General features: G+C 48.2%; 3 protein-coding genes and 3 pseudogenes across 7 annotated transcripts in view; 4 read left to right on the forward strand and 2 right to left on the reverse strand.

Annotated features, from left to right (window-relative positions):
• Positions 1-5,366: 5,366 nt before the first annotated feature.
• PARP16 (poly(ADP-ribose) polymerase family member 16) lies at positions 5,367-35,230 on the reverse strand. Of its 5 annotated transcripts, none has more exons than XM_036304847.1 (7): positions 35,178-35,220; positions 34,415-34,608; positions 18,897-19,034; positions 14,572-14,778; positions 10,462-10,633; positions 8,701-8,842; positions 5,367-6,626 (listed from the first exon to the last, which is right to left on the reverse strand). In XM_036304847.1, the coding sequence occupies exons 2-7, from the start codon at positions 34,586-34,588 to the stop codon at positions 6,488-6,490; spliced, it is 972 nt and encodes a 323-aa protein (XP_036160740.1). In that variant the 5' UTR covers positions 34,589-34,608; positions 35,178-35,220; the 3' UTR covers positions 5,367-6,487. The 5 variants fall into 5 exon arrangements, with proteins under 5 accessions (XP_036160740.1, XP_036160729.1, XP_036160747.1 ...); XM_036304836.1 differs by having other exon boundaries at positions 34,415-34,664; XM_036304854.1 differs by having other exon boundaries at positions 5,367-6,623; positions 34,415-35,228.
• On the forward strand, positions 26,646-27,011 carry LOC118676325 (interferon-induced transmembrane protein 3-like). Its single transcript, XM_036350055.1, has one exon. It carries the CDS (start codon positions 26,646-26,648, stop codon positions 27,009-27,011), a length of 366 nt encoding a protein of 121 aa, XP_036205948.1.
• A 1,071-nt stretch (positions 35,231-36,301) lies between the features above and the next one.
• Positions 36,302-39,545, forward strand: LOC118664621 (annotated as a pseudogene).
• Positions 39,546-45,227: 5,682 nt separating this feature from the next.
• LOC118677014 lies at positions 45,228-48,201 on the forward strand (annotated as a pseudogene).
• Positions 48,202-57,203: 9,002 nt separating this feature from the next.
• On the forward strand, positions 57,204-57,723 carry LOC118664626 (annotated as a pseudogene).
• Positions 57,724-67,336: 9,613 nt separating this feature from the next.
• The window catches only part of LOC118677079 (pre-mRNA-splicing factor ATP-dependent RNA helicase DHX16-like), a 4,225-nt gene continuing 958 nt past the window's right edge, over positions 67,337-70,603 (reverse strand). Inside the window, 6 exon segments of the mRNA XM_036351887.1 lie at positions 67,337-67,863; positions 67,866-67,949; positions 67,952-68,066; positions 68,068-68,276; positions 68,279-69,595; positions 69,598-70,234. Of these exon segments, the coding sequence (XP_036207780.1) occupies positions 67,337-67,863; positions 67,866-67,949; positions 67,952-68,066; positions 68,068-68,276; positions 68,279-69,595; positions 69,598-70,234 (2,889 nt within the window).

Raw genomic sequence — 70,603 nt, forward strand, 5'->3', positions numbered from 1 at the left:
GGCCCGGCCTCAAGCCTGATCTCCAAAACAGGCGCAGGATGAAAACACCTCGGCTCCTCTGCAAAAACATGGGCCGCCCCCTCACTGAGAGCCCCAAACGTCATGGCAGCACGCCATCCACAGCACCCCAAGGCAGTGGACAGCAATGGGAGGCCTGGGTCTAGTCCTGCTTCTGCTGCTGACTCAGGGTGTCCACCTCTATTAAATGAGCCATTTGGGTGTGATCCCTTCAGATCTAGCTGGAATGATGTCGGAGTCTCAAATTCCCTAGGCAGCTCCTGGACAAGGGGGAAGGGGCTTGACCCCAGGGACAGTGGCCTGGTGTGGACCTCTCTTAAGTCACAGTCATTATTACAGAGCTTGTGTTGGGAGTGGCTTGAGGCTGAGATGCCTGGTGCTGGGGAGAAATGGGGACTCAGGGAAAGGAATGTCCTATGCAGTCTGGAGGCAGACAAGGACCTCTCCTCTCCCTTCCTCCCATTCCCATGTCCCCCAGGCCTCTGCTGGAGGTGGACACAGGCCTGCAGCCCCACCCAGATGGGTGGGGCGATAGGAATGCTGCTCGTCACAGCTGGCTGGACAGGGGAGACTGTTTATTCTCTGATGTCGGGAACATCTCAGACAATCAGGGGGATTTGGCTGCTCCTAGATGTGAGGCTCAAAGAAGTCAATTTAATCAGAGCAGGCTGATGGTCTGAGCTCTGAGCAGGCAACGAAGGGGCGGGGTGCCAGGGAGGGGCCGCCCTCCCTGCCCCATATTCAGTGCCCTGTGTGCCTCTGCTGGGTCTACAGTGATGGGGCTATTAAGGTAACTGGAGCCCTAGCTGGTTTGGCTCAGTGGATAGAGTGTCAGCCTGCAGATTGAAGGGTTCTGGGTTTGATTCCAGTCAAGGGCACATGCCCGGTTTGCGGGCTCGATCCCCAGTGTTGGGCGTGTAGGAGGCAGCTGATCGATGATTCTCTCCCATCATTGATGTTTCCATCTCTCTCTCCCTCTCGTTCTTCTGAAATCAATAAAAAATATATTTTAAAAAAAATTTTTTTTTTTAAAATAAAGGTAATTGGAGCTGAACCCAGAGCTCCTGCTAACAGTGTGGGCATCAGGGAAGACTTCCCATGGTCTCACTGCCAGCATCCCAGGTGCCCTCTGCCTATGGGACACAGCAGAGCTAACACGCTTAGCCTGGGAAGGGAGCCCATTTTGCAGCTCCTGGTATTGAGAGTTTGACTCCAGTGACCCCAGCCTTCCTTTTCTCCTCTCACCCCCTTGCAAGGTCAAAAATCCTCTTACCTTTGAATCTCCAGCGTTTCTTACTCTCTCTCACACTCATTACTACAACCTGTTCTTAGGAAAGGCTGTCATCAGTCTTGAAGAACCATGAGATCAACAGTTTAACCTCTCTCAGGACCGTTTGCATTTTAAGACTGAGCCTTGTCAGCGAAACAAAGGCTCTGTCCTGCCCACCCTCCACGATTCCCAAAGGTACTTCTGGTGACAGAAAGCACATGGGACTCCCTGCAATCAAACAGCAGACGTTTACAGCCCTCTCTAAAACCTTCAGCCACCCACACCGCCCTGCCAAGGCATTTGCTCTCAAGTCTAACTTCAATCCCATTACTGATGTTCAATCATTGCCTTCTATGATGGCAGGGAAGTTTTTTTGCATCCTTTCATCCATTTATTCACCCAACAAACTTTTCTTGAGTACCCACCATATCCTAGATACTTGGGTATGCAGACAACCTGGGCATTGCCCTTCAGCAGCTTGCAGTGAAGCATCTCCAAGCCAAGCCTCGCCCACCAGCTGGTACACAGTAGGTGTTCAATAAATGCTGCTTCCCCTTCTCAGGGCTGCACGATATGGACACCGCAATAGAACACCAAACATTTTCTAAAAACCCTCACCAGGTGGACGGACGAGAGTGCCAGCAGGAGTGAGTGGTTTCTATCTTTATTCGGAATGTGGTGACTTGTTTGGGATGTTCCTCACATCAGATTGGAGAGGCATGCAAATGAGAGGGGCTTATTCTAACCAGATCAGGGATAGGGGCAGCCCAGGACACTGTCTCCATGGTGCAGAGCCCCAGACAGTTCGGAAACAAACAGAAACCCATCCAGAAGAAAGAGACTGACAAAAGCAAAAACAAACAAAGGCCAAGAGATGGAAAACTCAGGAGGTGGGGCAGGGTGGAGATGAGCAGACTGGGGAGATGGGTGGGGGCTATGGAGGGGACTTAGGGAGGGGTAGGTCCTGGGATTTTGTGTATGTGAAGAACTGAATCCAGTCCTACACCCCGTCCCCCCACCCAAGAATCACCATGGCAACTGGGAGGGTAAGTGCTGCTGATTCTAAGCCAACACAAACCTCCTGGGTTTAGCAGCAGGAATGGGTTCAGATGCCTGGGGCCATGTTCTGAAGAAAAATATCTGAATTGGGCTCTTTAAATCACAAATTCCTCATCCACTCCTGGTTTTATAGGCAATTGGGGTTTAATAAAATGAATTAATAAGAAACAACAGTGAACCACAACCCTACTTCTGGTCTCTCTCACTTACACGGACACTTATCCAAAAGCCCACAGAACAAAACCGCTGCCCTTTGTGGTGGAAACTGACAGCTCATAGGATTCTTAGCACTTCCCAGAAGCAGGTACCTCACTTGTGGAAGCTTCACCTGCCACCCCTCCCAAAGCTGTCCTCCCTGACAGCGGCTTAGTGACAGAGGGTCGATGGGGTTGTTTTCCCAAGACCAAGGCAGCTGGAGCCCCAATGTGAGGTGGTTTCAACTGAACCACCATCTGGTCTTCTCTGCCATCAGCTGCCTGGGGAAGCTCTTGACCCAGGAAAGGGGGGGGGGGGGGGGGCCTGTGGGATCTGCCTTAGATATAGGGTCAGTGCTAAACAGAACTGAGTTCTTAGGGTTTGTCTCCTTCCTACCTCTCCATTCCTAAGTACCCAGAGATCTCATACTATCCCTCATTACCTTAAGTCCAGGGCTGGCTTATCCATTAGGTATATGCCTAAGACCCACATTACAAAAATGTCTTAATTTCTTTTACAATCAGAAGGGGGAAGGGGGAATGAGCTTTAAAGTGGAAGAGGACATTTTACTATATAATAGTAATATATTCCTCTTTATACCAATGCAATCATAAAATATAATTTTAAATATTTTTTATTGAGGAGAGGGCCCATGAAGGCAAAAGTTCCTAGAGCCTGTGAAAATCATCATGTGGCCTGCTCTAGTCTTCCTCCAGCCCACTCCAATCCTCTAGATTCCAGGGATTTCTCTCCCCATATCAAAAGCTATCTTTCCAATGGCCCCCTACTAGTCTGAGAGCACATAGAGGGCAGGACTATTCTTCACTCATCCTGTGTCTGTTTCACGTCAGATAAAATGCACTGCCTCTTTTTTGGGGGGTGGGGCGAGGGTGGGGGAGAAAAAGGGCTAGGTTTTAAATAAACACTGTCTGAGAACCCCTGGAAACCATGCACAACATTTCACGTTTGTGCTGTCAGACTTTGTCCAAATCCCTTCCAAGCATGTCAAACTCTCGGCCCGCAGGCCACATGCGGCCCACAATGAATATTTTTGTGGCCCAGCCAATATGACGGTATGTAAGAAACGTTTTAATAAAAATTTTGTAACTTAATTTTTAAAATATCTTGTTACACATAATTATTAATAACAAACTACAGCATTCACTAATGACTGAGTACTATAATCATGCTGCATTCATTTCCCTTATGCGGCTTACACGCAGGCACACCATTTCTCTCCACTAATACAAGCAGCGAATATTTTAGCAGCTGATTGTCACATCATTAGTCTTGTACTGACTTATTTGGTGTGTGCAACAGGAAATATTTTGCTTTTGGAGAACAAGAAAAATAGGTGTATTTGCATTATGCTTTTTAATTTGCGCAGTTATTCAGTGTCTGGTAAGTTAATGTTCAAGAAAAAATATTAATTTTTATTAAAATGTTCTACTATTTTATGTAAATGATTACTCATTTATTTCAGCCCTTTGTATTCGCATGTCTCTATCAAAATAAACCTACGTTTCTATGAAAATTGAATCTTTTGTTTTTTTGCGGCCCACATAAACTTAAACCTTGTTTACTTGGCCCATGTTAGCCTTTTGAGTTTGACATGCTTGCCTTACACTGAACTCCCGCCAAATTCATCAGTGAGCTCCAATTCAGTAAATCCAACAGATACTTCTCAGGTATAATCTTGGCTACACAGCAGCATTTGACACTACTCATCAAGCCCTCCTTTTTGGCTTCTATGAAACTGTTTCCTCCTATTTTCCTGGATATTCCTGCTGTCTCCTTTGCATGCTCATCCCCTCTATTGAGCCACTGAAAATAAATAATAGTGGTGATGATGATGACGATGATAATAGCAGCTGAAACATACCAGGTTTTACTCTGTGTTGGGCACTACTATAAATTATCAGTTTTTTTAATCCTCAAAATAATCCAAAATCCATTCTCCAACCACCCGCCAGAGTGACTTTTCTCAAAACCAAATCTGCTCTCCCACTTAAAAGCTCTGCTAAAAACCTTCTAATGGCGTCCCCAGCCCACAGCTTGTAAAGTCTTTCATGATCTGGCTCCTGCCCTCCTCCCCAGCCCCATTTCTCACCACATCCTCTTCCTATGACCCTCCTGCTTTTAGCTTCTCCATTAAGGACTCTAGGTCTTTGTGTGTGCTGTTCCCACTGCCTAAAATACTCTTCTTCCACCGCTTAGCCAGATACTGATAGCTCTTTCAGGTTTCAGTTGAACATCACCTTTTCTGGGAGCCAGAGATGGGGGTTATATGTAGCATGGTGGTTATGAGACCCACAGTCTGAAACCAGTCTGCCTTTTTCAACTCCCAGCTCTGCCACTTCCTAGCCAAGTAACCTTGGGCAAGCTATTTAAACTCTCTGGGACTTCAATTTTTTATCAGTCGTGAGAATTAAAGAAATCATGGATAAGGCACATTGCAGTGCTATTAGTGTCACTTCCACACTTCCAGGCCAGGTTAAGACATTTTGTCAGTATTTCCCAAAACTCCTTTATAATAACGCCATATGATGTCAACCTCACTGCTGAGAGTGTCCACCTGCCCATCTTGCCAGACTGTCAGCTCGATGAGGAAAGGGACTTTTGGCCTTGGTCCTGTCCTATTTCTAGTGCCTGGCACACAGTAGGTGCTCATATTTAGTGTATCAACACCTACCGGCTGATATATCCTGATGATATATGCTTTCCAGCAAACAGCCACTTCACACAAGGAAGGAAAAAGAGGGTACGATTTTGAGTAAAAGGGCATACAAGGCATACAAGGAGGCTGAAAGTTGTCACAAAGGCGAACTGGTAATTAGGAAAATACCTTTATTATTTTTGAAATGTTCCAATATTCAATGTAAAAACCATGATAGTGGCTTTTTCACTTCACAAATTATAGAAAATTACTTTCCCCATTCCTTACAGAAACCTCTCCCCACAATCCCCACCAATAAGACAGGGCTCCATTACGGCTGAAGCAGGGCAGGGAGGAGGGGCAGAGAATACGGCAAGTAGAACCAAGGCTCTCTGGGCAGCCAGGGGCTTTTCCTGCCCAGTTTGAGTCCCAAAGACCTGTGACCCCTCTGAGGCAGGCTCAGTCCACGCGTATCTGTGACACACTGAGGCAGGCCTCTGTCCTGAAGGCTGACGGTGGCAGAGGGCCTCCGGCGGGGCACTTGTGCCTGGCAGGCCACAATCAAGGCAGCTTCATGAGAGCGAGATAGGGGGCAGGCCTGCAGCTATAATTAGCAGTTAGTTAATTTTTAGAAAAAGACACTTGAGTTGCTCAGTGTTAGGTTTGTATTTTTTAATCAGAACTCTGACTCCTTCCTTTCTCATCCATGGTCGGGCACGGGGTTACAGCTGCAGCAGAATGCTGTTTGTTGATTTGAGAAAACTGAAAATGTTTTGTACTTACAAAGGTGGATGGAATTCAAAAACCGATCCCCACCGATTTTTATGAGAAACATGACTATTCCTCTTGAGCGTCTCAAGTCAAAACAAGGCAACCGCCTAGTGATTTATCGTCCCCACTACGCATTTTCCGCCTTCCAGAAGGCATTAGAGAAAGGGCCAACGTCCGCCAGGAGAGACTGTAAACATACCACTGACAGCTTGGACACTTTGTTTTTAAATGCAGCAGGACTTTTTCCTTTGGCCCTGATGGAAAAGCCAACTCCCTAGGGCTGTTTAGGCAGGAGCAGACAGGAGGGCTCCCCAAAACCTATGAGTGAGGGCCCAGTGGTCCCCCTTGGCCGGAGTGTGGCTGGAGCATCATCAAAGGCAATCTATACATTTATGGCATATGAAAATTGTCCTATGGTCCCCAACTGGCCCGCAGGCTCAACCTGGCTGGATGTGGGGCACGGGAGGTACAAAACAAGGCACATGGTGGAGGTGGTCCCCACTCCAGGCCCAGAAAGATTATCTCTTCGCACGATTCCAAAAGTGTTGGAAAGTGGAGGAGTTGATGACACTCACTATGAGCAGCAGCAGCAGGTACAGGAATATCATGACCGTAAACCAATGGCTGGAAAACCAGGACAGCTGGCTTGAAGCCCTGCTTAAAAGGGAAAAAAGAGTGATGTTGGCAAAATGAGAAAAACATTTTTTTTAAGTGTATGCAACAACTCCTGGCTCAAAGATGAAATGATGAATTTCATCCTCTGAGTGAGCCATGAAATGAAGCTTCGTGCGTTCTCCTTTGCTCGAGAAATCTGAGGCTGTTTGCCCTGGCACTGACACGCCTTTCACCAGAACATGTTCTAAATGTACAAAGACAGCTATGCAGTGAGCTCATCCTGAGCTTCCCTTTTATAGCTGCTCCTCTTGAACCTTCTTTGTCCTGTCTTTCCTTAAGCAGGACTTTGGTATCTAAAAGAATGACCTCATTCAAGGTGTCTGCCCAGATGGCAGCAGGTGGCAGGTTATTTAGCAAAAGTCGTTTCACTTTTAGACACCTACAGATATCGGTCTGTGCTGGGGAAATCCTCTTTGGCCCGCTGGGAGATGATCTAAACTGTCCAAGTGTGCACTAAAGAAACATTCCAGGGAGCAGTGGGAAGGAATGGAATTTTCAAATACAAAGAGCCAGACGGTTTTAAACCAAAGGATAATGTCCACCAGACTCAGGAATGCTATACAAATTTCCCAAATTTGAGGGGAAGGTTGTTGTTTTTTCCTGGTTTATGAAATCCTGAAGCACGGAAACCACGGGTATGCACAACAGGAGTGAGAAGTATTAAGTGATCCCCTTTCCTGTCTTACTTGCTCACCTGCTGCGCATCCCCATGAAAAGCTAGAGCCCAACAATGCAGCAAGATCTCAAAGTGACCTCAGCCCTGGAGAACCCTGTACACCCCCCACTGCCACCACCACATTGCTGAGGTGGGATGAGGCATCTACCATGGCTTTTAGGAGTCAGAAGGCCTCATCTGCCATTGGGTTCAACACGTCCACTTTAAAGACGAAGATGGCCCGGCCCATATGGCTCAGTGGTTGAGCATCGACCTATGAACCAGGAGGTCACGGTTAGATTCCTGGTCAGGGCACATGCCTGGGTTGGGGGCTCGATCCCCAGTAGGGGGTGTGCAGGAGGCAGCCGATCAATGATTCTCTCTCATCATGGATGTTTCAATCTCTCTCTCCCTTCCCCTTCCTCTCTGAAATCAATAAAAATGTATTTTTTAAAAAAATAAAGATGGCCAGAGCCGGTTTGGCTCAGTAGATAGAGCGTCGGCCTGCGGACTGAAAGGTCCCAGGTTCGATTCCGGTCAAGGGCGTGTACCTTGGTTGCGGGCACATCCCCAGTGGGGGGCGTGCAGGAGGCAGCTGATCGATGTTTCTCTCTCATCGATGTTTCTGGCTCTCTATCCCTCTCCCTTCCTCTCTGTAAAAAATCAATAAAATGTATTTTAAAAAAAAGAGTATTATTGAAAGAGAGTTTAAAAAAATAAATAAATAAATAAATAAATAAATAAATAAATAAATAAAGATGAAGATGAAGCATCTCGGGTCAAGAGAGAAGATGGTGGTTCAACAGCCACCATGGAAAGTGACCGAGCTGGGCAGCACCCGATCCCAACCAGTGTCCAACCACCACCCTGCCTCTCAGCTTAATCTAATCAACGGGTTTCAGAGTGAAACCAGGAGCCTAGGGCTGAGGGGCCCCACGGTCTAGGGCAGCCAATTTGGCTTCATTCAGTCCCTCATGCCACTTGTGTTTACGAATCTCTTTGTCTTCTTCACTAGGATATATAGTCCTCAAAGGGCCAGGACCACATCTCTTTAAACATATTTTTTTTTATTGATTTCAGAGAGAAAGGGGGAGAGAGAGAGAAACATCAATGATAAGAGAGAATCACAACCCGGGCATGTGCCCTGACCAAGAATCAAACTGTGACCTCCTGGTTCATAGGTTGATGCTCAACCACTGAGCCATGCCAGACAAGCCAGGACCACATCTTATATAACCTTACCCTCACTCCTCACCCTGTCTAGCAAAGTGCTTTATATACTTTATACATAGCTGCGGCCTAAAGCTGGAGGAAAGAGGGTGCTGGTAACAAAGAACGCAACACTTTTAATGCAGCCTTCAGTTGTCCTCCTGGGGCACGGGCAAGGACCGTCCTTCTTACCTCTTGGCCTGCTTCTGTGAGTACACCAGCAGGTACTTCACTCGCAGGAGCTGGTTGTTGGTGACCACAAAGTACTTTGGAGGGATGTCTCCCCCTTCACTGTGCTTGATTCTCGCTCTCCTGCGATCTATCTCCTTGGAATCTGAATAAGGAAAGTAAAGCACAACTTTACTGGGGGTGGGGTAAGGGATACAATAACAAAAGCAGCAAATTATGAATATAAATGGGTCAAGCCTCCTGGTCTTTGGGGGTGGAGAAGCCCCAGCAGGCTGAGGAATAGGGGTGTGGGTGTGGGTGTGTGTGTGTGAAGCAGGAGAATAAGCTGGGCCAGTGTGGTTGAGTGTCAACCTATGAACCAGGAGGCCATGGTTCAATTCCTGGTCAGAGCGCATGCCTGGGTTGCAGGCTCGATACCCAGTGTGGGGCATTCAGGAGGCAGCCGATCAATGATTCTCTCTCGTCATTGATGTTTCTATCTCTTTTCCCCTCTCCCTTCCTCTCTGAAATCAATACAAATATATTTTTAAAAACACACAGGAGAATCAACAGAAAGACAAATAGGATAAAGAAAAAAGGAATAGGAAAATAAGAGAGATACGAGGTGGGGGAAACTTGGCTGAACAAGGAAAGCAGAGAAAAGCAGCAGATTGATGTTCAAAACAAAAAAATAATCTGGGACGAGGAACAGGACTTGATCTGAGACCTGTCTCTTCGCAGGCATTTTAAATTAGCCATTCTGGATTCGAGCTTCTTAGAACACATCTTCTACTCTTTGTACCAAGGCTTGTTTAAACAAACAAACAGAAACAAAACTTTTAATGCCACGAAAAGCCTTAGCAATTTAAAAAAAGCCAACGCTGTGTGACAGCAGACGTTGCAAGGTTTTGTTTTGATGTTTAATGTCACGGTTTGCAAACTTCCTAAGAATTATAAATGCAAATATTCATGCTGTCTGGTTTAAGAGGTTGGCGTCAGACCTGGGCCCGTTTCTCGGTTCCAGTTGTTTTACATTAGAGGCCAGGAACAGTTTTCTCAATTTTCCTTTTCTCTTTGGAACCAACAGGCCAGTTCTGGAGACCAGAGTGACAGTTCTTGACTCTTCTGCCTTTGCAGGCAAAACAGCAGGGGGAGCCGGGCAAATAATCTAAGGGACGTATTAGGGAAGTAGACCGAGGCGGCCAGCGAGTCGTCTGCTTCCTGGAAGCCTGGGGTTTACTGTCCGTGGCCTCAGTTGCCTCTCACATCCTCCAAGGGCTCCAGCACACACAAGAGCATCCTGGAGGGACAGGTCTAAACACACGTATTTAGCTTCAATTTGGCAAATATTTTCTGAATGTCAAGTATGAACCAGGCTCCCTACTGATACCAGGTGTCCAAGCCTGACTGAGTCCCACTTCCTGCCCCCAGGAGCCCACATTCCGGCCTCACACACTCACGTTCAGCTATCACATCTCACTTCCTCCCCAAAGCTTTCTCTGAGCATCTGAACCCACCGACGGCTCCGTCGTCTGATCTGCCCGGTGGATCCCCTCACCTGGGACTCTCTACCTACCACCTTATAGTAAGTGACATCTTTTCTATTGTGTGTTCAATACCATAAGGAGACTGCTCACTGCTTGAAGGCAGGCCCCTGTCCTACACTGCTCTGGACTCAGCCCATCCCTTAGCACGCAATGGGTACTCCACCCAACAGTTGGGTCAACAGCCAGAGCCTACGCACCCTGAGGCTGCAGCCTAGTTCTGGGCCAAGTGCGCACTCACCTTTCTTCTTGGTTTGGCACTTGACATCTGGATGGTCTATGACCTCACACACAGCCACGCAGCTGAGGATGGGGCCAAGGAGGCTACGCTGCCACCCATAGCCATGGGGGCTATAAATGAGGGCCAGGCTCAAGTCACTGGTGAGGTAGGTCCCTTCCCCGAACAAGGATGTCTAGAATGGCAGAGCCCACCAGAAAAGAAACAAGGCTGGGTAAGTATAAAATGGAACAGCAAGGCAACACAAGTCTTTCTTCAACAGAATTATAAACACAAAATTTTTAAGCCTTTTTTTTTTTTCCCAGTGAAAAGCATAAACTCAAATAATCCTGTGACATCATTATGGGGCTATCGCTAAACACATTCCTATCTGACGACAGGGTGACTGTGGATACACCTGATTAGCCTGGCAAACTAGTAGTTCCTGTGGTCAAGGTTGAGTGAGAAAAACATAAGTCTTAAAAGTCCAGCCCTAACCGGTCTGGCTCAGTGGATAGAGCATCGGACTGCGGACTCAAGGGTCTCAGGTTCGATTCTGGTCAAGGGCATGGACCTTGGTTGCGGGCACATCCCCAGTGGGGAGTGTGCAGGAGGCAGCTGATCGATGTTTCTCTCTCATTGATGTTTCTAACTCTCTATCCCTCTCCCTTCCTCTCTGTAAAAAATCAATAAAATATATTAAAAAAATAAATAAATAAAAGTCGAGCCTGGTGGGTGTGGCTCAGTGGTTGAGTGTCAACCTATGAACCAGGAGGTCACAGTTCAATTCCAGTCAGGACACATACCCAGGTTGCGGGCTCAATTCCCAGTGTGGGGCATACAGGAGGCAGCCAATTGATGATTCTTTCTCATCACTGATGTTTCTTTCTCTCTCTCTCTCTCTCTCTCTTTCCCTCTCTCTCTCTTCCTTCCACTCTGAAATCAATAAAAAATATATTTTTTAATTAACAGGGTGTTAATTTAAAAAAAAAAAAAAAAAAGAGTCCAAACAGACCCAAGTTTAAATTCTGCCTATACCTCCAACAAGCTGGCAAGTTATAAAAACTCTCTGGCTGGGGGGTGGGAGTGACTGGAGAGAGGTCAATGGAGGGAAAAGGATACATATGTAATACTTTAAACAATAAAGAATTTAAAACAAACAAACAAACAAGCTCTCTGGGTCTCAGTTTCTGCATTTACAGAATGGTAATAATAGTGTCTCCTTCATCAGGTCGTGGATGAGGACTCAATGAGATAGTGTACATAAAGCACTGGTCAGGACTCCTGGCGCGCGAGAGGGGTGGGCGCTCCAGCACAGGATCTTGTGCTGGAGTGTGTGCAGCGATCCCTGCTACGTGAAATACGTGAGCATGGTCACACGGACGGGCTGGCAGAAGCAAAATGATTCTCGTATGTACTAGGAGGGGATCACACCTTAGGGGAAGCGATCTGAGTCATTACTTAGAAAGGAAATGACTCTCAGACCAGAAACTACAGCTGAATGAAGAAGCCTATAGGAGGGTCAGGGTAAGTTTTACTCTTTGTATTGGTGTTGACCTAGAAAATGTCCAAAAATCTAGAAGGCAGCGCCCTGGTGGTAGGTGCTAACTTGGTGCCCTCCATGAGGAAGCACGCCAGGTGAGAGACAAGGATCTCAGGTTAAATACCTCCAGCTGAGCCTACAGAAGGCATAGCAAACAAATCCTTGCCCATGGTAGACATCAATAATCAACCAGGATGGCCAACATAAAAATATCAATGATGGTACTCATTCACACTGGCTCAGAATCCTTCTCAATGCGACATCCAGGTAGCTGCTACCCAGAGCAGCTGTTATTCTGAGGCCACAGCATCAGTATCACAAGACAATGAGTGGACTCTAATGCACACTGAACATCCTATGCTTGGGAATTGAGAAATGTCTTGTCTGGTGGCACCAGACTTCCAAATTCTAAGCCAATTCAGTGACGCTTAAGGGATGTGAAACAAGTCTTTGCTCGGCCTTTGGAAAGCCCCGTGCTGGGTTAGGCAGAGTTCCCATGTCTTAAAAGCCTGCACAGACCTCTCCAAGGATACTGGATGTCCTCTGACCTGACCCCATGTCCATTCTCCCCTCTGCCTGTATATATACACCTTCTAGACTCGAGAACCTCAAGCATGGCTGCAGTGAGCAGGAGAGTGGGAAGCTTGGGGTATCTCTACCATGAGAACAATCCCACAGCTTCAGCTGGCAGACGTCCCGCTGAAAATCCAGACAGAAGAGGCAAGAGCAGACACTTTAGCAAAGGATTCTGATGAGATGCTGCTAAGTAGCAAAATCCCTGGGGGACTGAAGTGAAGGTCTGGTGTACAAGACTGTAATCTGCAGGCAACTTCAGGCTGGCTCTGCTGTGGAGGGAGGCCCGGGATTCCAGTAGCCTGGCCGAAATAATCAGCTGAAAGCCAGTGTAAACAAGCTCGTCATCCTCAGCAAAACCTAACTGCACTAATTGCTAATCTGCTGCAGCGCTGCTGGGAAGTCTCTCCTGCTCCAGGATGCATCAGCCACAGGTCAGCCTGCGGCTCAGGGAGCCAGCCCCTCAGACAGGGCAGGTGCTGCATGACCGGAGGAAAGGCTGCAGCACTGCTACTACCCAAATTCCTAGAAAAGCAGTGTCCTTGTTGCTTAGTACAGGAAGACCCTTTGCATGCCTGAGCTGTCTCAATCCTCTCGGCTCACCAGTGGGTGGGTGATGGTGCCCTACTGTACAGATGAGGACACTGAGGCTCAGAGAGTTTAAATCAATCTGCACAGGCTGCAGAGCTGCTAAGGTGGTCTTTTTGGCTCCTGTCTGTACTCTCCCCCTACACTTCACAGAGAGGCAAAAAAGTGCCAGCGGAGCCCTAGCTGGTATGGCTCAGTTTGTTGACCATCATCCCGTGCACTGAAAGGTTGCTGGTTTCATTCCTAGGAGGGCACATGCGCATGCCCAAGTTGCGGGCTCAATCCCCAATAGGAGGCAGCCAATCGATGCTGTGTTCTCACTCTGTAAAAATCAATTTTAAAAAAGCTTTTTAAAAAAATGTGCCCTCAGTGGTTGAGTGTCGACCTACGAACCAGGAGGTCACAGTTCAATTCCCGGTCGGGGCACGTGCCTGGGTTGTGGGCTCAATCCCCAGTTTGCGTCATACAGGAGGCAGCCAATCAATAGTTGTCTTTTATCATTGACTAGAGGCCTGTTGCACGAAAAGATTCATGCAATAGGCCTTCCCTTCCCCTGGCTGCCCGCACCGGTTTTCCTCCGGCACCCAGCACCCAGGCCTTTACTCCGGCCAGAGCTGCCTTCAGCGCCTTCGCTGCTCCGCTTTGCGCCTACGTATGCAAATTAACCGCCATCTTTGTTGGCAGTTAATTTGCATATCTCACTGATTAGCCAATGGGAGGCATAGCGAAGGTACAGTCAATTACCGTTTGTCTATTATTAAATTAGATGCTTTTTTCTCTCTCTCCCTTTCCCTTCCTCTTTGAAATCAATAAAAATTTATATATTTTAAAAATGTGCCAGTGGAGAAGGGGTTGTTGACACTGTTTTGACTCTTTAAAAAGGGAGGACACTAAGGAGAGGAAGCAAACTCAAGGAGGGAGGGAAAGGACCTCTCCCTGGTACATCCCCCAATTTCTCCAAAGGCAGACTCTGTTGGAGTGACCCCTAGAGCAGTGTTTCTCAAACTTCAAAATACAAAGAGATCACCTGGGGAGCTGGCCTGGGGTGGGCCCTGAGATCCTACTTGTCCAACAAGCTCCCAGGTGATGTGGGGCCACTGGTCCAGGAACCATGCTGAGTGGTGAGGGTTTACCACACACTGGGATCACCTAGTGAGCTTTAAAAGCATGCTGCTGTCTGGACCTGACTCTCAGAGAGGCTTCTCAAACTGCCATCAGTACAGGGATCACCTGGAGATCTCGTCAATATGCAGGTTCTGATTCAGAAGGTCCAGGTGGACCCAGGATTCTGCATTTTCACAGGTGCCCAGCTGCTGCTGGTCTGTGGCCCACACTTTGAGTGGCAAGGACTTAGGGAACCTACCCCTTCCCACCCTTTACCCGCTCTGACCCACCAACCCCCCCCAAATGTCAGCAGGCTTAGGCCCCACCTTGTTCAGGTGGCAGTGCAGGCCATTGTGGATGATGGAATGGAAGTTTTCTAGGCGGCTCCCATGGAAGGCGTAGATTAGGTCTCGTTCTCCTTTGGTCTCATAAAATTTGGCATTCGCTGGGTCCGAGTACTCGATTTCAAATAGGAAGTCCGGCACAGGGACAGGAGTGTGAGGGGCACCAGTCAGCTTTTGGATCTTTTCAAACTTGAAAACATGAAGGGAGTCGAAATTTTATTTGGGAAGCTGGTAAAATGTGCTGCCAACATGGCCTCCTAAAGCCTTGGGCTTAAAGTCTAATGGACTCTGTTCATGAGGACAACTGGTTCATGAGAATAAAGACATCAACTTATAAACAAGCTCAGAGCTCACAGCTCAAGACTGCCTTCCTCTGATGTTTTTCCTTACAATAGGCTGAGAAGCATGCATTGTTCCTTCTAACTAAAGATCACTCTTAATTTTCATAAGTTTCACATCTATTTCCTATATTCCATCTTTACAATCATCTCAGGAGGTAGAAAGGTGTGATAAATGGCAAAAATGGCCACATATTTTTTCCTCCCACCCCTTTGCAATGTGACTTTGCAGGTGGAATTCCACCAAGATTCCATCAAGAGATGGAAACTATTTCACTGCCCCTTTAATTTGGACTTGGCCATGCGACTTGCCAATGGGACCTATGGCAGAGGCTTGAAAAGGTCTTGCCCCTCCTTGTCTGCTGCTGGGAACCTTTACCCTTCACTGCCATGTGAACAAGCCCTGCTAGCCTGTAGGGGGATGAGTGCCTCACAGAGGAAGGCCCAACCACAGCAGCCATCCCAGCTGAAGCCCCAGGCATATAAGTGAGGCTACCCCAGATCACCCAGCCCCAGGTAAGCCAGCCCCACCCAGAAGGACCACCCAACCAACCTACAGAATAATCAGAAATAATCAGTGTTGTTTTAAGCCACTAGGTTTTGGGGGGATGGTTTGTTATGAGGCAAAAAAAACTACTTGATATAAAAGGGTGAGCTATTTCCTAAGGGGCAATAATCCTCTTTAGGGCAGAAACCACATCATTTCAGTGATTTCCAAACAGGTAAGTCACAGTCTATGGAGAAGGTGAAGTTTTCTCTGGGTTGTGATTAAATAAGAAAAATTAGGGTGGCCCTGGCTGGTAGACCAGCTGGATAGAGCATCATCCTGAGACACCAAGGTTGCAGATTCAATCCCCAGACAGGGCACATGTAAGAATAAACCATCCACCCGACATGGCTCAGTGGTTGAGTGTCAACCCATGAACCAGAAAGTCATGGTTCAATTCCTGGTCAGGACACATGCCCAGGTTGTGGGCTTGATCCCCAGAGGGGGGTGTGCAGAAGGCAGCCGATCAATGAATCTCTCTCATCATTGATGTTTCTATATCTCTCTCCCTTCCTCTCTGAAATCAATAAAAATATTTTTAAAAAAAGAATAAACCAATGAATGCATAAATAAGTGGAACAACAAATCAATGTCTCTCTCTCTCTCTCTCTCTCTCTTTCTCTCTCTCTCTCCCTTCCTCTCTTTCCAAAATCAGTCAATAAAATTTTTTAAAGAGAAAATTTAGGTCAATGTAATAGATATATATATTTATATATATTTAATATATATTTTATACACACACACACTGCTGTAAGGTTGCCATGACCCTTTCTTTGGAAGAACTGTTCTCTATTCTAAGGTCAGGACCATCCTCTTTTGTGTTAAAACACCCTTTTATAAAATGACTACAGGCCCGGTGCACAAAAATTTGTGCACTGGGGGGCGGAGGTCCCTCAGCCTGGCCTGTGCCCTCTTGCAGTCTGGGACCCCTCAGGGGATGACCACTTGCTGGCTTAGGCCTGCTCCCTGGGGGATTGGGCCTAAGATGGCAATCAGACATCCCTCTGGCAGCCCGGCAGCCCTCGGGGGATGTCTACTTGCCAGCGGGGAGCAGACCTAAGCTGCAGTCAGACATCCTTAGTGCTGCTGAGGCAGGAGAGGCTCACACCACCACCTCTGTACTGGCAGCCATCAGCCTGGCATCAGCCTGGCTTGTGGCTGAGCAGAGCTCCCCATGTGAGAGTGCACTGACCACCAGGGGGCAGCTCCTGCATTGAGCGTCTGCCCCCTGGTGGTCAGTGTATGTCATAGTGACCAGTCATTTCCAGTCTTTCTGCTGTTAGGGTCAGTTTGCATATTACCCTTTTACTATATAGGATAGAGGCCTGGTGCACGGGTGGGGGCTGGCTGGTTTGCCCTGAAGGGTGTCCCAGATCAGGGTGGGGGTCCCGCTTGGGTGCCTGGCCAGCCTGGATGAGGGGCTGATGGCTGTTTGCATCTGGTCGCACCCCCTTCAGGGTAGGGGTCCCCAACTGGGGTGCCTGGCCAGCCTGGGTGAGGGGCTAAGGGCCGTTTTCAGGCTGGTGGGCGACTGAAGCTCCCAACCTCTCCTTTTTTTCTTTTTTTTTTTTTTATTCTGGGATTTATTTACCTTCTATGGCTGTCACTGGAGCTGAGAGCTGGCTCCAGCTTGAGGCCTTGGCTGCTGAAAGCAGGTATCTGGGGTTTGTTTGGCCTCTATAATTGAAACACTGTTGCAGCTCCAACTCTAAGACCTCAGCTGGCTGAAAGCAGGTATCTGGGGTTTGTTTAGCTTCTATAATTGAAACATAGTTGCTTTCGGAGCTGTTGCTTTCAGGCTCAGAGCCGGCCGTGGCAGACGGGGAACCTTGGCTTCCTCCATCACTGGAGCAAGCAAACCTCCTGTTAGCTTCAGCTGCGTGGCTGCTGGCCGCCATCTTGGTTGGCAGTTAATTTGCATATCGCCCTGATTAGCCAATGGGAAGCGTATCGGAAGTACGGTTAATTACCCTATTTGTCTTTTATTAGATAGGATGATACATGGTAGGCTAATGTCCTTGCTTGGGTCAATAAAAAGCTGATAATCCTAGATGCCAACACTCCATATTTTAATGGAAGTTAACTGGTCCATAATCCAAAGTCAAGGAGCTATTATCTTATCTACTTAACCTGCAGCAATATCTAGTAGGTGCCTGATGCCCATATGAGGAATGAATAAATCTCAATTTAACAGATGACAAAAGTAAAACCCAGAGATCACCTAAGAGTTAACAGTCCAGCCTGGCCCCGAATATCTCCCACTGACTCCCTCTCCGGGGCTCTTTATGTTATTTTCCCTCCCAACACAGATGGATGTCCCCAGACACCAGAATCCAAGACATCAAATTCTATGCCACTTAAGGATTTCCGTCTTTAGCAGGAGCTTGTAAAACTGAATGCTCTTAAGTTAAAGTGGATTAATTAAGTGAAGAACAGTACAGATACCCCCTGCTGCCTCTCAGAGGAAAGAGTACCAGACTGCAGATGTGCCATCCCACACTCTGGTCCTTGTTATCCCAGCGTGTCCTAGGAGATCTGGCCAGGCAAGGGACACCAAATTATGGAATGTCTGGTCAATGCCAAAAACTATCCTGGGAGTGACACACATTCCGTTATAGCTCCCCTCTGAGATGCCTATTAATATTCTCAACTTACAAATGGGGGAAGGAAGACCCAATTATGGGTAGAAGTGGAGTTCAGTTTTATAAAATTAATTTTTAGAGAAAGAAGAAGGGAGAGGGAGAGGGAGAGAGAGAAAGAAACATCAATGCTGAGAATCATCCATTGGCTGCCTCGTGCACACCCCCTTCTAGGGATTGAGCCCACAACCCAGGAATGTGCCCTGACCAGGAATCGAATCAGCAACCTCTTTGGTGCATGGGTCAACACTCAACCAGTAAGCCACACTGGCCAGGCATGGTGGAAGTGGAATTTAAACCCAGAGCATGAGGTTTTCCAATACTTCAGGCTCTGCCTCTCTGTTTCCTAACACCTGGATTAGGCCCATGTTTCTTAAGGTGTGGTCAAGGGCCTACTCTTATCAGAATTACCTGGGCTGCTTGTGATACCCAACATGTATAGACCCCTTAGCATGTGCCCTTACACATTGGACTTAGTGTGAAAATTCATTCAATTCTCACAGCCATTTCCCTGATGGAAGTATACTATTCGCATCCCCATTTTATAGATGAGGAAACTGGGGTGCTGATATGTACCAAGAAACCTGCTCAAGGTCACACAGCTAGTAGGAGGGAGAACACAGCTTTGCACTGCCAGTGTGCAAGTTCCTGGGCCCCACTTCAGACACAGAATCAGAATCTCTGGGGCAAGGTGCAGGAATCTGCATTTGCAATAAGCTGCCTGGGTTATTTGGTGCACAAGGAGGTCCTAGGAACCTGTGATCCTACAGATCAAAGTCTCACCTCTGACTTCCCTGCACTGTGGACTGTCAGGACCTTTGAGGATAAAATCCAGCTCAGCAGGTCCCAGGCCCGTCTGTCTTTATCTTCAGAGGACTGGAGAAGCTCTTTCAGGTTGGGTAACTTGCTGGCATCTGCAAGCTGAAGTGAGGAAAACCTCCATTAGCAAGGATCCTAGACAAAACGAGAAGCAGGAGCCCTCTAGCGGTGAGACAGCAACCTGCACTTCTTCCAGGTCATGAATTTCGTAAGAGGAGAGACGTGTACAGGTCTATGATCCCCTTTCCAAAGAACATCCAACTCCAAGTGCTCCAAACACTGCAAGGTTTTGTAACTCATTTGGTACAAAACCTGACCTCAACTGACGTGAGGCTCGTTCAATCTTTATTTATCCCACTTCATGTTACATTTTGCTGTAGGAATATTAATTCTGATCATGAGATGCCACCTCAGCTGGAGGTGTTTTATCAAATGCATGATATATACGCGGGTGGGTAAAGGGTTAGCAAAGCATGAGAAAATGACCTGCAGTTAATTTCCTGTCAGCCTGTTTCCCTGGAGGCTGGATAAAGGAAGTATGGCAACTACATACATAACCAGGCAAGGCTGCTTATGGTAAAAATGACCCAGAATAGTAAGCGGTACCTACACTGGGAGAAACTGCAAGTGGGGAACCCATGCTTTGAGCTTTCCCTGAAAGTGGTGACTTTTTGTGAGGCCCTGGCAGCTATGTCTATGGCGTGCTTACAAGAGAGACCGGTCTCTGTAAAACATGGGGCTTCATTCGGCCAAAGCAGTTCCTACACCCACCCGACATGAACCTCTTTTTACACGAGCTGTCACCCTCAGGACAAAGCCTGGATCCTGGAACTCTGTGTGGACTGCTCCAAGGACTTAAACAGAACCCCTGCTGTAAGTTGCAACCCGTCCTAGGGCCTTCCGATTTAGGCTGGTGCCCGTGTGGCCCGCTACAGATGCCAGTTTAGTTGTATTGTTACACCACATTATTGCCTTTGTAAAATTGGGTAGCATCTGAATTCTGAAACTCATTTGGTGCCAGGTTTTCTGTTAAGGGACTGGGGATCTGGACGGACAGATAGCTACAAGGTAACTGTAGCTTTTGCTCAGAAATGATGACTAGAAGCCAAATCTCCCTGGCATGGTTTTTTAAAACATCACCGTACACAGGTGCCATCTGTGAACATGCCTTGGGTTGCACCACCTCCAAAGTTTGCTCACTCGGTCCCCTGGAATGCCCCTTCCTCTACTTCTACCAACCCAGGCACCCCTTTCTCTAAACCCCTACAGCACTCACCCCTCTCCTTTCTCCCCAGTATGGCCAGGATTCCTAGAGGCCAGGGACAGTCATGTATTTTTCTAATCTTCCACTTTCCTGGACATAGGGGAAAAAGCAGACAGATCTGGGTTTGAATCTCTGCTCCCCTGCCTTTTTTTTATTTTTTTTTTTATTTTTTTTTTTAGAATAGCTTACTGATTTTTAGAGAGGAAGGGAGAAGAGAGATACATCAATGTGAGAGTGTAACATGCATCGGCTGCCTCTTTCACGCCACTTCCTCACCCCCCAGCCCTCTTTCCTAGGGTGTCTTTAAACAAAGCACTGGACCTGTCTGACCTCAATCTCCTCTCTAACATGGGAAGCCCACTATCTCCATATCAGGTTGACAAGATTAAAGAAAGTAGCAGAATATCAGAGCCTGGTTTATATATGTTCATTTCTTTTCTTTTCTTTTTTCTTATATTTCTCTCTGACAACACTCCCAAACACACTTTTACTGGGGATGCAGCTGGTGCTTCATGAATATCAGTGTGGTTTTTCCATTTACAACCACTGATGATTATTTTTTAACTCTGTACTTGAAAATGAGAAACATTTCAGGGCTGCTTTATTCATCTCTCTTCCAAAGATTCAATCAATAGCTTCAGACTTCTAATAAAATTACCTGTACATGTCTCGTAGGCATTAGTTTTTAACAAGCACATGGGCCCTAGCTGGTTTGGCTCAGTGGATAGAGTGTCAGCCTGCAGACTGAAGGGTCCCGGGTTCAATTCCAGGTTCAAGGCCACACGCCTGGGTTGTGGCCCGATCCCCAGTATGGGGTGTGCAGGAGGCAGCCGACCAATGATTCTTATCATTGATGTTTCTATCTCTCTCTCTCTCTTCTTCTCTGAAATCAATAAAAATATATTTTTTTAAAAAAAGCACATGGGTGTGTAAATGCTTCACGAGTGTTGGTGCTATTCGGTGGGGAAGAAGAAAGATAAGTAATTATGACTTAAACCTCCATTGTCATAACAAAGATGCATACAAGCTACTAAGGAGACCAAGTGGGACTCATGTTGGGTAGAGGCTGAGGGACAAGGGGGTGGTCAGGCAAGGCGTTGGTAGAGGAGGTGCTGTGTGACCTGGATAGTGCAGCGTGAGGTCAGGGCAGTGGATGGGGACGTGGTTACTTGTGAAGGCTCTCCTCTCAGGCAGAGTAGCCTGGGTCCAAATCTGGGTTCTCATACCCACTACGAGCTGTGTGACCTGGGTGAGTGGCTTGATTTCCTGTGTCTTGGTTTCCTCAAATACATAATTGGGATAATATTAGTAGCCACTTCCTGGGATCTCTGTGCCAGTTAATCAAGTTAAACAAGTATAGTGCTTAGAGCAGTGGTTCTCAACCTTCTGGCCCCTTAAATACAGTTCCTCATGTTGTGACCCAACCATAAAATTATTTTTGTTGCTACTTCATAACTGTAATGTTGCTACTGTTATGATTCTTCATGTAAATATCTGATATGCAGGATGGTCTTAGGCGACCCCTGTGAAAGGGTCCTTCGACCGCCAAAGGGGTCGCGACCCACAGGTTGAGAACTGCTGGCTTAGAGCAAAGGGAGGCATTAGGTACTCTAATGTTAGTGGGACTGCCATGGTGGCTGTCATAATTAACTGCAGGTGGTTGGTGTGGCGGGAGCCTAGAGTGTGGAGAAAGAAGAGGAGAGAGGAACAGGAGTCAGAAGGTGAGGTCAGCCTTCGAAGGCCTTGGACACCCCCCCGGAGGTCTCTGGGCTTTGTTCTATAGGCAATACAGAGCCACTAAGGGTACCCGACGCTGTGTTCCAAATGGTGCTGCTGCCTGCCCAGTCCAAAGGACACCTCCCAGCATCCTGGGACCTCACCTGTCCTGCTTTTCTACTCTTGGTCCACACTTGTTATCCCAAAGTCAGAGCTGAGTCTTCTCTCCCACAATCACCGTCCCCATCACTCCTGTTCTCAAATTCCACCTGTGAGCGCAGCCCTTGCCAACAGTCCAGACCTGGGTACAGAGAGCCCTACAAAATGACGGTCAGCTAAGCCAGGTCAGTCTGGGGAAGAGGAAGAGACTGCTCCCAGCTCTGAGATCAACGCAGCCTCACCTGAGCGCCCTCGGGACAGCCCTCTTCCCTGTTGCTCTCCCTGTGTGTCCTGCTGGGCTCCTCTCTTTGCCACTATTTAACCCTCAACTGGCCTTCCTCAAGTCCTATTTCACTTTTCAGGCTACTCTGAAAAATACATCTGCTCCAACAAGTTAACAGGATTCTTTTTCTTCTTGTGACCAAAACCTGTCTGCATGTTAGCAGTGCCTTTTGGGACCAGGAACACAAATAGGGCTGTCCCGTAAAATACTGCCTGCCCAGTTGAATTTGAATTTCAGATAAATAACAAAATAAAGCGTTTACTATAAGTATAACCTGTGCAATAATTACAGCATACTTCACACTTTAAAAATTATGTGTTGCTCCTCTGAAATTCAAATTTAAATAGGTGGCCTATATTTCTTTTTGCTAGTCTAGCAACTCTGTCCTTCACAAGGCCCTTGGGAATCTCTTCTGGCTTCTCTGCCTAACAGTACCTCCTGAAACATGCTTCTCACCTGCTCCCTCTACACCACTCCTCAAGTGCCCTATGTCTTTCCTTCTCTTGCTTCTGCAGCTGCCCAGCATGAGAGTCTACTCAGTCTTCAAGGCCAGCCTAAAGTCACTGACCCTGACCCTGACCACTCCCAACCTCTAGGCTCCCCTGTGCTCTATGCTAGGTCACTGTTCAACACAGCCCTCAAGTTGGTACTTGACTCTCTCCACACTTGTTATCCCAAATGCTTCCTGAGGGCCAACTCCATCGTATGTATTCTGGAGCCCCAGCAGTCAGCTAGACCTGGCACGGATATCAGAGCAAAATGGTAAAAGCTAATATTTATTGAGGCCTTATCACATGCCAGGCACTGGGCTAAATGCTGTGCACACGTCATCTCATTTTATCTTCACAACAACCTATTAGAAAGGGGAGGAACCTGGGGCGTGGAGAGGTCAAGCACCTTGCCTAGGGTCCTGCAGCTCTTCAGGGGCAGGGCCATGAAGCCAGGCAGCCTGACTCTAAGGTCTGTTCTCTGTGATTCCACTTATAATGGACTAAATATCTTAACCCAAGGGAGCAATTCCCACAGAGCTTTAAGAAGCTGCTTGGGAAGCCAATCACCTATGTTCCTGGAGTCTCCCACCCCCACATAATAAAGCAAAACAGCTACCAGCTGTGCCTAGGCCCTGTCGGTAAGGAGGAAGATGTATGTCAGGTGAAGTACGAGACAAGCATTACAAACCACTGTTCATGGCAGTGGAAGGCATTTACAAATGACCGGATTGAGGAGAATAAGTGTCCAGGAGGAAGGCAGGCATTTCTGGGGGGTGGGAAGAAGGCAGAGGGAAGGGTATACAGGTCAGGTAGGATAGGAATGGGACCTGGTGTAAAGGGGAGGATTTTGAGAAGCGGAGAGAGAGAGCACTCCCAGTGGAAAGAGCTTAGCAGAGAGGCAGTGACGTGAACAGTGCCCTAGTCCCAAAATATGGTCCCAGGCTCAAATGCCCCCAGGGCCAGAGGGGTGATGAAAATGAGTAAGGGGAGAGTCTAAGAAAGCGGTGAGGGCTGTGTTGAACAGTGACCCCTGGCCTAGCACAGGGCCCAGCCACCAAACTCCAGCTCCAGCTGGTGTCTGCCCAAGAGTGACCTCCACCCAGGCAGTGGACGCTCAGGTCTTTTTTTATTTTTAAAAGAAATGAGCAAGCTGCATTTTTTTAACTTCGCAATTTCTGAAAGGCTAGAGAACAACCTGTCATCCCACAGAACATATGTCTGTCTGCAGCCTCTACTCCGGGGAACAAGGAAGGATTCCGGTGAAGAAGTGGCTCAGCGAGCCTGAGTGCCGGGCAGTGCTGGGCAGTCCAAGGTTTAAGAAAGGAAGTCTCTCAGGAAAGAGGTGGTTTGCGTGACAGAGACCAAGGGCAGGAACCAGCAGGGGAAGCAGAGAAGAGAGAGGACTGATGACCCTGGAAGGAGACAATTCAACCTCCTGGCATTCTGTCGGCTCCATCCGTCCCTCCCACCCACTGTTACCGGTGTCACTTTGGTGGTGACAGTCCATCCCAGCAGACACTTTGCAACCACCCAGATCACATTCTCCTGGGGAAGAGGCCCAGGAATCTGCGTACAGCAGTTGCCACAGGTGCTTCTTATCACCAGGCTTGGATGATAAGCACTGCTGTCCTGGAAGGGCTGGCAGCAGGAAAGAGAGAACATCTGCAAAAACTCCTTGTGGTTCAGTTGGTTGAACATTGTCCTGTGCCCCGAAAGGCTGCTGGTTTGATTCCCGGTCAGAACACATACCTGGGTTGTGGGTTCAGTCCCCGGTCAGAGCACATACAGAAGGCAACCGATATCTTGCTCTCCCTCTCATGTCCTCAGGTGAGGATTAAAAAAAAAAAAATCCTGCCTAGGAAGATGCCGGAGGTCATAATTACTAGATGTGGGTGGAGGTGCTGGTAGGAAATGAACCAAAGGGACAGCCAAGGTCACCGGCCTCAGGACCAAAGTGACACCGGTAACAGTGGGTGGGAGGGACAGATGGAGCCGACAGAATGCCAAGATGAGGCTGGAAAGGCAAACAATGCAGTTGCATACAGGTGCACCTGGCTTTGCCCAAAGCTAAGGTATGACAATCGAGTCACTAAAACAGCCTGGGGTGAGAGTCTACTTTACAGAAGAACTCTTCACAAAAGAGGTCATCATGGGGATCCTTTAGAGGAGTCCCCACCCTGGCTACATGCTAGCAACACCTGGGAGCTGGAGGGTGGTCTGCTCCCAGCACATGTACTGATTACCTGATAGGAAGATGAAATGAGTTCCACATAGAAACCGCTCAGAACAGTGCCCAGCAAGTGGTAGGGGCTATAAGCATTGAATAAGTGTTAGGGTCTATACTATTATTATTCATCAAATGTGCCTTTCTATTGCTCACCAATCTGTAGAGGAACGGCATACACTTCTGGGATGGTTGGGAAGGGAGGAGGTGGTTTCTACTGGAAAGATAAATCCCACCCCTGGATCCTCCACATCACCATCCCATAGGCTGAGGAATCCTTCTAGCCACACACTCACCGCCAGTCACATCACATCATATCTCTGTCTGTATCCATATCTTGTCATATCTGTATATTCCACTTCCCTCTTCAGATATCATCTTTGAGAACAGGGAAGTAAAAAGGTAACCTGAGAGGAGACTGAGAACTTTAATTTGAAATACCAAGTATGAACCTAAATTGATACTTATTGAACTAAATCTAATTGTTATCATTTCCTCACTACCAGTAGGTGGGTGCTCATGAAAATGATCAAATCAATTAATAGAAAAAATTTTAAACTAGACATTTTCTGCAAATATAAACAAACAAGTCCCACTGCCCAGGCTCCACCTCAGATCAATTAAAACAGAATCTCTAAGGGTGTGGCCCGGACAGCAGTTGCCGGGAGCCGGTCCATGCTTGCTGTTTCAAGGGACCTGGCATATATGGCATACTGTTCTTAATATGTTTGCTCACCTTCTTGGCACTATGTGTTTTAACCAAGGTCACCTCTCTGAGAAAGGTTGTTTCCCCAGGTAGGGATTTTCCCCTGAAGTTAGGGAGGGAATAAAACCCCTTAACTAAGTGCCAGGCAGGTTAATTAATCACTTTAACTACAAACAATCATGCTTAAGCTACATAATCTTTACTCCCTGGAATGGAGATAAGAAAAGCCCTAACCTCTGGAATAGAGATTGACAGGATTGGAATCAACTGGTATAAATACAGATGTAACAAGACAACAGGACACAGAACCTAGACACAGAACCTAGAGACAGAAGAACTTCGCTGGAGAGAACATGGCAAAAGATCCTGGACAGAAACTGGAGACAGAACCTAGAGACAGAACCTAGTGAGAGAACATGGCAAAAGATCCTGGACTGAACCTGACTACAGAAATTGGCAAGAGAACCTGACTAGAACCTGGTGACTGAACCTGGCTAGAGAACCTGGACAGAACCTGGCTGGAGAACCTAGCAAGAGAACATGGACACAGAACCTGGCTGGAGATTCTAACCAGAACTTCGCTGGAGATCCTGACCAGAACTCGGCTAGAGATCCTGGCTAGGCTGCTGATCAACTGAACGCTGTCTCTGTGTCATTCCTTCTTCGCCGGCTCCATCCACACCTTTGGGGACCCCTGGACCTGCTGGGGTGGGACCCCAGCAAGCAGTGTTTGTTAAAGCTTTCCAGGCGATTACAATGTGAGCCAAGGTTGAGAGCCTTGTAAAGAATAATCTCCCGACTGCTCAAGTCTCTGCCTTGAGAAGCATCCACGGTCTTCACCTGGGACCCCACCTGCTCCCCAAACCGGAGATGTTCAAGGAGGAACACGAGGTGTCTGTGCTGGGGGCTCCCCAGAACCCAGGGCCCATAATGTCCACCATGGTCAAGGTCCAGACTGACACAGTGGTGCCTGACCACATCGTCTGGTCCCTGTTCAACACCGTCTTCTTCAACACATGCTGCCTGGGCTTCATGGCGTTCGCCTACTCTGTGAAGTTTAGGGACCGGAAGATGGTGGGAGACATGATTGGGGCCCAGAGCTATGCGTCCACTGCCAAGTGCCTGAACATCTGGGCCGTGGTCCTGGGCATCGTTATCACCATCAGACTCACTGTTCTCCTGGTCCTTGTGCTCCCGGGAGTCATTTATGCCGTGATGCAAAACAGAGGCTTCTAGTCGCTGCCATAGCAGAAGACCGAGTCCTCCCCACCCCCTGCTGGCCCTGCCCGGGTGCCCACCCCTTTACCCTGCACCTGTACACACACCTGTCTGCAGCTGAGCTCAATAAAGTGCACCTGTGCGTGACAAAAAAAAAAGAATAATCTCCCTCAGTCAATGTCAATTCCATTTCTAACCTGGAAATAAGCATCAAAAGCCTTCCTTAGAAAGTTCTGTTAGCCTTTGAGGCAGTGATTTCACCTTTCAGAATTTACCTCGAGAAAATAACTAGATATATAAAGAAGAAGCAAAAGGAAATAACTAGAGATATAAACAATGATTATGTGTAAAGATGTTTACCATAGTATTATTTATTAAAGCAAATGTATAATATTGTGAAGGAACCAGAGGAAGAACTCCTAACTGCTGGGGGTAAAGGCACAGAGTAAGATGAGGTTCCAGCTGTGTCTTAAAGAACAAGGGAGAGTTTGACTTGGACAACGTAGGGGGTGGCACCGAGGGGAGAGGGGGCAGGCCTGCCCTGAGGTTAGGACAGAGTGGAGTTGATTCATGTCTTTAAACCAGACATTGGAGAGTCAGCTTCTCCAGAGAGAGCAAGCCAGAGACCAAAACCAGGAGAGCCAGTACAGCCTTCCACCCCGACCCCCAAATGGTGGATGGGAATAGGGAAGGCTAGATGCAAATGCTTCTCAGACTTGTTAAAACTGCAGATCCTGCCATGGCCAGGTAGCCCAGTTGGTTAGAGTGTCACCCCCTTATGCCAAGGTTGTGGGTTCAATCCACAATCAGGGCATATATAAAAAGCAACCAGTGAATGAATAAATAAATGGAACAACAAAGCGATGGTCCTCTCTTGCCTGCTTTCTCTTCCTCTCTCTTTCTAAAATCAATTAGAGAAATTGATTTTTTAAAATGCCAATTAAAAAAATCAGACCCTGAGAAGAAACCAAGATAGCAGCATAGGTAAACACTGGAAATTGCTGCCTCGCACAACCACTTCAAAAATACAACTAAAAGACAAAACGGACATCATCCAGAACCACAGGAAGGCTAGCTGAGTGGAAATTCTACAACTAGAAGGAAAGAGAAAAGCACACTGAGACTCAGAGGAGGTGTGGAAGTAAAGTGCAGAGGTACGGAGGCACACGTGGAAAAGGCTGGCAACTGAGGACACTGTTGTCTTTTTCAATTGGGAGGGAGACACAAGCTCCCGACTGCTCTGAACTCCAGTTCCAGGCGAATCTCTGGGGACCCAGACTCATACGGGGAGAAACTGGACTGTCTGGCATCGGGCAGAACTCGAGGGCAGCTTTCTCTCAGAGGTGCTTGCAGCGATTACCGGGACACTGAGACGGGGGGCCTTTTAGGGTAGGACTGAGGAGCAGCCATAGCTGCTTGCTCTGCCCTGTTGATCCCCTGAGACCCCTGCCCCACCCAAGCTGTGCACAGAGGCTTTTGCATATGAAAGGCCTGGCCCTTTGCAACCTGAAAATTACCTAACAAACTGCAGCTGGGTCAGAGAGACCCAGAACTTCCAAAAGAAGGCCCAAGGTCCCACAGCAGCTTACACTGCTTCACGGCTGGGCCTCATCTGGGCACCTCCAAACCCCAAACAAAGAAAAAGAATCAGCAGATCTCTCCATAGCTCCTGCTGGGTAGCCTCAGGAAGAGGCTAAATTAGCACCTCCTTAGAGATCCAAGAGCCAGTGTACCCAGTGGTCAGAGGGGGCCATCCAGATTACAACTCCTCAGATCCATAAGGAACACACTCAGGGGGCAGACTCAGTGAGCACCAAAGCCCCACTGAAACAAGTCTTGCCCCAGAAGGGTATCTCCAGCACAGAAGTTCTCCCACCGTAGACACAGCTGATTCTCACAGCCAATTGGCCTGGAGGTCAATTCCTCCCAGTGATACCTACAACAATCAAGGCTTCACTACAACAAGACTGTGCACAAAGCCCACAGAGGGGTGCAACCAAGAGTGTCCACCTCAGGTAATTGGGGAGGCTGAGCCACTGGGCCCTATAGGACACCTAACACAGAAAGCCACTCTATCAACACAGGGAAGCATAAAAAATGTGGAGACAAAGAAACAGGTCACAAATGACAGAAATGGAGGAAAGCAAACTACTGGATATAGAGTTCAAAACCACACTTATAAGGTTTTTCAAGAATGTTCTAGAAACCGCCGATAAATTTAGCAAGACCCTCAAGAAATCTAGTGAGACCCTCGAAGTTATGAAAAAGGACCAACTAGAAATTAAGCAAACACTGGCTGAAATAAAGAATATTATACAGATTTCCAACAGCAGACTAGAGGATCGCAAGAATCAAGTCAAAGATTTGGAATACGAAGAAGCAAAAAACACTCAACTGGAAAAACAAAAAGAAAAAAGAATCCAAAAATATGAAGATAGTGTAAGGAGCCTGTGGGACTGCTTCAAGCATACCAACATCCGAATTATGGGGGTGCCAGAAGAAGAGAGAGAGCAAGATATTGAAAACCTATTTGAAGAAATAATGACAGAAAACTTCCCCTACCTCGTGAAAGAAATAGACTTACAAACCCAGGAAGTGCAGAGAACCCCAAACAAAAGGAATCCAAAGAGTACCATACCAAGACACATCATAATTAAAATGCCAAGAGCAAAAGACAGAGAGAGAATCTTAAAAGCAGCAAGAGAAAAACAGTCAGTTACCTACAAGGGAGTACCCATACAACTGTCAGCTGATTTCTCAATAGAAACTTTGCAGGCCAGAAGGGAGTGGCAAGAAATATTCAAAGTGATGAATAGCAAGAACCTACAACCAAGATTACTTTACCCAGCAAAGCTATCATTCAGAATTGAAGGTCAGATAAAGAGCTTCACAGATAAGAAAAAGCTAAAGGAGTTCATCACCACCAAACCAGTATTATATGAAATGCTGAAAGATATCCTTTAAGAAGAGAAAGAAAAAGAAAAGGGTAAAGATACAAATTATGAACAACAAATACACATCTATCAACAAGTGAATCTAAAAATCAAGTGAATAAATAATCTGATGAACAGAATAAACTGGTGAATATAATAGAATCAGGGGCATAGAAAGGGAGTGGACTGACTATTCTCAGGGGGGAAAGGGGTGTGGGGGGTGCGGGAAGAGACTGGACAAAAATTGCAAACCTATGGATAAGGACAGTGTGTGTGTGGTAGGGGGGTAAGGGCAGAGGGTGGGTTGGGAACCGGGTGGAGTGGAGCTATGGGGGGGGGGGGGGGGAGGAACAACTGTAATAATCTGAACAATAAAGATTGAATTTTTAAAAAATATCAGATCCTAATTGGGTAGGTCTGAGAGGGGGACCTGGCATTCTGCATTTCTAACAAGCTCCCAGGTGATGCTGCTACTGGTCCTCAACCCCACTTTCAAGTAGAAAGGACCTGGAATTAATATAAAGGAGCCGCCCTAGCCAGTTTGGCTCAGTGGATAAAGCATCAGCTTGTGGACCAAAAGGTCCCGGGTTCGATTCTGGCCAAGGGCATATACCTTGGTTGCAGGCTCCTCCCCGGCTCAGGCCCTGGTCAGAGCACGTGCAGAAGGCAACCAATCAATGTATTTCTCTCACATCCTTTATATATATAAAGGAGCCATTACCACCCACCTCCCACCCCCAGAAAGGATCTGCAGGCTAATGGAGAACCAGGGCATGGAGTTCCTAGGGGAAAAAAACAAACATGAAGTTTGAGGGTCAATGGTCAGGGCTACAGGGCATCCCAAGAATGCTACCGATTCTCTGACCAATAAGGGCTCAGCCAACCTTGTTCAAGGAACAAGAGCAGAAACCCTCCACCTGGGCAATCACGCATACCCAATGCAATCACGCATACCCAATTTGATTCCTCAAACATCTGATAAGCACCTCCCAGGCCAGGCACTGAGAATAGAAAGACCTCCCGGTGTAAAACTGAAGTGCTGCCTCAGAATAAAAATATCCTCAAAACAAGCCACCTGAGAGATGATTTGGGGCTTTAGGGAGTGTGAGAGACAGGGCCAGAGCCATGCAAGTTTGGTTTAGCAGCGAGCATTCTCAGGAAAGCAATAAGCAATAAAGTAATTCAAGCCAGAGCTCTAATTTTTTGAAACTGCAACATGTGCTATAGGTGTGCATGACACCTTGTAGTATGGAGAAAATTAATTTAAAATGGTTAAATATGATAAACTGTTTCACATTACTTCCAAGTGCTTTTAGTTAAACAAATAAAAGTTATAGACTTTTTAAAAATATGGAGATGCTTTATTTTGTTGTTGTTGTTCTTAATCCTCCAATGGATATTTTTCCATTGATTTTTTTTTTTTTTTTTTTTTTTTTTTTTAGAGAAAGTGTGGAAGGGAGGGGGAGAGCAGAGAGAAAGAAACATTGATGTCACTCACATCGAATAATTGCCTCCCACACGTGCCCCAATCAGCGGGCCTGGGATGGAGCCTTAACCGGAGATATGTGCCCTTGACCAGAATCAAACCCTGGACCTTCAGTCCACAGGCTGATGCTCCATCTACTGAGCCAAACCCGCTACAGCAAAACACAAGATTTTTTAACAGCCCACACCTTCCTTCTTCAGGTAACCACAAATGACCCAGAAGAACGAATCCAGACCTCATTCCCTTTTCTTTCAAAGTGAATCACTGACTCAGATACAGGTCCAGATGCCAAATTCTCCACATTTTCTTCTGTAACTCATGTAAACTGTGGCAAAAGGAAACCTGAAGTGTGTTTATCTAAGAACATGTGCATGCTCTCAGAGGTCATACCAGGTCCTGCCTGGGGAGCGGCCTTCTCTTGGGTAACTGCTCCTTAAAGCCATGCCTACAGACAGCCAAGACTCTGTCTGGCCTGGACCAGTTTCCTTAACAATGGTGCGCAATAAGGAATATGGCAACAGAATGGGCTGGTAAGAATCTGCCTGTGTTTCTCCAGCGGAACAATGGGCCCCGTGAGAGGGACAGTCTGTCCCTCCAGAGGTGACTATTTGGGGCTCTCTGAAGCTCTCCTAAGGAATTATGGGTATGGAAGCGAGGGTGTGCCCCAAACTGAGAGCACTGATAACCTATCAGGAGGGACATGAGATAGTGTGAGCTCTATCAAGGGCACTTTTACTTGATTGATAGCATTTGAATTTTTTATAACAAGAATATATTACTTGCATAATTAAAAAAACTTAAAGCATAAACAAATCAAAACACTTCCAAAGCTCCCTTTGCATTTATCCCATATTCATCAAACAAATCTGATTCTGTTTGCCAGTAAGCCCTTCCAGCAGGAAGAGAAGGCGCTGAGCATGCTAATCAACTTGGATGTTTCTTGGTAAAAGTTAATGAAATGCACTGTGGGGCACCATCTCGGTGGGTGTGGTCCCTCAGACTCCTATCTCTTCTCCTGAACAGATCCCTCTCTCACCCTACCACCACAAATGCATCCCGGACCAGCTGGTGTGGCTCAGTGGTTGAGTGTCGACCCAGGAACCAAGAGGTCTTGGGTTCGATTCCTGGTCAGGGCACATGTCCATTTTGCGGGCTCAATCCCGAGTAGGGGTGTCCAGGAGGCAGCCAATTGATGATGTTCCTCTCTCTCATCAATGTTTCTATCTATCTATCTTTGTCCCATCCTCTCTCTAAAAATCAATAAAAAAGATAAAATCTATACATCTTGGCAGGACATGCCAAGCCCTGCATGCTCTGGCTGGCCTCACCTTTTCCTGCTCCCCACAACGGCCACACTAAAATGCAGACTTGTTCTTCCCGGTGAGCTCCTGGATTCTGCCCGTCCTGCTACTCCTCCTAGAATAGCACTTTCCTCCTCTCTGCTCCCTGAAATCTTCCATGTCCCCTAGGGATCCAGCATGGTCTCAGCTACTGCTCTTTGTTGGTGTCCCCTGACCCCAGCTCAGTGCCAAGGACTAGGGTCCCTGCTCTGGGCTTCCTCACTTTATTACAGTGCTCTGGAACTGAACCTGCAAAATCTCCGAGGTCTGCCTGCATAGGGCTTACCCCACAGTCCAGCTGAGCACACTGTTAACCTGCATCCTAGACACCTGGCCCACAGCAAGGGCTCCATTAAAATCTATCGACAAAATAAAGGTATGTCACCCCCAAGGCTCTGATATCACAAACTCACAAAACTGAACATCTCAATTTGCAGAACAAACTGTGGGGAAAGTCAGTTGGCTTATCTTTCTCTGACCTCCCTGAACATGAAACATGGTGTACAATGGCCTAGGCCTGCGATGCCCTCAACACATCCCTCGCCTAGATTTCAATGGACCATGTGCGAGGCAGGAAACTGGGCCTTTGTCCTATTACATCCCGAAAGTGAAAGCAAAGAGGGAACCCAACCCTGACCACCTCATCAGACATAATTCTAAACACCTCCTTAAATCTGTTAATGTGGTTCATAACATTAATTGATGTTCAAATGTTGAACTAACTCATTTTGCATCCCTGGAATAAACCCAACCTGTTAATGAGGAATTGTTTTGTATACATTGCTGGATTCAGGATCCTAATATTTTATAGAGGATTTCTACATTTGTACTCATGAGTATACTGGCTTATAATGTTCTTTTCTTGTATCATTCTTATCAGATGTAGGATCAAGGTTATACTAGCCTCTTTTTCAATATTCTGGAAGAATTTGCACACAACTGGAATTACTTATTACCTTAGTGATTGGTAGAACTCACCAAGGAAACCTGCTAGGCCTGGAATTTTCTTTGAGTGAATTTACTAATTCAGTGTCTTTAATGACTTATAGACCATTTCAATTTTCTATGTCTTATAGAATCAATTTTGGAAAATTATATTTTTCTAGGCAATTCCAAACATTTGAATGACAAAAACAACTGGTATCCGGAATGCTGACCCTAAAGTGAACTCTGCAAGAAATTAAGTGCCTTGTGAATCATCAAAGAAACAACAGCTCACATGTGTGCTCTATGTTCCACTTTATAAGAGCGCTGCCCATATGTTACCTCATCTGAAGATCAAGGTATGGGGGTGGCTCTGGTTACTTTTGGGGTGTGTGTGTGTGTGTGTATTTGCAAAAGGATGAGTAACTTCCTATCTGGCTGAGCCCGGTGATTCAGATCAATACCCATTTGCTGGCCACACCAGGAAATCGTGCGGAGGCCTCACCGTTGAATCCCTCTTCACTCCTGGACGTCACTGGTCATTCACAAGTGGAAGCGGCCCCAAAGTGCCTGGGGAGTGTCCACGGGAGGCCTTGGGAGTGTTCTGAGCTCACTGAAGCCCTCCGGAGGCCGGGCGGAAATGAAGTCTAGGGGCTGTCGTGTTTACTCACCGGGTCCACAGGACACGTGGCCTGGGAAACAGCGGGCAGCGCCGGGGGCTGGGGGAAGCACACTCACCAGGGCCTCGAAGTCCTTGCAGTCGTGGCGGGCGTAGGACGCGGGGAAAGGCCGCAGCGCCGAGTCCCGCCGGTAGCTCTGCAGGGCCGAGGTGAACAGGCTGCAGCGCAGGTCCGCCGCCAGCGTGTCGCGGGCCGCCGCCTCCCTGACGGCCGCCCAGCCTGCGGGCTGCATCCTGGGTGGCGGCGCGTGGCCTGCAGGGAGACGCGGCGGCTCGGGAGCGAAGGCGGAGCCTGCGGTCAGCGCGGGGCTGGGCCGGGGACAAAGGGCCAGAGGGGGCTGGGGTCGCCAGGCCTGGGGTGGCGCTTGGCGGGATGGCCGGGGTGAGAACGTGCTAACGAGTGTCTCCCACGGGGGTCCCGGCCGGGCGCTCGCTGCCGGGAGACGGGCCGGTGGAGGAGGGACCGGTCAGGGGCCGCGGGTCAGCGCGGCGGGGGCTGGGAAGGGCTGGAGATAATGGGGCCTGGGGGGGTCCTGGCCCTGGGGAGGGTCTGTGACATGGGATGAGCCCACAACGGCGGGAACGTGCTGACCCGCGTCCTCCGCAGGGCGTGGGGCTGGGGCGCCCCCAGGGGGACCGCGGGCAGAGACCCCTCCCCGCGCGGCGCCGCCGGTGCCTTCCTGTCCCGCCTCCGGCCGGGCCCCGCCGAAGCCCCGCGCTCGCCCGGCTGCCCTGGGCGCCGCCTGCGTTCCGCCGGCGGTACAGTCCGCTCCCCGAGCCCTGCCCGCCCGAGGGGCTCGGCGCCCCGCGCACTCGGCCTACCTCCCCTCCCGGCGCCGCGCTCCCGGTGCGGCTCCGCGCTCCTCCCGGCCCGGCCCGCCCCTTCCCCGCCCGCCCCTCCCCGGTGCCGGCTGTGCCCGCCCACCGCCAGCCCAGCGGCCCGGCTGCTCGGTGTCTGCCCCGCGGACACCCCCAAGCTGCTGCGTGCCATTCTCACAGAGGCCGGGACCAGCAACCGACCCAGGCGCCCTTTGGGCCCGCCCTTGGCCTTGCCTTTGCCCCGGCTCCGTGGGCTGTGACTAGTCCCTCCTGGGGAATTGCTCCTACCTACTGCCTCCCTGTTGAATGATTTCCCTCCAAACCTGGTTACACAAAAGGAGCCACTTATCGCCCAGGGAAAAGGAGTCCCCGAGTGCTGCAGCGCTCGCCCAAGGCCCCACAGCCCCACCCGGTGTGTCTGGGATTCACACCCAGATCCGAAAACCAAACGACCCTCCCTCTGCCTTTCCGCCTCCAGAATTTTCGGCGTTGCTTAAGTTTCTGGCCTTTCAGACGAGGTGGCCAAGTTCCTCCTTTGGAGCCCTCTCTGAAAGGGAGCCTGGGGAGATGGACCGAACTGCAGGAGGGAAGGGACTTGAGCCCCATCCCCTCTCCCAGCTTACAACCCTGTTGGAGAGAAAACCCCCAAGTTTGGCCTCGTGGTCGCATGGAAATCTAATCACAGGCCATTGCTAATTCCTGGATCAAGAAGTCCCTCAATAACCTGCCCACATCCCCACACCCCAGCATCTTCTGAGGGAGGAGCTTCCCCTCCTTCTGCATCCAGGCTGAGCTGGGCCCTGGTCTCTGAGGAAAGGTGGTCTAGGCCAGTGGTCGGCAAACTGCAGCTCCCGAGCCCCATGCGGCTCTTTGGCCCCTTGAGTGTGGCTCTTCCACAAAATACCATGTGCGGGCGCGCACGTACAGTGCGATTGAAACTTCGTGGCCCATGCGCAGAAGTTGGTTTTTGGCCTGGGCGAGTCTATTTTGAAGAAGTGGCGTTAGAAGAAGTGGGGGTATGTTCGCTGAGGTCAACCCCTCATATTGAGGACGTTTTTAGCAAAGGGCAGCTTGGGAGTACCCTAATTAAGTTAATAACAATGTACCTACCTATATAGTTTAAGTTTAAAAAATCTGGCTCTCAAAAGAAATTTCAATCGTTGTACTGTTGATATTTGGCTCTGTTGACTAATGAGTTTGCTGACCACTGGTTTAGGCCATTGCATTGTATGACTTTGGGAGGAAGAGCAAGACTGGATCCCCAGACACCACAAGGCTTCCCAGGCCAGGCATTGAGTGCTGGCTGCTCCAGGAGTGCTAGTCAGACCTCTGGTTGCTCTGAAGCCTGGATTGGTCCAGAGCTCTAAAAAGTGTCCTAATGTACCCAAAGAGCTGAAGGTCACGCCCAGAAAGGCAGAGCCTACAGCAATGGGGCAGGAGGCCTGGGAACTGATACTGTTACAATAACATGATTATTAACTAACAGGAAAGGAATAAAAGGGAGTCTAGATCATGTAGGCATGCCATTTATACAGCTTTGCCAGAAAGCTACAGTTAACTGTTAGTTCTGATCAAATAATCCAATCAATGTCCCCTCCCCTGGGAAAGTGATCTTTAGATCATTTCACAACCAACATTCCCTTTTGCTTAGACCACATTCCATTTGCTAAGTAAGACCAGTAACTTTCCCCTCCAGACTTGCCCAGGATCCGGACTCACCCAGAGAATTCTCTGCGGAAAAAGCCAGCCTGGAGTCCTTTAAAATCTCTGACTCCCATAGCTAGATGCTGATGCCATTTTGGGGCTCAGCCCATCTGGTTTCCAGATGACTAATAAATTCATAATTCTTTACCCCTTTCAGCCTTCTGTGTACCTCCTTCGGCGACCCTAACATTAACATTTTCCAAGTCTGTTCCCAATAGATCGCTGGAGGAAGGGACTGGACAATAGAGGTATGCCCAGTAAGGTCTGGGTGATGTGGGAAGGTGATTATTTTTCAGTCACACCTGGGAACAGGGCATTGGCCAAAGGAAATTTGTAGGTGTGGCCACTGCAAGTGCCAGAAGATTTCATATTTAAACTCTTGAACAAAGGCAATCTCTACCATTGCTCCGGCCTGACTCCTGGCTCCTGGCCACACAATGGACTGGTGGACCTGTTGTAGGTGCGGTCAGACCAAACCTGGGTTCAGCAACCTCGGTACTTGGGTTCCGGCTAGGAAAGAATTCAGAGCCAAGATCCAAACTTTAAGAGAACATTTACATACTTGGTAACTTCTAGAGGTTGAAAAAGTAATTCCTAAAAGAAATGGGAGACCGGCCTGGAAAGAGGGGCAAAGATGGTGGACACTGAAGAGAGTGTTTTGCAGCCGGCGGGACTCTCTCCTGACCCAATTTTGTTTAGCTTCAGTAGTAAGGCCTCCCAAAGACAGCTGGCCAACCAGGGAGACAACCCTGGTGCAGCTCCGGAAGAGAAGGATTGCTTGAAGACCATGGAAGGGAGGAAGTTAAGAAGTGTGAATACCTCAGAAGCCTCCAGGAACTTGCCATCCCTTTGATCCAGAATGACCATCAAAGGCAGCCACCAACCCAGGTCCCTGACCCATCCACAGATATAGTGGCCACTGGGGATGGGATGCTGTCCCAGGCTATGAAGGAGCTCATTGAGTTTCTAAGAAGTCTCTGGAAGAAAGAGAGAATGCGGGTGTTGACCCCATGATCCAGAAAAGATGCACCCACCAGAAAGGGGCCGGCAGCGAACCCTGGGCCAAGACAGAGCCCAAGGCACCGATTATGAGGCAGTCCCTGTGAAGACCTACGGGCTGGCCATGTTGCAGGGTGTGGGTTGCAAAACTGGCTGGGGCATTGGCCACACCTTCAATCAAGTGGTGAAGCCCCATGTAAACTCACTGAGGCCTAAAGGGTTTCGGCTGGGCACCAACTTAGCTGAGGTCCAGGCCCTGGCCCCCACAGGCCCCCACCACCCACCGAGCCCAGGTGAGAAGCAAGAGAAGGATAAGGAAGATCAGCTTCAAGGACTGGTACCTGGAGGAGCTGTGGTGGTTCTACAGAAGACTCTATGGCAGTGGTTCTCAACCTTGGCTGCACATTAGAATCACCTGGGAATCTTTTTAGAATCCTGATTTCTGGGCCTCATCCTCCAGAAATTCTGTTTCTTTGTTATGGGGTGAGGCCACAACATGAGTAACAAAGAAACAGAATTTCCGGAGGATGAGGCCCAGAAATCAGGATTTTAAAAAGATTCATTACTAATGTTGTGGTCCCATCCCATAACAAAGAAACAGGATTTCCAGAGGATGAGGCCCAGAAATCAAGATTTTAAAAAGATTCCCAGGTGATTCTAATGTGCAGCCAAGGTTGAGAACCACTGCTCTATGGGAAGGTGGAAGGCCTGGACCCTGACAATGTCTAGGCCATGATTCATTGGGCCAAGGGGAGCCATGTGGTGACTGTTAGTGAGTACTGCCTGTGTCCTGTCTCCCAGCAGGAATATGACAAGCACTTCTTGGAGCCCAACCAGGTGAGCAAAACTCCCTCATCAAGGCAACAAAACACAACAGCTTTGTTGCAGAAGGCCTTCCAGGGACCAGACCCTCCCATCCGGCGGGGAGCTGAAGAGAGGAAGCGAAACACCTTCCAGACCCACAAGAGGAGCCTCCACCCAAGAGTAAGAAAGCAGCCTCCAGGGGTCAGCACCGGCTGCACAGGGACCTGCGTGTGCGGTTTGTGAACAAACGGTACTAGCGCGGTCAGTATTACAGCACCAAGATGATAACCGAACATGTCCTCAGCCCAGATACTTGTGTGTGTTGGACAGATGAAGGCCAGGTCCTGGAAGGCGTCAGGGGGCACATGCTGGAGACCCTCATCCCCAAGGTCCAGGGCAAACGGTGATGGTGGTGCTGGAGCCACAAGCTGGAAGGGTGGGCCACCTGCTGGGCTGGGACAGAGCAGAGCCAGGCTGTGGTTCAGCTGCGGAGAGAGGATCGGCTGGTGGAGCTTCGTTATGATGCTGTTTTCAAATCCATGGGCCCCACTGACTCACACGGAGACTGACCCAGCGGCCCATTCCCTTCCCCGGGCAGTTACCAGTCTGTACAGTGTGAGAAGCCTGCCTCTGTGAAGGGGGAGGTCACTGTCCCGTCCTGCCCTTGCCGTGCAGCCCTGGGACAGGGGCTGGGCATGCAATGGGTAGACCAGAAGGGAGGCTGGACACACAGCTAGCGTTTGCCAGCAGTTAGTGGAAAATAAAAACCATGTCAAATAAAAGGGATAAATAAGTACAAAAGAAATGGGCTTAGGAAACAAGTTATAGAGGTAAAGGAAACCAGTTGGAGCTTGGAGTGAGGAAGCTAATGGTCACTGCCTGGGCGGGGAAGGCAGGGGGAGGGGGAAGGGAAAGCAGGGGCGCGCTCCCAGGAGGGAGCCAAGGGGAGACTTTCACCTGGAAGCTACAGCTTCACACCCCAGGGAACCCCAGCTTTGTCCCTCCAAGGGGATTAGCTCCCCGCCCTTCCCCGGCGCTACTGGATGGGGGGGAGGGGAGGCAGGGGAACGGGGAGGACATGCGCAATAAAGTAAAAATGGCGCAGGGGGCGGTGCTGGGCAGGAGAGGCCTGTCAGTCTAACGAGGGGCGGGGAAGATGGGGGCGGGGGAGGTACGGAGCCAATGCAAGCCCGGGAAATTTGGGAAACTGACTAGGAGTGATTTAGAATAAACTTCTGGTGCCTCCCAATCCTATAAATCTAGTGAACAAATTCTCTTGCTGTCGACCTGCACGACCTGCATGTTCTCTCTCCGTTGCCTTAGTAGCTACATGGCTGATGGCGGTGCAGACTCCACACTCCAGGCGGGACAGCAGCAAAGCCACAGACCGCAGCAGGAGCACAAGCTAAGCTCACCAAACGCTCACCAAATGCACGGGAACTCTGCACACTTCGGGCCCTGCTTTTCCACGGTGAGACGGACAGAGATGGGACGTTGGGGAACTTATTTTACTTTGCTCATAAATTTTGTCACCAAGCCTCATCCCCCTCTGGTGGGTCTCTGGAAATTTGTTTTTCCTCACAACACGGCAAGAACACCACTTCCACTGGCAATAAGACCACGATTCCGAGGGATGCACCTGCAGAAGCTGATGATTCTTCTCCCGAGGTCCTTCCCTAAGACGCCCCTCTACTCCCGGCCTTTAAAGTCCTGACTTAGGCAGCCCTGGCCTGTAAGTGTCGTCCAGATTTGCCAAGGTTTCGGGTTCCATCCCTTGGCAGGTCACCTGCAAGAAGCAACCAATGAGTGCATAAAGAATCAGTGTTTTGCCCTAGCCGGTTTGGCTCAGTGGATAGAGCGTTGGCCTACGGACTGAAGGGTCCCAGGTTCAATCCCGGTCAAGGGCATGTACCTTGGTTGCGGGCACATCCTCAGTGGGGGGTGTGCAGGAGGCAGCTGATCGATGTTTCTCTCTCATCAATGTTTCTAACTCTTTATCCCTCTCCCTTCCTCTCTGTAAAAAATCAAAATATTTTTTTAAAAAAATCAGTGTTTCTCTCTAAAATCAATAAATAAAAATGTAAATAACCCTGGCTGGTTTGGCTCAGTGGATAGAGCGTCGGCCTAGGGACTAAACCAAAGGGTCCTGGGTGTGATTCTGGTCAAGGGTGTTAGGTTAGGTGGCTCAGGAGGCGGCATCCTATCTAATAAAAGAGAAACATGGTAATTGGCGTACGACCGCTACCCTTCCCATTGGCTACTCAGGGCAATATGCAAATTAACTGTCAGCCAAGATGGCGGCGGGCAGCCAGGCAGCTTGAAACTAACATGAGGCTTGCTTGCTTCAGTGACAGAGGACTCCAACGTTCCCTGCCTGCCGCTGCAGGCCTCTGAGCTGCAAGCAAGTATGTAACAAACATAGAAGCTAAACAAAACCCCAGAAACATGCCAGGCTTCAGCCAGCAGGATCGCAACATTGTAAGCAAAGGCCAGAAACCTACTTTCAGCAGCGGAGGCCTAAGAGCTGGAGCCAAGCCTCAAAGCTAAAGCTGGCCCAGAATAAAAAAAAGAAAGAAAGAAAGAAAGAAAGAAAGAAAGAAAGAAAGAAAGAAAGAAAGAAAGAAAGAAAGCGGTTGGGAGCTTCAGTCACCCCCAGCCTGAAAACAGCCCTCAGCTCCTCACCCAGACTGGCCAGGCACCCCAGTGGGGACCCCCACCCTGAAGGGTGTGTGACCAGCTGCAAACAGCCATCATCCCCTCACCCAGGCTGGTCAGGCACCCCAGTGGGGACCCCCACCCTGAAGGATGTGTGACCAGCTGCAAACAGCCATCATCCCCTCACCCAGGCTGGCCAGGCACCCCAGTGGGGCCCCCCACCCTGATCCAGGACACCCTTCAGGGCAAACCAGCCAGCACCCACCCATGCACCAGGCCTCTACCCTATATAGTAAAAGGGTAATATGCCTCCCAGCACCGGGATCAGTGGAGCCGCGAGGCCTCCCGGCACCGGGATCAGTGTGACAGGGGGCAGCGCCCAAACCCCCTGATCGCCCTGTGGCTCTGTGTGTGACAGGGTGTGGCGCCCCAACCCCCCACCCCCCCGGGGGCCCTGCTCTGTGTGTGACGGGGTAGAGCCATAACCTCCCCATCCGCCCTGCCCTGAGTGTGAGAGCGGCGGCACCCCAACCCCCTGATCGGCCCTGCTCTGTGGGTGATAGAGGGTGGCGCCCCAACCCCCTGATTGGCCCTGCTCTGTGCAGGACAGGGTACAGAGCCCCAACTCCCCTGATGGGCCCTGCTCTGTGAGTGACAGAGGGAAATGCCCCAACCCCCTGATTGGCCCTGCTCTGTGCATGACAGGGGGTGGCGCCACAACCTCCCCATCGACCCTGCCTTGAGTGTGACAGGGGATGGTACCCCAACCCCTGATTCGGCCCTACCCTGAGCGTGACTGAGGGTGGAATCACAACCTCTGGATCACCCTGCTCTGTGTATGACAGGGGGCGGTGCCCCAACTCCCCAATCGGCCCTGCTCTGAGCCTGACCAGGGGCTGCACCTAGGGATTGGGCCTGCCCTCTGCCACCCGGGAGCAGGCCTAAGCCAGCAGGGCGTTATCTCCCGAGGGGTCCCAGACTGCGAGAGGGCACAGGCCGGGCTGAGAGGCCCCCCTCCCCCCCCCCCCCCGGGTGCACAAATTTTTGTGCACCGGGCCTCTAGTAAGAAATAAAGAGTCAAGTGAATCAGAAAAGAAAGGAAGGAAGGAAAGTTTATTCTGCGTCCCCAGGGGACCCACGTACCCCCAAGGACAGGGCATGCAGATTCACGCCAACAGGGAGGGGGGCGTGTTTTTTTTTTTATACTGCAGTTGGGTGAGAGGCGGGGACATGAGCTGAGGTATTCAGTTGAGGAAGTTTCAGCTGCAGGGGGTCAGCCAGGTATTCAGGAATGAGTATCTGTGTGGGGGTCATTGTGGATTCAGGGAGAAGCCTGTATCTGTGTCTGGCATGCTGATCTGTTAGAAATGCCAGGGAGAGTCCATTATCTCATCACATGTCTGCATGTATCTGATCCTGGGCTCTCTCCGACCTAACAAAGGGAAGGTACCTCGCCTGGGCCCTGGTTGGGGCCGGAGCAGGGGGCAACCAATTGATGCACAGCCATCTTTCTGTCTTTCCCTCTCTCTTCCACTCTCTGTAAAAATCAATAGAAAAATAGCCTTGGGTGAGGGTTAAAAATGTTTTTTTAATAAATAAAACCTTCTCTCCTTCCCAGGAGCATGCCTTTCTCTTCCCCTCTTCCTTCCCCACTGGCCTGAATCTCCTCAACCCTAAGGGCTCCCACCAGACTTACAACCAGGGGAGCAATGGGCAGTGGCAGCTCATCCTGGACCAAACCCCTGAACCTGTGCCCAGGCCCCCTTTGCTCTGACTCTCCGGTGCGCTGACCGCAGCCCCGCCTGGCTCACTCCTTTCCCAGAAGCGGCTGGAGAGCCAAAACAGCCCACCAGTCTCTCTCCTGTTGCTTCTTCGGTGCTAGGCCCTGCCATGTGTCACTGTCTCCAGCTTGTGAGAATAAACAATCTTTACCGTCAAAGAAGGGTGTTTAGGCAGTGCCATTTTGGGTCGTGTGACTTGCAGCTCCCCTGGGGGCCGCCATGGCAAAGGTCAACCCGTTCCTTTAAATTAGCCAATCACGCAAGACTGGGAGCCTAAGCTCTTCCAATCAAGAGTGAGGAACGGATCACCTGCCTGATGCAGACATCAAAGCCCCAGCGGACCAGACCCTGTGCGTGTGCACCTCCGGCAGGAGTAAAGGTATTTGCTTTTTGCCTTGCAGTCTGGCTCCTGAATATGCTTTGTGTCCTACCAGGGCCCCTGATTTGGGGAGCTCGCCTTACTTCTTACAAGCTTTAATAAACGTACTCTCAAAACCACCTGGACTCTGGTTGTGAAGTCTCGCCTGCAGGCTGGCCCCAGACAGACCCGCTCCAGCCCAGTCCCTGCCCGGTCACAACTGTGGGCCCCTAGACTGAGCCTCATTCTTAGCCTCAAGGATTGTTCGCTGGATAAATACATGAAAGTTGCTTCTTCTCTGAAGCATACTAATAATAACATGTTAACGATAGGGGCAACTGGTTGTGGGGTATAGAGGAACTCTGTACCAGCTTCACAATTTTTTTTATACATTTAAAACTTTTCTAAAAAATAAAATATGGCCAAACCCGGTTTGGCTCAGTGGATAGAGCGTCGGCCTGTGGACTGAAAGGTCCCGGGTTCGATTCCGGTCAAGGGCATGTACCTGGGTTGCGGGCACATCCCCAGTGGGAGATGTGCAGGAGGCAGCTAATCGATGTTTCTCTCTCATCGATGTTTCTAACTCTCTATCTCTCTCCCTTCCTCTCTGTAAAAAATCAATAAAATACATTTAAAAAAAAATGTTTTAAATACATTATTGCCAAATTGAGTTTAGGCTAAAAATACAGGGATGATTTATCACAGAAAATCTATGAATGTAATTTTCCACATTGTTAAAGAGGAAATCACAGGCCCAGTATGGCGTCATTTCTGCTAAAAGCCTATCATACCAAACCTAGATTTAACATCTAACCTAAACGCAGTTTCAGCCTCTCCCAAAAGTGGAATTTTAAACTGATCAGTTTGGAATTTCCTGATCCACATTAGTGAGGTAATCTCCCTGTTAAAACCCCCTGCTTTCCCCTAAGGAAGATATCCCTGCTTAGGATAATCCACTCTTAACTTCTCAGTTCTGCCCTCTTTCTTCCTATAAAAATCTATTTTGGCCTGGCTGGTATAGCTCAGTGGTTGAGCATTGACCTAGAAACCAGGAGGTCACAGTTGGATTCCCACTCAGGGCATGTGCCCGGATTGCAGGCTCAATTGGGGGGATGGCGGGGGTGGGGGGGGGGAGGCGCACAGGAAGTAGCCGATCAATGATTCATTAATTTTTCTGTCTGTCTCTCTCTCCCTCTCCCTTTCTCTCTGAAATCAATAAAAATCTATTTTGTACAACCCCTTGAAAGTATCCTGGGTAGTTGCTAGATGGGATGCTTCCGATTCATGACTTCATGAACCCAATAGATCTTGGGGATGAGGGTCTCCAGCATGTGCCCCCTGATGCCTTCCAGGACCTGGCCTTCATCTGTCCAACACACACAAGTATCTGGGCTGAGGACATGTTCGGTTATCATCTTGGTGCTGTAATACTGACCGCGCTAGTACCGTTTGTTAACAAACCGCACACGCAGGTCCCTGTGCAGCCGGTGCTGACCCCTGGAAGCTGCTTTCTTACTCTTGGATGGAGGCTCCTCTTGTGGGTCTGAAAGGTGTTTCAGCTTCCTCTCTTCAGCTCCCCGGTGGGTGGGAGGGTCTGGTCCCTGGAAGGCCTTCTGCAACAAGGCTGTTCTGTTTTGCTGCCCTGATGAGGGAGTTTTGCTCACCTGGCTGGGCTCCAAGAAGTGCTTGTCTAATTCCTGCTGGGAGACAGGCCATAGGCAGTACTCACTAACAGTCACCATGCAGCTCACCATGGCCCAATGTGTGCCGCGCCAGCACAACCAGGTTTGGTGAGCCTGAGAGGGGGCAATGAAGGATTAAGAAAAGACAAGAGAAGAAAGCTGGGTCTGGGTGGAACGCTGCCCCCTCTGATGGAGAGAGACAGTGCCACGGCCTGCAAGCCGATTCTTTATTTTATAGCCAGATTCCACGAGGCAAAGTAAGGGCGTGGTCAAGATGGTTACAACCTTCTCCTGGGTTTCGAATCTACTCAATTGCCTGCACCTGATGAGCTTTGTTTACTTGCTGCACCTCCCACAGCTTCTATCACTTAGCCACGTGGGACCAGTGCAAACACTGTAGCCCACATCTCCCCTTCTTTTCTCTGTTTTTAAACACTTTCATTTACATCAACAAAAGCTCTAGGCAAATTATGCAGCATAACAAAACATCAAGAACAAAACTCTGGCTATTAAACGCCTCAACAGCCCTAGCTGGTTTGACTCAGTGGCCAGCCTGTGGACGGAAGGGTCCCGGGTTCCATTCCGGTCATGTGCCCAAGTTGAAGGCTAGATCCTCAGTGGGAGGTGTGCCGGAGGCAGCTGATTGATAATTCTCTCTCTCTCTCTCTCTCTCTCTCTCCCTTCCTCTCTGAAAATATATATATATATATATATATATATATATATATATATATATATATATATATAAAACAAAACAAAACAACAAGAACAAAACACCTCAACAAAGGAGACCTCTAACATTACTGTGCCTGACTCCTGGCTTGCAGCACTCAGGGCTCACAAATCCTATGAGGTTCACGGACATTGGGGACTCGTATAATGGACTGATGGGTCTGTTGTATGGTGCAGGAACTGCAGACCAAACCTGGGTTCAGCAACCTCCATACTTTGGTTCTGGATTCAGAACCAAAACCAAACTCTAAGAAAGCATATATTTGGAAAGTCATAGAGATGCAGAAAAACTAAGTCCTCAAAGAAATGGGCAACTGTCCGCTGAAGAGTGCCTTTTGCAGTCCAAAGGGCTTAATAATAAACTTCTGGCGGCAACTCTTGAGATTAATAGCCACCATCAGTGTTGCAGTTTCCTGAAAAATGAGTAACAGACTAGTCATTTAGTCGCACTTTGTTTTGAGATGCACAGTTCTTCTCTTTCTTAAGATTTCTATAGGTAAACCATTCTGAATCTCCAGCCAGTTTTTTTTATTATTATTATTAGTGGCCTGGAGAACAGATTTGTGCCTAATTTCCCTTGTGATGAACTATTTACAACTTTAACGTCACACGAACTCGAGAGAAAGCAATATATAACTGACCATGTCCAAAAACGGGTTCAGGTAGGAATATTCCTACTCTGTCTGGAGTTTGTCCTTGTGATTTATTAATAGTCATCACAAATGCTGGCATCATAGGAAACTGTCTTTGAATTAATTTAAATGGGAGGCCAGTGTCAGATGGGGCAAATCAATTCTTGGAATCAGAACAAACTCTCCTTCTGCAGATCCTGTTAATACTTCAGCTTCGATTATGTTAGGTTGCAATCTTTTTTTATATATATATATATATACATATATATATATATATATTATTGCTTTTTTACAGAGAGGAAGGGAGAGGGATAGAGAGTTAGAAACATTGATGAGAGAGAAGCATCGATCAGCTGCCTCCTGCACACCCCCTACTGGGGATGTGCCTGCAACTAACGTACATGCCCTTGACCAGAATCGAACCTGGGACCCTTCAGTCCCCAGGCCGACGCTCTATCCAGTGAGCCAAACCGGCTAGGGCAGGTCTCAATCTTTTGATAATAAATCTCCTACCATTACAAAGACCCTATTTACTATTAAGATTTCTCAGTAGCATGATGATTGCACCTACTTTCAATTTTAACTTATGACACGGCATTCCTGAAGGAGTAATACTATTAAAAAATTTGATGGGCTCCCACGCAGTGTACTCAGGTGGGACCAGGAACTCGCTCACCATGTCCACAGCAGAGGCGGGGGTGTTTTCCACAGAGCCCGGGGCAGGGCCCTGGATGCGTTTCTGAAGAACAGGAAAGGGAATGGAAAGGCCCACTCTACTTCATCCAGGGTGCAGACCCACAATTTGGACTGATGAAGGCCTGGTCCAGTGGGGACTGTGACAGTGGTGGAGATGAGTGGGGGTAGGAGATTCGTCTAACTGAGCAAGCCATTCCGGCCATTAACAAGCTGAACCCCAAGCCCAGATTCTTTGTTCTGTGTGGGGACCTCATTCATGCTATGCCAGGGATGCCCTGGCGGAAGGAGCAGACAAAGGACCTGCAGCGGGTGCTCAGGGACGTGGACAGCGACATCCCACTGGTCCTGGTCAGTGGCAACCACGACGTGGGCAATGTCCCCACGCCCGAGACCATCGCGGAGTTCCAGGAGACTTGGGGAGACGACTATTTCAGCTTCTGGGTCGGGGGCGTCCTGTTCCTCGTCCTCAGCTCCCAGTTTCTGTACGACGCCTCCAGGTGCCCTGCCCTGAAGCAGGCCCAGTACCAGTGGCTGGGCCAGCAGCTGAGCGTGGCGGGGCAGCAGAAGTGCCAGCACGCCATTGTCTTCCATCCCCCTCTTCCTCCAAAGCATCGACGAGGACGATGATTACTTCAACCTCACCAAGCCTGTGCAGAAGGAGATGGCAGACAAGTTCGCCAAAGCAGGTGTCAAAGCTGTGTTCTCGGGCCACAACCACAGGAATGCTGGGGGTACCTACCAGAACCTTGATGTCGTGGTGTCATCTGCCATCGGATGCCAGCTGGGCAAAGATACCACGGGGTCTGAGTCGTGGTGGCCACCGCTGAGAAGATCGTTCATCGGTACTACAGTTTGGACGAGCTGAGTGAGAGGGGAATAGAAGGTGACCTGATGGACTTAAATGAAGGAAAAATGATTGCCGTTATGATCCAGTCACTTCCACTTCCACTGTGTTTTAATTTTGCCAGAAACAGCAGCTTCTGAATAAAGAAGTATCCAGGCAGATTTATGAATTTATGTCCTTTGCATAGAGCTGGGTCCTATTCTGAATTACATTTGAAGTAGAACTGCCTTGCCTTTAAGAAAGAGAAGGGGCTGATGAGGGTTGGAGCCTGGGAATAAGAGAATAAATGATGCTGGAATATCTCTGCATGAGTGTTTGAATAAACTTTCCTAATGATGTGTTTCTCAACTATCTCAAATTCTCTGCATTTATTTATTTATTTAAAAATATATTTTATTGATTTTTTACAGAGAGGAAGGGAGAAGGATAGAGAGTTAGAAACATCGATGAGAGAGAAACATCGATCAGCCGCCTCCTGCACACTCCCCACTGGCGATGTGCCCGCAAGCAAGATACATGCCCTTGACCGGAATCGAACCTGGGACCCTTGAGTCCGCAGGCCAACACTCTATCCACTGAGCCAAACCGGCCAGGGCTCAAATTCTCTGTTTTTATTTTTATTTTTTTAATATATTTTATTGATTCTTCACAGAGAGGAAGGGAGAGAGATAGAGAGCTAGAAACATCGATGAGAGAGGAACATCGATCAGCTGCCTCCTGCACACCTCCCACTGGGGATGTGCCCGCAACCCAGGCACATGCCCCCGACCAGAATCGAACCTGGGACCCTCCAGTCCGCAAGCCAACGCTCCATCCACCGAGCCAAACCGGTTTCGGCAAATTCTCTGTTTTTAAATCACATTGTTTTCTCGCAGCGTATGGTGAGTGTCTACCTTATGGACCTCAATCCCAACTGGTATCCCAGTGTAATCTTGGGTAATTCCTCAAACAAACTTCATCTCATCAGTTAAATTGTAGTCATGGCTCCGACGCTTGGCAACAGGAAGGTCATCTCCTCTCCCTCCTAACAAAGCAGACAGCTCTCCTCCTGCCAGAGCTGTGCAGGCACTCATTTCCACACGGAGCTGTCAGATGCCGAGGCCTGTGCTGGTGATGCAGTTGGTACAAGTCAGCGCTGAGTTTGCCTTCTTGGTGACTAGAACAGTCACCTTTGCACCTACATTAGCCATCTACAAAAGTCTCACCCAACAGGCCAGGACCAGAGCCCTAAGGTCGCCCGGCGCACGTTCTGAGTTTATTCGGTTCACACCGGATGCCGCAGGAACTCCACAGGTTGCTGTCCTCATGCGATCAGAATGACTCTCCATTCCTGAGACTCTTCGCCGTGTTGACTTTGACGGGAAAAGTGGGAATTGAGACGAGTTCTCAAAAGAATCAAAGCAGAAATTTCGGCAGGGCAAAACTGCTTTCAGCCGCTTTAATGGAATTGGCGCCACCTTTGATTCACTGCCCCAGTGCAGGGGAGCGAGGATGGTGAAAACCGGCACTGTTTCCATGCCGTCTGCTTTGCTGCGTCTTTGCTGCAGCTCCTGACACTGTGCTGTTTCATCCACGTGGTCTGCTTCTGCAGATGTCCTGATGGGCAGGGAACGTGGTGTCCCCAGTCCTGCCAGGAACACCTCACAGCGTCACGCAGTAGCACTCCCTCACCCCGAAATGCCTTCAACAACCGGCTGCTTACAAATGAACTGCAAAACCCATTAAGACTTTCTCGTTAAAAAGTGTTAGTCAACATAGCAAAACCATGAGAAAGTAAATGGAAAGATAATTGGATATGTAAATTCATAAGGAACAAAAGACAAGAAGTTAATTATACTATAGATCGGTGACACACTGTAGCTCATTGTTATGTGGCACAGGAAAATTAAGAATGTTCAAAATTTTTTAAAAAAAGGAAAGAAATTTGATGGGAAAATTTTCCTTTTCAGCATCATCCATTGAATCGATGGAATCATCACTCAAATAGGTGTGAAAATCTCCATCAAGTATATCCAAAATTTCTTCATTTAATTTTTGAACATGCTCATTTTTAGGACAAAGAATCACACGTTTAGATATGTTTTTAATATTATCTATAGATATACTATTTCCAATGGTAGCTTCAATAATAGATCAGTTACAAATCATTTCATGGGGGATTTCAATAATATCCATTCCTAAATGAAAACTGCTATCAAGTTTGCCATCTCCAAGTTTTACTAACCATTCGCTATAAGCAGAATCCTCTGATCTCATATTTGTTTTAAGAGACAACTGTATGAAACATCCCCAATACTACAGTACTTTAAACTCGTTTGTATTATGGCCGATCGCATAGGAGTCAGCACAACACTGAGACATTGTCGAAAATCCCCTCCGAGAAGGAGAACTTTCCCACCAAATGCAGTATCCACAACGTTTATTTTTAAATTGCCAGTACGCGTCATATGTACCAGCCAATCCTTCAGTTGGACTGTTGGTTACTTAGCCTTAGATAGATAGAGAGATAGATAGATGGATAGATAGATAGATAGATAGATAGATAGATAGATAGATAGATAGATACGTTCTGCATTGTTGAAAGTATTGTATATGGCTCCCTTTTCCCCCCAGCCATGAGGTAAATTTCATCTTTTGGCTCCCTCCTGCACACCTCCCACTAGGAATTTATCCCGCAACATGGCCATGTGCCCTGACCTGGAATTGAACATGGGCCAGTGCTCAACCACTGAGCCACACCAGCTGGGCCTAAGTGTTGTTTTTATGGAGAGCGGCTACAGTGTTTGGACAGGTTCAAGCCTCGGACTAATGAGACAGCACAGTCCTCTCGTGGCAAAGCCACCGTGCAAGTCCAAGCTTGGAGGGCAAAGCCCTCCCAGCCCAATTATAGCCAACAGCTATAGTAAGCTTGACCTTATGGTCCAAACCTGTGGTCCCACGTGTCTGAGTGATGTGGGCTTGATAGAGTTCAGGTGCATGTAATTGAATAGATTCAAAACCCACGAGAACGTTGTAACTACACCCTTACTTTGCCTCGTGGAATCTGGCTGTAAAATACTCGGCTTGCAGGCCGTGGTACTGTCTCTCTCCATCAGAGAGGGAGCATTCCACCCAGACCCAGCTTTCTTTTTTTGTCTGCCTTTTCTCAATCCTTCACTGCCCCCTCTCAGGCTCACCGAACCTGGCTGAGCTGGCTCGGCACAGTTTTAACAAGGTTATGTTGTCTGAAAAAAAAAAAAAAAAGTATTTTAAGTTAGTACTTTTTACAGCTTGTGTTTAATTTAGTTTGTGAGTATACGTGGGCTACCTTAAAGCAATAAAGGACATAATTTTGTTTTGATTTCTGATAGACATACCCATTCCAGTTACCTTCTACTTATTGGTTTTTACAGAGAGAAGTTAAAGGAGATAAGATAGGCAGCAGTTGTTCTTCCACTTATTTATGCGTTCTTTGTTTGATTCTTTTTTTCTCTCTAAGAGTTTATTTAAGCCACACTGACAGCATACGCTGGGAAGCAAGATCTCAAATGCTCCTTGGTTGATTCTTACATGTACCCTAACCGAATCCTCCAGGTGGATCCACTCTTCATCTGAGCTACCTGGTCAAGGCCCTTTTTACCATTTTCTTAATAGAAGTATCCTCCAGAGCAGTGGTCAACCTTGGCTGCACATTAGAATCACCTGGGAATTCCAAGGTGATTCTAATGTGCAGCCAAGGTTGAGAACCACTGGTTGAGAACCATTGCTCCAGAGTTTCTTTTTGCCATTCTTACATATTATTATTATTATTAGCACTGTGCAGTTTTATTCACCATTCAAGTACAGTAGCATCTGGTAAGATCGGGACAGAATTGGGATTTAAAAGTGAACAGATATTCAGCATCTAACAATTTATTTATTTTTTTTTAAATATATTTTATTGATTTTTTACAGAGAGGAAGGGAGAGAGATAGAGAGTTAGAAACATCGATGAGTGAGAAACATCGATCAGCTGCCTCCTGCACATCTCCTACTGGGGATGTGCCCGCAACCCAGGTACATGCCCTTGACCGGAATCGAACCTGGGACCTTTCAGTCCGCAGGCTGACGCTCTATCCACTGAGCCAAACCGGTTTCGGCCAGCATCTAACAATTTAAAAGAAGCCACTACATACTCTTTTCACAAACATGTTTTCACAGAGCCAATACAGTGCTAACCATTGACCCAGCCCACCAAGTGTACTGAAGTAGAAAAGATACAACAAGAAAAATAGCTACAGCCCTAACTGGTTTGGCTCGGTGGATAGAGCGTCGGCCTGCGGACTCAAGGGTCCCGGGTTCGATTCCGGCCAAGGGCATGTACCTTGGTTATGGGCACATCCCTAGTAGGGAGTGTGTAGGAGGCAGCTGAATCAATGTTTCTCTCTCATTGATGTTTCTAACTCTCTATCCCTCTCCCTTCCTCTCTGTAAAAAAATCAATAAGATATATGTTTTTTTAAAGCAAAAGCAAAATAGCTACACCCCTAACCGGCTTGGCTCGGTGGATAGAGTGTTGGTCTGTGGACTCAAGGGTCCCAAGTTCGATTCTAGTCAAGGGCATGTACCTTGGTTGTGGGCACATCCCTAGTAGGGAGTGTGCAGGAGGCAGCTGATGGATGTTTCTCTCTCATCGATGTTCTAACTCCCTCTCCCTTCCTCTCTGTAAAAAAATCAATAAAATATATTTTTTAAAAAAAGAAAAATAGCTACATTAGAAAGACCTCAACACTTTAGAAAAAGAGTAAAACACTTTCAGTTTCTCCCCTTTATCCCCTAAAACAGCATCATACAGTCTGGATTTACCTATCGTCCTGCATCAGCTTCTAGGCTATTTGTCAGGAGGGCAAAAATACAATGACACTGGCCAGTCAGCCTTTGCATATCTAGGAAGGGGAGGGGGAGAAAGTCAGTTCTTAAAACAAATGAGTGAGCTTCAGTCTCATCAGCAGGATCTTTGGAATCTTTGTTCTTCCGCACTTCAATGTGCTTGTCCTCTCGCAAACACTCCAGTTTGGCCGCCATCTGTGCCTCTCGGTTCTCTTTGTTGGCTTCCATGTGGTGGGTCAGTTTCTCCTCTGCCATTTTACTGAAGTTGTTGTTTTCTTCAATTGCTTTCTGAAGCCATTCTTTTAATAGAAGTTTCCACTCTAGTTCCTTTTTACCACTCTCCTTGTTCCCAGCCCAGCTTACCCTCTCCAGCTCACCCTTCTTTTGCTTTGGTTCTTTTCTTTCCTTTCCTTTTCTTTTCTTTTCTTTTCTTTTCTTTTCTTTTCTTTTCTTTTCTTTTCTTTTTTTCATAGCACTCACTGTACAATAAAAATATAATTTGAGATACAGATAGAGTTTTTAACTTTATTTTTTCAAATATATTTTTATTGCTTTCAGAAAGGAAGGGAGAGGGAGAGAGAGAAACATCAATGATGAGAGAGAATTGTTGATCGGCTGCCTCCTGCCCACTCCACACTGGAAATCAAGCCCACAAAACAGGCATGTGCCCTTGACCAGAATCCAATCTGGGACCCTTCGGTCTGCAGGCCAATACTCTATCCACTGAGCCAAACTGGTTTTTAACTTTATACAAGTCCCATTGAATAAACACAGGTGAAATTGATTTTAATAATATAGTTTATTTAATTCGATAGGTCCAAAATATTGTGATTTCAGTATGTAACTAATATAAATAATTATTGAGATGTTTTACATAATTTTTCTCCATACTTTAGACTTTGTTTTGGCAGAGCTAATCTTATTTACATAAAATACTTAATGTACTTTCTTATCAGCTTTTTCTGTTCTATGAGCTATTATTTGTTGGAGTTGTTGCTCTGTTCTAGTTTATTTTCTTTCTTTTTTAATGATTTGTGTTTTATTTTATTTTTTTAAAATATATTTTTATTGATTTCAGGGAGGATCATTGATCAGCTGCCTCCTGCACGTCCCCTATTGGGGATCGAGCCTGCAACTCGGGCATGTGTCCTGACCGGGAATGGAACTGTGACTTCCCAGGTTCATGGACTAATGCTCTACCACAAAGCCACACCTGCCCAGGCTCATTAGTTGATTCTTTTTTTTTTTTTTTAATATATTGATTTCAGAAAGGAAAGAAGAGGGAGAGAGAGATAGAAACATCAATAATGAGAGAGAATAATCCATCGGCTGCCTCCTGCATGCCCCCTTACTGGGAATCAAGCCTGCAACCTGGACATGTGTCCTTGACCAGAATCGAACCAGGACCCCTCAGTCCGTAGGCCTACACTCTTTCCACAAAGCCAAACCAGCTAGGGCCATTAGTTGATTCTTGAATGTGCACTGACAGCAGGATCAAACCAGCAACCTTAGCCTCCAGGGACTATGCTCTAACCACCTGAGCTACCAGGCCAGGGGTAGAAAGGTTTATACTGAGGGATTGGCTCATACAATTATGGAGGCTGAGAGGTCCCACGATCTGCTATCTTCAAGCTGGAGTTCCAGTCCACACTAAAAACCTGAGATCAAGGGGAGCCAGTGGTTTAAGTCTGGTTCCAAGGCCAAGGCTCAAGAACCAGGAATGCCGAAGTCTTAGGACAGAAGATAAATGTCCCAGCTTACTCAGAGAAAGTAAATTTACCCTTTCTCCACCTTTCTGTTCTGTCTGGACCTTCTGAGGATTGGATGATGCCCACTGCATTGGTGAGGGTGAGCTTCACTCACTCTATGGGTTCAAATGAGAATCTCTGCCAGAAACACTCCCACAGACATACCCAGAAACAATGGGAGATCTATGAAGGATTCCATTCCTGCCTCCCTTTCACGGAATAAAGGGTCTTTTGTCTCCATCCTAAACCTTTCACATGTACAATGCTAGAGGATCTAAAAATGCTCAGGGTTCCCAATAAATGTCAATTTAAAATCTTTGCAGTCATTTGAGAAAGGGAATGAGTCTGGACAACAAATTCTTTTGTAATTTAAAAGATGTCCTAATCTTTTCTTTCAACAGAATTTAAGGGGGACTTAATCCAGTTGTCATTGTTGAAACTCTATTTATTGATTTATAGAAACAAGGTTTTTCAGGTTAGCTATAAAAATGGGGGGAGCCCTAGTCGGTTTGGCTCAGTGGAGAGAGCATCAGCCTGTGGACTGAAGGGTCCCGGGTTTGATTCCAGTCAAGGGCACATGCCCGGGTTGTGGGCTCAATCCCCAATAGGGGGCATGCAGGAGGCAGCCGATCAATAATTCTCTCTCATTGATGTTTCTATCTTTCTTTCCCTCTCCCTTCCTCTCTGAAATCAATAAAAATACCTTTTATAAAAATGGGGAGGGGGCAATAGCATTGGGACTAAACCCAGACTCCTCCAGCAATAAGTAATATGTATCTATCTAATTAAAAAATGCAGTTCCAATAAAATGACACATTTATCTACACTAATAAAAGACAAACATGCAAATTGACCATACCTTCACTATGCCTTAAGCCACACCCACCAGCCAATCAGAGCAACTATATGCAAATTAACCCCACCAAGATGGCGGCCGGCAGCCACGGAGCTGGAGCAAGCAGGAGGCTTGGTTGCCCCAATGATGGAGGAAGCCAAGCTTCCCACCTGCCGGGGCGGCTCTGAGCTCCACTCAAAGCAACAAAGTTTCAATTATAGAAGGTAAATAAACCCCAGATACCTGCTTTCAGCCGCCCGTGGCCACAGAGCTGGAGCAAGTAGGAGGCTTCCCTCCCACCTGCCCTGGCTGGCTCTGAGCTCCTCTCAAGGCTACAAAGTTTCAATTATAGAAGGTAAATAAATCCCAGAATAAAAAAGAAAAAAATGAGAGGCTGGGAGCTTCCATTGCCAGAGGGCTTGGCCAGCCTGAAAACGGCCCTCAGCCCCTCACCCAGACTGGCCAGGCACCCAGTGGACCCCCCACCCTAAAGGGTGTGTGGCCAGCCTGAAAACAGCCGTCAACCCCTCATCCAGGCTGGCCAAATCTCCATGGAGTAAGGGTCCCCACTGAGGGGGGGCTTGACCTGTCTGCAAACAGCCATCAGCCCCTCACCTGGGCTGGCCAGGCACCCCAGTGGGACCCCCACCCTGATCCGGGACACCCTTCAGGGCAAACCAGCCGGCCCCCACCCGTGCACCAGGCCTCTATCCTATATAATAAAAGAGTAATATGCAAACTGACCCTAACAGCAGAAGGACTGGGAGTGACTGGTCACTATGACACCACTGACCACCAGGGGGCAGACACTCAATGCAGGAGCTGCCCCCTGGTGGTCAGTGCGCTCCCACAGGGGGAACTCTGCTCAGCCACAAGCCAGGCTGATAGCTGCCAGTACAGCGGTGGTGGTGGGAGCCTCTCCTGCCTCCTCAGCAGTGCTAAGGATGTCCAACTGCAGCTTAGGCCTGCTCCCTGCTGGCAAGTGGACATCCCCCGAAGGCTGCCAGAGGGATGTCTGACTGCCCGCTTAGGCCCGTTCTCCCAGGGAGCAGGCCTAAGCCAGCAGGTGGGCATCCTCCAAGGGGTCCCAGACTGCAAGAGGGCATAGACCGGGCTGAGTGACCCCCCTGAGTGCACAAATTTTTGTGCACCGGGCCTCTAGTGTTTAATAATTATCAAAATGTGAAATGTATTTATATTAATAGAGCATGTACTACAAATAATTGTAATGATAAGTTAGTCCAGAAGAAAAACATTAACACATGAAATTTAAGTTCAAAGAATGTGGGACAAGTTTTAAAATTCAACTATTGTACTTATTTTGTCATCAAAAATATGATTGAGTGCCCTGGTCAGTATGGCTCAGTTGGTTGGGTTCATACCATGCCAGTTTGAGTCCAGGTCAGGGCACATGCCCAGTTTATTACTCAATCCCTGGAAAGAGGGGGGCGGGGTGCAGAAGGCAGCTGATTGATGTTTCACTCTCACATTGATGTTTCTCTCTCTCTCTTTCTCTCCCTATCTAAAAATAAATAAATATACATATATATATTTTAAAAGTATGATTGAATAATCAATAAGGCACTTGCAGGTATAAAAATATATTTGTATTCAATTCTTGGATAAATAGAAGTGGCAAACAAGTTCAAGAACAAAAAACAGTTATGTGAAAAATTAAAATTAAGTTATGGTGGCGGTCCTTTTGTGGATGGTGGCGAGCTCGGGGAGAACGCCATGAAGGCCTCGGGCACGCTTCGAGAGTACAAGGTGGTGGGGCGCTGCCTGCCCACCCCCAAGTGCCACGCCATCCCTCTACCGCATGCGCATCTTTGCACCTAACCATGTTGTTGCCAAGTCCCGCTTCTGGTACTTTGTGTCTCAACTAAAGAAGATGAAGTCTTCAGGGGAAATCGTCTGCGGTGGGCAGGTGTTTGAAAAATCCCCCCTTCGGGTAAACACAATATGTACCGGGAATACCGGGACCTGACCACCGCAGGCGCCGTCACCCAGTGCTACCGAGATATGGGGGCCCGGCACCGTGTCCGCACCCACTCATTCCAGATCATGAAGGTGGAGGAGATTGCAGCCAGCAAGTGCCGCCGACCAGCAGTCAAGCAGTTCCACGACTCCAAGATCAAGTTCCCGTTGCCGCACCGGGTCCTTCGTCACCAGCGCCAGCCACATTTCACCACCAAGAGGCCCAACACCTTCTTTTAGATGCAGGGTCTCTCCGTCCCTTGGTCTGCCTAAATAAACTCTTTGGGAAAATAAAAAAAAATAAAAAGTTATGGTGGTATCAGCTTTCTTGGATATTTACCTACCATTGTTTACCATTAAAAGTGATCTAATCAACTTAAAATATCAATATTTACGATGCACAAAATATTAACCCTTCGTATCTACTTAAATGTATGATATCAGTGCCTTTGCCCTTGGCAAGTCCTATGAGGTGTAGCTATTATCATAGGGCAGGAACTTTGCTCCCCCACGGGTCTCTAACTTTCCATTACGTTGTGAGATGGAGCAAGCATATAGTAGAGTATCAAAACAAATGTTTGTGTGGGTGAACCTCACAAACATTATGCTAAGCAAAAGAGACCAGTTACAAAAGGTCTGCTTTAATTTATTTATTTATTCATTTTTTAATATATTATATTTATTTTTTACAGAGAGGAAGGGAGAGAGATAGAGAGTTAGAAACATTGATGAGAGAGAAACATCGATCAGCTGCCTCCTGCACATCTCCTACTGGGGATATGCCCGCAACCCAGGTACACGCTCTTGACCGGAATCGAACCTGGGACCTCTCAGTCCGCAGGCCGACGCTCTATCCACCGAGCCAAACCGGTTTCGGCTGCTTTAATTTAAATTGGCCAACTAACTGCAGATGGAAAATATTTGGAAAAAATGTCACATTGTTGCTGATGTGTACAATGTAGTTAGGACTACATCAGTTGCATTTATACTGAGTATGTACTGTATAGACTTTTTTCCTTATCATTATTCCCTATACAATCAGTATAACAATTTTTAATATCTTTTTATTGATTTCAGAGAGGAAGAGAGAGGGAGAGATAGAAACATCAATGATGAGAGAGAATCATTGATTGGCTGCCTCCTGCACGCCCCCTACTGGCGATCGAGCCTGCAACCCGGGCATCTGCCCTTGACAGGAATGGAACCTGGGACCCTGCGCAATCAGCCAAGGCTAAAGCCTTTTTTTTTTTTTTTTTTTTTTTTTTAAATGTTGGGAAGCAGAATGTTTGCACGAGTAGGTGGAAAGAAAAAGGAGCTGCAGTTTCCTTTCCCAAGGTTGTTCTGTTACCACGATGGATCTGAATCAATGGACCGTTAGGGAGGAGTGCGTGTAGGCTGGTCGGATCTGGCAGCTGAGCGCCCCCGAGCAGGGAACAACTCACTTGAAAAGCAGATGGGATAAGAAGATGGGCGGGAGGTCTCAGACTCAAATACAAGATTTCATCCGCAGCAGTGTCGTCAGGTGGGTAAGAAACCTGAAACAGAGCATGCAAGCTCCAATTTTAAACAGGACACTGTCCGGAATTTTTGTCAAACAGCAAAAATGCAAAATATTCAAGAATGTATTCCCTGAAAGGACCTATGTAATACTTCCAACAATAAAGTTTTTTTTTAAAGGGGGAGGGGTGAGAAAAGAATGTATTCCCCGTGCGCCCACCGTGCAGCTTAAGAATAAGGAAATTGACAAATTTTAAAACCCCTTGTGTTCCCGTGGCCAGTCACACACCTCTAACTCCCCATCGAAGAAAGGAACCACCATCCTGAATTTTTTGTCAGTCACTTATTTGCTAATATTTTCATGTTCATTTTAACAGCAAAGTCTTTATTTAACAGGAATCAAACTCAGATGTATAAACACAGAAAACATAAAGCTCAGGTCTGATCGAGATGGCGTTTAGATCGCAGTCAGCCAATCCTCCGCTTCGCCCTCTAATGGTGACGCAAGGCACACCCAGTAAGCACTAAGATATTTCCGGAATCGACTCACCTTATTTACATACCCACAATGCATTGCACAGAGTGTAAGTTTAAAACGGAAAATCTTAAAATTTCCTTCAATCTGCATTTCCAAAAATTAGACCCTTATTTACACAGTAACTTAAAATCTTCATAAAGCACTAACTCTTGGAATTACATAGCCACTATTAGTGAAATAGAAGTTACTTTTACCCGAGGTGTGCGTTAACACAAATTGAGCCATACTCTCTCTCTCCCATTTTTTTTTGGGAGGCAACCTAATTTTTGGAGGCCTTGCTTCGGCGAGGCTGGGCTGTAGAGTTTAAAGGAAAGGTACGCTGGGAGAGGGACTCGTATACTAACTATACTCAATTCTAATGCAAAACAATTAACGGGTTGTCATTTTATTGAGGGTTGCACTCATATAGATCGTATGGCACAGCTCGTGTGAAAATTCAGTTTTTCTTTCTAGGCATTGTCTTTTGCACTTAGAACTATTTAGGATATTCGCCTCTTATTAGCTGTAATTACATTTTGTTTCTTTCATTGTCTCACGGGAGTCAGGTAGAAACAGTCTTAATTAAATTTTTAGAAAGCAAATTAAGTGAGCAAAAGAAAAAAAACACATGAAGTTGATTTTATTACATTTTATTGAGTCTAACAGATCCAAAGTATTACTTCAACATGTTATCAACATAAAAGATTTGAAAGTGTTCTACGTCCTGTTTTCGTCCTAAATCTTCCAAATCCAGGGTATGTTTTGCACTTGTGCTCAGCAGGCACTTGTGACTATAACAGTATCGGACAGCACACACTGTAGTATTACAATGTATAAACAGACTACAGTTTGTAGATCCATTCTCCCTTTATGGAGGATTCACCCCACCCGACCACCTCCCAGATTATGGTTATTAGAATGATCTGCCCTGGCCGATGTGGCTCGGTTTCTTGGGCATTGTCCGGTGCACTGAAAGGTTGCCTGTTTGATTCCAGTCAGGGCAGGTGCCCGGATTTCGGGCTTGATCCCTGAAAAAGGGTGTGCAGAAGGCAGCCAATGATGTTTTTGCTCTATAGATGTTTCTCTCTCTCCCTCTCCTTTCCTCTCTTTATAAAAATCTATTTAAAATCTAAAAGAAGAAGAAAGCCTGGCTTGTTCATCTCAGTGGACAGAGCATCAGGTTCTTGGGTTGAATCCTGGTCAAGGGCACATCAATGTTTCTTTCTCTCTCCCCTTCCCTTCTACTCTCCTTAAAAATCAGTGGAAGAATGTCCTTGGGTGAGGATTAACAACAACAAAAAGAATGATGTTACTCATGGTGAACAAATGCAGGATATTCTTTCTCTAAAGTGTGGAATGGAATCACTGCATCTAGGGCAGATAGTTGTAATCATTTTTCCCGAAAGTGAGTGTACCCATTTACACTTCCACCAATGGCCTCTGTATTCCCATCGTTTCTATGCTGACTTTAATTTGTATCCACCTGGTAGTCATAAAATATCTTATAGTGATTTTAATGTACATTTTCCTCATTACTAATGAGGTTCACCTTTTTAAAGCTTTTTGGCCATTCCTGGTTTCTCTTTTGTGAAATACCTGTGTCTTTTGCCTATTTTTTTCTTAGATTGTAAATCTTTTTTTAGTGATTGTAAGAATTTTTTACACAGCCTCTACACTCTACTTTAAATAGTAGTTTTTTTATTGGTTATATGTTCCTTCTTCTGGTTTGGGGGAATACTATGTATATATATATATATATATATATATATATATATATATATATATATGACTTGGTATTGTTCACAGACGGCAGCAGCTTCTTAGATGAAGGAAAAAGACGAGCCAGATATACAGTGGTATCAAACTTTGAGACAATTGAAGCACAGGCCCTGCCTGAAGGATGGTCAGCACAGAGGGCAGAACTTTGGGCCCTAGTAAGAGCCCTAGAACTCAATAAGAATAAGCGTGCCAACATCTACACTGACTAGCTCTATGCCTTTGCTACCCTGCATGTCCATGGGGCCATATATAAGGAAAGGGGAGAACTTTGGGCCATAGTAAGAGCCCTAGAATTCAATAAGAATAAGCGTGCCAACATCTACACTGACTAGCTCTATGCCTTTGCTACCCTGCATGTCCATGGGGCCATATATAAGGAAAGCAGGAAGAAAAGGAATCAAAAATCAGAATGAGCCCTGACGGGTTTGGCTTGGTAGATAGAGTGTCGGCCTGCGGACTGAAGGGTCCCAGGTTCGATTCCGGTCAAGGGCATGTACCTTGGTTGCGGGCACATCCCCAGTGGGAAGTGTGCAGGAGGCAGCTGATCGATGTTTCTCTCTCATCGATGTTTCTAACTCTCTGTCCCTCTCCTTTCCTCTCTGTAAAAAATCAATAAAATTTATTTTTTAAAAATCAGAATGAGATTTTAAAGTTACTAGAAGCAGTCTGGGAGCCTAAGGAAATAGCCATCATCCATTGCAAAGGTCACCAGAAAGGGAAAGACTCAGTATCAGAAGGAAACCAAGCTGGCTGCTAAAGAACAAGCAGCACCGGCACGGATCATGTTGGCCCCCCAATTACCTGAACCTCCAAAATACACTCCTCAGGAGGAGGAATGGGCCCAGCAAGAAGGTGGCAAGAGAACAATGGAAGGCTGGTGGGTACTCCCAGATCCTAGGGTCTATGCCCCAGAACAGTTAGCCCATAAGGTAGTCTTCCAGCAGCATGAACTCACTCATTTAGGAAAGGCTTCCCTAGAAGCTTGTTAGGCAGGTGTACTACCTAATTGCCCGTCTACCCTCCTTGTGTGCCTCAGTCTCTCAGCGTTGCCTCCTCTGTGCTCAGAACAATGCTAAACAGGGTCCTGTGGGACCGATAGGAGCCCAGCGCTGTGAGCAAACTCCTTTTGAGGACTTAGAAGTAGATTTTACATAAATAGGGCCTAACAGAGGAAATAAATACCTGCTAGTCTTTGTTTGCACCTTTTCAGGTTGGGTCAAGGTATATCCCACTCGCACTGAAAAGGAGAGAGAAGTCACTAAGGCATTGCTGAAGGATATAATTCCACGGTATGTAATGTCTCTGACCATAGGGTCTGATAATGGCCCAGCCTTTGTAGCAGAAATAGTACAACAGGTAGCCAAGGCTTTAGGAATTAAATGGAATCTACATACAGCTTACAGGCCTCAGAGTTCAGGGAAAGTGGAGCGCATGAACCAAACTCTAAAGCAGGCTATGGCTAAGCTATGCCAAGAGACAACCTTACCCTGGACAGATATCTTGCCACTTGTATTCCTGTGGGCACACTGTGCCCCAAGGGCCAGGGTAGGTTTCTCTCCCTTTGAAATTCTATACGGTAGACCCCATCCCTTAATTCGGCCAAAGGGATATTTGGGGGAAATAGGGAACTTAGAAATCCAGAAACAACTACAAGGACTTGGAAAAACTGTCTTTGTGGTCCCCAGGTGGGTTATTGACCGACTACCCGTCTCTCTAAGAACAGCTGTACATCCTTATAAACCTGGAGATCAGGTTTGGGTAAAGGTTTGGAAAAAGGAGCCCCTCGAGCCTACCTGGAAGGGACCCTATCCAGTCATATTAACCACCCCCACAGCTCTTAAGGTTGCAGGACTAAACACCTGGATCCACCACTCCCAGGTGAAGGCAGCCCATCAGCTGAGTGACGCCCAGCCTAAGTGGAAGGTGGCCTCTGACCAGAAACACCCTCTACAGATCACCTTCAAGAAGACAGCAGACCTGGTCAAGCAACCTGCTCCACGGAATTCAGATAACACCCTGCTGAATTCTCCCTGACACTAATCTTTCTTTCTTATCTCCTCCTAACGTAACATGCTCTAATATTTCTGGATAATCACTGGTTTTATCGAATAATTCTTATTTTTTTTTTTTAATATATTTTATTGATTTTTTACAGAGAGGAAGGGGGAGGGATAGAGAGTTAGAAACATTGATGAGAGAGAAACATCAATTCAGCTGCCTCCTGCACACTCTCTACTGGGGATGTGCCCGAAACCAGGTATATGCCCTTGACCAGAATTGAACCTGGGACCCTTCAGTCCGCAGGCCGACGCTCTATCCACTGAGCCAAACCAGTTAGGGCTTATTTTGTTTTTTTTATGAGTACCAGTGGAATCCGAGACTAGTACCAGGAAGAGAACTCCTCTGCTCTTGCTGGGACACAGAAGCACCATAAAATTACTGCTCCCCATACAGCAAAGAAACAAAGACCTTATCATAACTTGTTGGCTTACACCTTGTCATGCCATCTTTTGCTCCTTGCTTAGAAATTCACTACCCAAATATGCTAGACCGGGTAGTCCACGAGAAAACCCAATCAAGCCAGATTTTTGTTAGCTATACTTATCAGCCTGCAGCATGTTACAACTCTACTACCAAATGCAAGTGTGTGTGTATGTGTGGCGGGGGGGGGGGGGGGGGATTATATTGGACGGGAAAAAAAAATAGGACCTGTCACGGCCAATGTGCAGCTAACTAATGTTTCTCCTATTTCTTTCAGCAGCACACAGAGCCAACATCCAACAGGTCACCTCCCAGATGAACTATGCAACTCTACCCCCAAGGCTGAAAACACCACCTACCCCTGGTGCCCCCTGCAGGAACATTCTATGCGTGTGGCACCACTGCTTACCTCTGCCTGCCTGAAACCAGAAGAACTTCCTACAAACCCCTCTGAGAGGAAGAAGCGGGATGCTAACCCCTTGGTCATCGTCCCTTTCCAGCAGGAAGTAGCTAAGAGCGGTCATCACCCCTGTTCACCATAATATCCCTTGGTCGTTGCTCCACAAGGCTAAAAGAAGCTTGTGGGACAAGGCGGGGGGAGGGGATGAGGAGGAAACTGGTCTTGCAGTTTAAGGCTTGTCAGGCCATAAAAACTGTGAACAATGCACTGCTCTGGGGGAAGGGGGGAGTTCTTTATCGCTGGCTGGCCCCAGGACAGATCATTGGATATGGCCTGGGGACCCCCAACACCTGGGGGCCTTCCTGTAAGCCCAGGAAAGGGGGCAGAACCATATCTGTAAGACAAAGACCCCAGAAGGTTATAAAAAGTGAAGCCCTCTGCATGTTACTCACTCTGATTTGGAAATTATTCCCAGAGTCCACTAGTGTTAATAAACGGGGTCCTTCCCTTTCTCTAGGAAGCGTGCGTGGTATTTCTTTGGTCTTCTGCAACAGCGTGATGGAGGCAGGACGAAAAGGGGCTCTGTGGATAACTGGGGTGGGGGAGAGTGGGATTGAGAAGAGTGTATGAGTAGCCAGCAGGCAGATGGTAGCTGCTGACTCAGTATTGGCCCTCTCAGGAGAGAATTCCAACATTGACAGCAATATCCCTGTCATTGACCACAAAAACTGGCACCTCCTGGGTTCAAGAAACGCTTCTTGAAAGCATGAATGGCTGGCTGACTAGATGAGGGAGATAAAGAAATAAGACACAAGGGAGGAGGTAGGCAGGGAGGAAGAGGAAATGAATAAACAGAGGTGAGTGGGGACAGGCCTGGGGGAGCTTTTCCATTGCCATTTAATTAAAAAGGGGTTGGACTTGTAGGTAGTTAGACAGACATGAGCAGAGCAAGGACAATGGGTCAGATACCTTCTGGTCACCAGAATGGAAAGCCCCAGGTGACTAGCAATGGCCAATCAATTGTAGGGTGGGACCTAGCCCCCAAGATGACTTTCCCTCACCTAGCATTTCTGCTGGTAAGAGGATTGGACCCCCAGGATAATGTCTAGGCTTCAAGTTGTATTTCAGCTCCAGGCCCAGATAAGCGACAAAACCAGCACTGGCTGCATGGAATAATGACCAGCTGCATGAAATAAAGACCCCAGCAAATCAATCAGTGGAGACCACAGTCCTGAAAAGCTACTGAATATTCTATTGAAATTTTTGCCAGGGACCTCCCCTAAAATCTCCACACTTAAAACCTTAACGGAAGGAGTACCCAGGGGTTTCCCCTCCTAGGATCACGCCCCTGCCTTTCCCTCCCGCCCTGCCCCAGGCACTTGCCATTTCCTTCCTCACTCCCAAGCTCTAAAGGCGCTTCCTTTACCTCTATACTTTGTTTCCTAAGCCCATTTCTTTTCCATGCATTTATTATTTTATTTATTTTATTATTTAAAATGGTTTTTATTTTCTACTAACTGCTGGCAAATGCTAGCTGTGTGTCGAGCCTCCCTTCTGGTCTATCCATTGCATGTCCTGTCCCTGTCCCAGGGCTGCACCGCAAGTGCAGAAAGGAACAGTGACCTCCCACTTTAAAAAGGCAGGCTTTTCACACTGTACAGTGTAAATATTTCTCTCTTTTTCGAGTCCAGCCCGGCTAGAGAGCGGTCCGGTTCCTGAGTAGGGGCTGCTGGGGATTGAGAAAATGAAAGAGACAGACACAGAGATGGAAAGAAAAAGCTGTGGGTGGGTGGGACCACTGTCCTCTGATGGAGAGACAGGGCCCCAGAGCCAATACAGCCCGTTGATATTATACAGTAAAGAACCAAGAAGTTTTACTAAAGATCAAGACAAAGGAGATTATGTACATTCTTGGGTGGGCCCAATTTGTATTCATTCCAGGTGCTTGGCTGGATTTACATAACAAACCCACCCCCTGACCCCTGGGATGAAGGTCAAGCTGACGACACTCCTGCCTCTTGCAAGACATGTTTCCAGGAGGTGGCTTTGCAAACGCTGCTGGATTCAGCTGACAATAATTAAAGAAATGCTCATGTCTTTCCAGGCTTATCTACAGTACAGAGCTGGTAACTGCCTGGGAACAGAAGGGAAACGGGAGTCAGTGCTAACAGTCACCATGCAGCTCCCCTTCACCAAACAAACCATGGCCGGGACGCTGTCAGGATACAGGCCTTATACCTTCCCATAGAGTCCTTAATAATAGCCAGAAAGAACCACCAGGTACCAACCCTTTCTTTTCCACAAAACTATTTTTATTAATGGATTACAATAACACAGACAAGGGGGTGGGGGGAGGGGAGAGGCAAAGACATATGTAGCACTTTCAACAATAAAGAATTTAAATTAAAAATAATAATAATAATAATATGGAGAAGGAGAAGGAGCTGATGCCCAGTCCTGTTGACATCCCTTTTCTTTAGACTAGCTCAGGGGTGGGCAACCCCTGGCATGTGTGCAAAACATGGCACGCCAGTAACTTTTGCTGGCACGGGAAACCCTCTCTTAGAATCTTCCATTTACAATTTTTTCTTAATATTGACTTTTTTATTTTTCAGATAAATTCAGTGTAGGTGTATCTTAGATAAATAAATAATTTTACATAACAAGTTATCTTAAAGACCATAGACATGGATTGACGAGAGAGGGGAGAGCAATTTCTATGCCTCTGCCTTAACTCTCCCTGCCTTCCTAGAGCCAACCAGTGGTTTGGTTTCATCCACATATGCTGTGAATCTTTGTTCTCAGTGATGAATTTTGTTAAGTCTTGTAATAGGAGTAGCCTGACGGATGAAAGTAGTAGCTCGTGCATATCTCTGAAGGTCACAAAATATAAACCTGATGTAAAATCTCTGTCATCAGTGATGCAGCAGCAAAAGTCCCACTGATAATATCAAACGGAGTCATAAAGTTTTCTGTCAGACTATCAGTGTACATGTATACATTAAAAAATAAATGTATTTTTCATCATCATATACTGTGTTTTTGTCACTCAAATGAATTTTATTATTTCTTCAAGGTTCTTCACATGCGTACACCTTAAGAGATATCAAGTAGGCATAACATGTTCTCAAAAAAATTAGGGTTGGCACCCAGAAGAATTTTGAGTCAGAAATTTTGCTGGTTTTGGCAGGCACTCACAAAAAGGTTGCCCACTCCTGGACTAGCTCTTCCCCCCTCTTGCCTGTTTTCTTGGGCATTTTCTTAGCACAAGGATCTTCTAGTTCCTTAGCCTTATAATAGTGGGGTGCCACCTCCAGAAGCCAACCGCTCTCGATCTCCAGAACCTGTCTCATGAACTCCTTGGTGGTGAAGACCAGTTCGTGGTAGAGCAGCCAGCGAGGCTGTTCCTCAAACAGGGAGGAGCTGGGGTGAATGAACACTGTCTGCTGCTTTTTCACAGTGCGGTAGCCGCTGCCAGGCAGCCATGCCGTGTGGTAAAAGTAGCCGGCAGTGATGGCCTTGCGGACACGGAGAGAGTCCCCCTGGCAGGAACTGAGACCAACTTCCACCCGCTCCAAGAGCCCCTTCAGCTGGTCCCGCACATCCCCGGCTGGGCGCATGGACCTGAACTGGACGAAGTTCTCATAGCACCACTGGGAAGAGTAGCCGATCTGGGCCCACTGAGTGTACACGTTTAGCAGAACCAGGTGGTCCCAACCGAGAGGAAGAAGTTGACCCGGGCGTTGTCGGCGTGGACAACCTTGTCCTTGGGTCGGTAGAAGATGGAGTCGCCCACGGACAGCATGCGGCCCCTGTCAGGATCTCCTCCGAACAGCTGTACTTCTCAGAGGCCAGGATCATCTTGGACAGCATGGGGTCCAGCGGCAGCTCGGCCATCTTTCGACCGGTCGTGGTGAGCCCCCCCGAGGTGGTTGAGGGCTCCCCGAGCAGAGAGCTGCTCCAGCGCCAGCAGCAGGGTCTCACAGGGCGGGGGGTCCGGGAAGTCAAAGTGCAGGAGGCCGTGGGTCCCCAAGCTCTTGAGCAGCAACGCCACGTTGCCCAGGCTGGTCCTCTGGATCTCGGGCACCGTGGTGTCCTCCAGCTCGCGCGGATAGGCCCAGGCGGTGTACAGGGGAAGCACTTGCCCGCCGCCATGCGGCCCGCCCGCCCGGCTCGCTGATTGGCCGGGGCCTTGCTGCAGGGCCTGACTGTGAGCGACTCCATGCCGGTGCGGGGGTTGTAGCTCTTCTGCTTGCAGAAGCCTGTGTCCAGCACATAAACGATGCCCTCGATGGTGAGGGAAGTCTCGGCGATGTTGGTGGCCACGACCACCTTGCGTGCCCCGGGGGGCATGGGCTGGAAGACGCGGGCCTGCACGTTGGAGGGCAGGTTGGCGTAGATGGGCAGCACCAGGAGCTCCCTGACTTTGGAGCCCAGGCGGCGGCAGCGCTCCCAGAGCATCTCGCAGGCAGCCTCAATGTCCTCCTGTCCCGTCAGGAACACCAGGACATCCCCCGGGGGCTGGGTCACATGGATCTGCAGCACAGACACGACGCAGGCCTCCAGGTAGTCGGCCTCCGGAGCCTTGGTGTAGTAGAAGATGTCGACTGGGAACCTGCGCCCAGGGATTCGGAAGACGGGGGCGTCCTCGAAGAAGGCGGCAAAGCGGGAAGTGTCCAGCGTGGCCGAAGCCACCAGGACCTTGAGCTCGGGTCAGAAGCGAGCCACGTCTTTGATCAGCCCAAAGAGAAGATCCGTGTGCAAGGTCCGCTCCTGAGCCTCATCCACCATCACCACACTGTAGCTCGCCAGGTCAGGCTCAGAGAGGAACTCGCGGAGCAGCATGCCCTCGGTCAGGTAGCGCAGGACTGTTCGCTCGGACGTGCAGTCCTCAAAGCAGATGCTGTAGCCCACCTCGTTCCCCAGCTTCACGCCCATCTCGCGGGCGACTCGGGCGGCCACACTCATGGCGGCCACTCTCCTGGGCTGAGTGCAGGCAATCTTCAGGCCCTTCTTGGCATAGCCCTCCTCCCAGAGGTATTGCGGGATCTGGGTGATCTTCTCGCCCTCGATGAGGAGGGTCTGGTGGCTAGCGATGGCAGCCAGGAGCTCCTGGCCCAAGGGGAACACGGGGAGGCTGCGGCGGACGGCCTGCATGCACTCCTCCTGCGGGGCCTGGGTGGAAGGGGGTGGAGCCGAGGGCCCCTCCGCGCCCTGCAGCTGAGCGGTCTGGACAAACTCGATGGTGTCCTCTTCCTCGAGCACCAGCTGATACTTGGGCTCCTGGCCGGCAGCGTCTGGGGCCCCGAATTTCAGGGCGGCGGCCGGCAGCCGGGCCTCCTCCCAGCGCCGCTGCTCCTCCCCAGGGGCGCCCAATTCCTCCTCCACCAGATCCACAGCTGGCGCTGGTGGTCCTCGGGCCTCCTCGGGCATGCGGTCGTCCGCAGCCATCCGAGGCGCGTCTGTGCCTCTTCAGCAGCCTTCCTGTCCGGCCGCTCCAGGACACTGCGAGCGCCACCCCTGTCCCGCCGCCGGCCCCGCTCCGCGAGGGCATCGCGCTGCTCCAGGTCCTGAAGGCGCTCTCGCTCTGTGCGCTCCCATTCATCCTCCGACGCTTGCTTTTCTGTTTTCTTCTTCTTCTGCCCGTTCTCAGGAACCTCTGCCTCTGCCTCCTCCTCCCGGAGTCTCTTCTTCCTGAGGTGTTCTGGTTGCTTACGTGTCTTCTGGAGACTGCTCCCAGCCCTACCCTCGCTCTCCTCACTGCTGTCCTCGCTGTCCTCCAGCAACTTATGGGATCGGTTCTTGTCCGGCAGAGCGCGGGCCTCTGGCTGGGCTGCCCGAGCTGGCCTTCCCACCACCGCCTTCCGAGGCACCTTGTGCCAGAGTCTCTGGGCGAAGTCCGCGGCCGGCCCGCTAAGGTCCAGGGCATCGGTGTCCCGCAGGCGCTGCAGGAACTCTTGGGCCAAGTCGCAAGGCTGCGCGGTGCCGATCAGGAACAGGGCGAGGTGCGGCTCGCTCAGCCCCAGCACCGAGTGCAACTCGTCCTGCACCCAGCGCTCCAGCCTCGCTTCCGAGTCCACCGCCTTGCCCCTCTACCCGGGCCGGTCGCCCATTTCTTTCAGGAATTTCTCTTTCTACACCGATGTGACTTACCAAACAAGTGTTCTCTTACAGTTTGGGTCTTGGCTCTGAATTCTTTCCTAGCCAGAACCCAAGCATCGCCCCGCAGCCTCCGCACCCCAGACGGGACCCGCAACCACCCGCAACCGCAACCCAACCGCAATCCTGGGATCCGCACCCACAACCTGAACTCTGGGATCTGCAAGCCAAGAGCCTGGTGCGAACAATGGTAGAGATCATCGCCCTTATGCAGGAATTTGAAGGCAAAGGCAGTGGTCACGCCCTTAAAAAACGCCAGGGGGCCCTGCCCCTCGTAATCCTTTTCCAGGATACTGGCAATT

The sequence above is a fragment of the Myotis myotis genome, unplaced genomic scaffold (assembly GCF_014108235.1).
Source record: "Myotis myotis isolate mMyoMyo1 unplaced genomic scaffold, mMyoMyo1.p scaffold_m19_p_1, whole genome shotgun sequence".
Taxonomy (NCBI): Eukaryota; Metazoa; Chordata; class Mammalia; order Chiroptera; family Vespertilionidae; genus Myotis; species Myotis myotis.

Bases quoted from the DNA above. Each gene is read 5' to 3' on its own strand.
- LOC118676325 (XM_036350055.1), top strand. From the start codon at position 26,646: ATGTTCAAGGAGGAACACGAGGTGTCTGTGCTGGGGGCTCCCCAGAAC.
- PARP16 (XM_036304847.1), bottom strand. From the start codon at position 34,588: ATGCAGCCCGCAGGCTGGGCGGCCGTCAGGGAGGCGGCGGCCCGCGAC. The intron at 14,779-18,896 runs GTGAGACTTTGA...CATGTTTTCAAG, and splicing joins ACAGTGCAGGGAAGTCAGAG to TTTGAAAAGATCCAAAAGCT. The intron at 10,634-14,571 runs GTGGGGCCTAAG...CTGCCATTCTAG, and splicing joins TGCACTGCCACCTGAACAAG to ACATCCTTGTTCGGGGAAGG.